At 45.3% G+C, this 72,089-nt stretch overlaps 1 long non-coding RNA gene across 1 annotated transcript; it reads right to left on the minus strand.

The window, feature by feature from the left end:
• Positions 1-41,226: 41,226 nt before the first annotated feature.
• LOC134957029 (uncharacterized) lies at positions 41,227-44,018 on the minus strand. The gene is made up of 3 exons (XR_010186397.1): positions 43,972-44,018; positions 43,166-43,286; positions 41,227-41,639 (listed from the first exon to the last, which is right to left on the minus strand). It is a non-coding gene; the product is annotated as an uncharacterized LOC134957029 (long non-coding RNA).
• Positions 44,019-72,089: the final 28,071 nt, after the last annotated feature.

Genomic DNA, 72,089 nt, shown 5'->3' on the forward strand with positions numbered 1-72,089 from the left:
TACTATGTATATAATTATACTACTACATTTTGTTACGTACTTTCATTTTTATTCATTTGCAATTTATCTATTTTATTGACTTTTTATCCAAAATCCAAGATCCTTTGTCATAGAGACCCAAGTTATCTGTTCCTGGTTTTATCTTCCCTAGTGCTAGGATCATGTTAGTATCATACATTGGGCCTAATTCAGACCTAATCGCAGCAGCAAATTTGTTCTGTAATGGACAAAACCATGTGGGTCATTCCAAGGTGTTCGCTCGTTGCCGATATTCGCAACAGAGCGATTAAGGCAAAAATGCGCATGGTACGCAGCGCACGTGCGCTAAGTATTTTAGCACAAAACTTAGTAGATTTACTCACGTCTGAACAAAGAATTTTCATCGTTGAAGTGATTGGAATGTGATTGACAGGAAGTGGGTGTTTCTGGGCGGAAACTGACCATTTTCTGGGATTGTGCGGAAAAACGCAGGCGTGCCAGGATAAAAAGCGGGAGTGTCTGGAGAAACGGGGGAGTGGCTGGCCGAACACAGGGCGTGTTTGTGACATCAAACCAGGAACGAAACGGGCTGAGCTGATCGCAGTGCAGGAGTAAGTCTCGAGCTACTCAGAAACTGCCAAGAATTATTTATTTGCAATTCTGCTAATCTTTCGTTCGCTATTCTGCTATGCTACGATACACTCCCAGAGGGCGGCGGCCTAGCGTGTGCAATGCGGCTAAAAGCAGCTAGTGAGCAAACAACTCGGAATGACCCCCCATGTGCTCTGCAGGTGGGGCAGATATAACATGTGCAGAGAGAGTATGGTAACTTACCTCCTGCAGGTTATACTCCAGTCGTTGCTACCTCTGCGACCCCTCCCGTCGTCTTCAACTGACACTTTGCAGATCTCTTTGCCGGTCACCCGACATTCTGCAAATCTCTTTGCCAGATGATCTAAAAAACACAAAAGACTATCATTAAGCATAGTACTAGTTTAAGTACAATAAAAATAAGAATTTACTTACCGATAATTCTATTTCTCATAGTCCGTAGTGGATGCTGGGGACTCCGAAAGGACCATGGGGGATAGCGGCTCCGCAGGAGACTGGGCACAAAGTAAAAGCTTTAGGACTAGCTGGTGTGCACTGGCTCCTCCCCCTATGACCCTCCTCCAAGCCTCAGTTAGGATACTGTGCCCGGACGAGCGTACACAATAAGGAAGGATTTTGAATCCCGGGTAAGACTCATACCAGCCACACCAATCACACCGTACAACTTGTGATCTGAACCCAGTTAACAGCATGATAACAGAAGGAGCCTCTGAAAAGATGGCTCACAACAACAATAACCCGATTTTTGTAACAATAACTATGTACAAGTAATGCAGACAATCCGCACTTGGGATGGGCGCCCAGCATCCACTACGGACTATGAGAAATAGAATTATCGGTAAGTAAATTCTTATTTTCTCTAACGTCCTAGTGGATGCTGGGGACTCCGAAAGGACCATGGGGATTATACCAAAGCTCCCAAACGGGCGGGAGAGTGCGGATGACTCTGCAGCACCGAGTGAGAGAACTCCAGGTCCTCCTCAGCCAGGGTATCAAATTTGTAGAATTTAGCAAACGTGTTTGCCCCTGACCAAGTAGCTGCTCGGCAAAGTTGTAAAGCCGAGACCCCTCGGGCAGCCGCCCAAGATGAGCCCACTTTCCGTGTGGAATGGGCTTTTACAGATTTTGGCTGTGGCAGGCTTGCCACAGAATGTGCAAGCTGAATTGTACTACAAATCCAACGAGCAACCGTCTGCTTAGAAGCAGGAGCACCCAGCTTGTTGGGTGCATACAGGATAAACAGCGAATCAGATTTCCTGACTCCAGCCGTCCTGGAAACATATATTTTCAGGGCCCTGACTACGTCCAGCAACTTGGAATCCTCCAAGTCCCTAGTAGCCGCAGGTACCACAATAGGCTGGTTTAAGTGAAATGCTGAAACCACCTTAGGGAGAAATTGAGGACGAGTCCTCAATTCTGCCCTGTCCGTATGAAAAATTAGGTAAGGGCTTTTATAGGATAAAGCCGCCAATTCTGATACACGCCAGGCTGAAGCCAGGGCTAACAGCATTACCACTTTCCATGTGAGATATTTTAAGTCCACAGTGGTGAGTGGTTCAAACCAATGTGATTTTAGGAATCCCAAAACTACATTGAGATCCCAAGGTGCCACTGGAGGCACAAAAGGAGGCTGTATATGCAGTACTCCCTTGACAAACGTCTAAACTTCAGGAACAGAAGCCAGTTCTTTTTGGAAGAATATTGACAGGGCCGAAATTTGAACCTTAATGGACCCTAATTTGAGGCCCATAGACAGTCCTGTTTGCAGGAAATGCAGGAAACGACCCAGTTGAAATTCCTCTGTAGGGGCCTTCCTGGCCTCGCACCACGCAACATATTTACGCCAAATACGGTGATAATGTTGTATGGTTACATCCTTCCTGGCTTTGATCAGGGTAGGGATGACTTCATCCGGAATGTCTTTTTCCTTCAGGATCCGGCGTTCAACCGCATGCCGTCAAACGCAGCCGCGGTAAGTCTTGGAACAGACATGGTCCCTGCTGGAGCAGGTCCTTTCTTAGAGGTAGAGGCCACGGGTCTTCCGTGAGCATCTCTTGAATTTCCGGGTACCAAGTCCTTCTTGGCCAATCCGGAGCCACGAGTATAGTCTTTACTCCTCTCCTTCTTATGATTCTCAGTACTTTTGGTATGAGAGGAAGAGGAGGGAACACATACACTGACTGGTACACCCACGGTGTTACCAGAGCGTCCACAGCTATTGCCTGAGGGTCCCTTGACCTGGCGCAATATCTGTCCAGTTTTTTGTTGAGGCGGGACGCCATCATGTCCACCCTTGGTTTTTCCCAACGGTTCACAATCATGTGGAAGACTTCTGGGTGAAGTCCCCACTCCCCCGGGTGAAGATCGTGTCTGCTGAGGAAGTCTGCTTCCCAGTTGTCCACTCCCGGAATGAACACTGCTGACAGTGATATCACATGATTCTCCGCCCAGCGAAGAATCCTTGCCACTTCCATCATTGCCCTCCTGCTTCTTGTGCCGCCCTGTCTGTTTACGTGGGCGACTGCCGTGATGTTGTCCGACTGGATCAACACCGGCTGACCCTGAAGCAGAGGTCTTGCCTGACTTAGGGCATTGTAAATGGCCCTTAGTTCCAGGATATTTATGTGAAGTGACGTTTCCATGCTTGACCACAAGCCCTGGAAATTTCTTCCCTGTGTGACTGCTCCCCAGCCTCTCAGGCTGGCATCCGTGGTCACCAGGACCCAATCCTGAATGCCGAATCTGCGGCCCTCTAGGAGATGAGCACTCTGTAACCACCACAGGAGAGACACCCTTGTCCTTGGAGACAGGGTTATCCGCTGATGCATTTGAAGATGCGATCCGGACCATTTGTCCAGCAGATCCCACTGAAAAGTTCTTGCGTGGAATCTGCCGAATGGAATCGCTTCGTAAGAAGCCACCATCTTTCCCAGGACCCTTGTGCATTGATGTACTGACACTTGGCCTGGTCTTAGGAGGTTCCTGACTAGGTCGGATAACTCCTTGGCTTTCTCCTCCGGGAGAAACACCTTTTTCTGTACTGTGTCCAGAATCATCCCTAGGAACAGCAGACGTGTCGTCGGAATCAGCTGCGATTTTGGAATATTTAGAATCCATCCGTGCTGTCGTAGTACTACTTGAGATAGTGCTACTCCGACCTCTAACTGTTCTCTGGACCTTGCCCTTATCAGGAGATCGTCCAAGTAAGGGATAATTAAGACGCCTTTTCTTCGAAGAAGAATCATCATTTCGGCCATTACCTTGGTAAAGACCCGGGGTGCCGTGGACAATCCAAACGGCAGCGTCTGAAACTGATAGTGACAGTTCTGTACCACAAACCTGAGGTACCCTTGGTGAGAAGGGCAAATTGGGACATGGAGGTAAGCATCCTTGATGTCCAGAGACACCATATAGTCCCCTTCTTCCAGGTACGCTATCACTGCTCTGAGTGACTCCATCTTGAACTTGAACCTTTTTATGTAAGTGTTCAAGGATTTCAGATTTAAAATGGGTCTCACCGAGCCGTCCGGCTTCGGTACCACAAACAGCGTGGAATAATACCCCTTTCCCTGTTGTAGGAGGGGTACCTTGATTATCACCTGCTGGGAATACAGCTTGTGAATGGCTTCCAATACCGCCTCCCTGTCGGGGGGAGATGTTGGTAAAGCAGACTTCAGGAACCGGCGAGGGGGAGACGTCTCGAATTCCAATTTGTACCCCTGAGATACTACCTGCAGGATCCAGGGGTCCACTTGCGAGTGAGCCCACTGCGCGCTGAAATTCTTGAGACGGGCCCCCACCGTGCCTGAGTCCGCTTGTAAGGCCCCAGCGTCATGCTGAGGACTTGGCAGAAGCGGGGGAGGGCTTCTGTTCGTGGGAAGAGGCTGTTTGCTGCAGTCTTTTTCCCCTTCCTCTGCCCCGGGGCAGATATGAGTGGCCTTTTGCCCGCTTACCCTTATGGGGACGAAAGGACTGAGCCTGAAAAGACGGTATCTTTTTCTGCTGCGAGGTGACTTGGGGTAAAAAGGTGGATTTTCCAGCCGTTGCCGTGGCCACCAGGTCCGATAGACCGACCCCAAATAACTCCTCCCCTTTATACGGCAATACTTCCATATGCCGTTTGGAATCCGCATCCCCTGACCACTGTCGCGTCCATAATCCTCTTCTGGCAGAAATGGACATCGCACTTACTCTTGATGCCAGAATGCAAATATCCCTCTGTGCATCTCGCATATATAGAAATGCATCCTTTAAATGCTCTATAGTCAATAATATATATTGTCCCTGTCCAGGGTATCAATATTTTCAGTCAGGGAATCCGACCAAGCCACCCCAGCACTGCACATCCAGGCTGAGGCGATTGCTGGTCGCAGTATAATACCAGTATGTGTGTATATACTTTTAAGGATATTTTCCAGCTTCCTATCAGCTGGTTCCTTGAGGGCGGCCGTATCAGGAGACGGTAACGCCACTTGTTTTGATAAGCGTGTGAGCGCCTTATCTACGCTAGGGGGTGTTTCCCAACGCGCCCTAACCTCTGGCGGGAAAGGGTATAATGCCAATAATTTTTTAGAAATTATCAGTTTTTTATCGGGGGAAACCCACGCTTCATCACACACCTCATTTAATTCATCTGATTCAGGAAAAACTACGGGTAGTTTTTTCACACCCCACATAATACCCTTTTTTGTGGTACTTGTAGTATCAGAAATGTTCAAAACCTCCTTCATTGCCGTGATCATGTAACGTGTGGCCCTACTGGAAAATACGTTTGTTTCCTCACCGTCGACACTGGAGTCAGTGTCCGTGTCAGTGTCTGTATCGACCTGAGGTAACGGGCGTTTTATAGCCCCTGACGGTGTTTGAGACGCCTGTACAGGTATTAACTGATTTGCCGGCTGTCTCATGTCGTCAACAGTCTTTTGTAAAGTGCCGACACTATCACGTAATTCTTTCCATAAGACCATCCAGTCAGGTGTCGACTCCCTAGGGGGTGACATCACTAACACAGGCAATTGCTCCGCCTCCACACCATTTTCCTCCTCATACATGTCGACACAGCGTACCGACACACAGCACACACACAGGGAATGCTCTGACAGAGGACAGGACCCCACTAGCCCTTTGGGGAGACAGAGGGAGAGTTTGCCAGCACACACCAGAGCGCTATATATATACAGGGATAACCTTATATAAGTGTTTTTCCCTAATATAGCTGCTGTATATATTAATATGCCAATTTAGTGCCCCCCCTCTCTTGTTTTACCCTGTTTCTGTAGTGCAGGACTGCAGGGGAGAGTCAGGGAGCCTTCCTCCAACGGAGCTGTGAGGAAAAAATGGCGCTTGTGTGCTGAGGAGATAGGCTCTGCCCCTTTTTCGGCGGCCTTTCTCCCGCTTTTTTGTGGAAAACTGGCAGGGGTTAAATACATCCATATAGCCCAGGAGCTATATGTGATGTATTTTTAGCCATTTAAGGTATTTTCATTGCGTCCCAGGGCGCCCCCCCCCAGCGCCCTGCACCCTCAGTGACCGGAGTGTGAAGTGTGCTGAGAGCAATGGCGCACAGCTGCGGTGCTGTGCGCTACCTTATTGAAGACAGGACGTCTTCTGCCGCCAATTTTCCGGACCTCTTCACTCTTCTGGCTCTGTAAGGGGGCCGGCGGCGCGGCTCCGGGACCCATCCATGGCTGGGCCTGTGATCGTCCCTCTGGAGCTAATGTCCAGTAGCCTAAGAAGCCCAATCCACTCTGCACGCAGGTGAGTTCGCTTCTTCTCCCCTTAGTCCTTCGATGCAGTGAGCCTGTTGCCAGCAGGTCTCACTGAAAATAAAAAAACCTATTTAAACTTTTACTCTAGGCAGCTCAGGAGAGCCACCTAGATTGCACCCTTCTCGTTCGGGCACAAAATCTTAACTGAGGCTCGGAGGAGGGTCATAGGGGGAGGAGCCAGTGCACACCAGCTAGTCCTAAAGCTTTTACTTTGTGCCCAGTCTCCTGCGGAGCCGCTATCCCCCATGGTCCTTTCGGAGTCCCCAGCATCCACTAGGACGTTAGAGAAATGTCCATGAGTCAACCAGTTTCCCAATTTTCCTTAAACCAAACAAGATACTTTCAAAGTTATCAATATCCCATTTATCTATTTTATTAACTTTTTCATCCCAAAGCCACGATCCTGCCTCATAGAGACCCAGGTTATCTGCATCCCCTGTATGTGTGCTTATCCTCCATACTGCCCTCTTTATTCCTGTAACACTACATTTTTATTCCTACATATGTCTTTCCTTCCTGCGCTTCTCCTATTTATGTATCCTTGTACCTGTATTCCCTGCTCTGTCTTGCCTTTCAGCGGACTATACTGCACTCTGTCTTCCTTACCCCCTCCATTATACCCTGCTATGTAGGACTCACCTCCTCCTACCTGTCTTCCTGCATGGAAACTGGAAACGTCAGCAGCTGTAGATAGAATGTTATAGGAAGAAGCATTGTGATGTCACGGGCTAGTGATGTCACAGGCTAGGTGTGATGTCACAGTAACCAGCAGCAAAGCTACAGAGTTACAGCTATCTTACATACTGTATGCATTTTCTACATTAATTACATGAGTTTCTAGTTTTAAAAAAATGAGACTAGTGTAGAAAATGAAGTATAAGGCAATGTTGTACAGAGTGCCTCAATATATAGGTAAAGGGAAAACATAAGTGACAGGAATTTCTAGACTAAATCACTGCTTATATTTTATAAGGAAATAAAGCTCTTTATCTAAGAGGCTGCATTAAACATTCTCCATTGTGTGTGTGTGTGTGTGTGTGTGTGTGTGTGTGTGTGTGTGTGTATATATATATATATATATATATATAAACCATATGTTTTGCGGCACTCACGGCAACAAAGGAGACAGGAACCTTGCGTAGCTGTTAACGTTTCAATGCAAAAGAGTTTACATTTTCATCAGGACGCCAAACAGATGGTTTATATATGTGGAATGGAATCTCCTTATCTCATGTGGAGGGTACCGGCATTATTGTATCACATACATGATTAAGCGGAGTGCCGCCTGATACGTTGCTGTATATATAAACACTAAGGTATTTAAACACTGTTGTTTTACACTGTCACTTATCCTGACGACGGGGCTGCAACCCCGAAACGTAGATCTGTTGTTGACATTAAAGTCACTACATTTTTTGCACTGAATTTAAGTCTCTGAGTGCCGCCCGATCTGTTCGAGTATATATATAGATATATATATATATATACAAAACAGATACTCTCCCTTTTGCGCTATTAAACAGAAAGTGAGAAAGGATTGGGTTTGGGCTGCCAAATTCCACTAAGTCCCTTGTTAGGAGGGACTAAAAAGATACAAATATGTGCCAGTAGAGGAATGGGCGCACTTGGGTTGTTTTTCCACCCAATATTCAATTGGGAAAGACAGCAGTCTCCCTAAGATATTTACTCCTAATTCGTGAGCATAAAACCACATTTAACATGTTCCATGTAAAAATGTATTACAACATAAAAGCAATGATACAAAACGGTATAGTATCTCTTCTTGCAGATAACACCATATAGTACAGAGGACTAGTTGAAATAACTTTGATAGATTCCTCCTTCTCCTTTGACAATTCGGAGATTTGATGTTTATGAACAAATAACCCGACGCGTTTCATCTTACTCTAAGACTTCATCAGGGGTATGTCTAAAAATATATATAAAATATTATATCAGAATATTATCCTGATTAAAACAATAATATGAGGGAACATGTCAATAAACGAGGAAAAATGCAAGACAGAACTTAAAACATGGGCAAAATATACAAATATATATATAAATATGTGAGGAAAAAATATACATACACATATGGTATAACATACAAGGAGGATGATCTTAAAATACACCCATGGAAAACAATTATGTGATACAATCTCAGAACAAAGAATTCACAATTATACCAAAGAGAAAGAAAAAGACACATAAAGAGGAATTCATCATCACAAGAACATAATAATTACATATGGCATACCTCTAGTGCTTGATAAATACTGTTAGTGCATCAATGAAATGGCAATTACGTATTCTGAATACTTGAAAAAACCACACACCGGTGGGGTACACAGGTGAAAGTTAGATTAAGCCTAATTGGGGAAATATACGTTTTTAGTACTAACAACAATTAATAACATATTCTGCATAATACTGGGCTCAATAATAACAAATAAATGAATATATCTGTACATTGAACACATACCTTATGGTTAAGTGCTTGAATAACAAGTTCAAACGCATAGGCCTGAACGCAAGTTCATATAGGTATGCGACCTAACAAAAATTATTAATATTCACTAATTAGAGATATATAACGTAACAGCCTTTATATAAATTGGTTAATGTGCTAGTATATTGAAACACATACCTTATGATTCAGGGATTTGGATAACAAGTTCAAATACACAGGTCTACCACAATTTCATATGCGTGTGTAACCTGGTAAATTAGAAGAATATGATTCTTGAGACAGAGAACTTGCTCATAACAGGTGTGAGAAGTTTTAATTTAATAAACTCCCTTTAGAAAGGTGGGGAGAAGGATACACTAGTTTCGAAAATTCATTAATTCGATTAAATCCTACTTGAAATTAGTTCCCCAAGTGGGTATAAAACGTATTAAAAATATCGATAACCATATGTTATCCTTGAAATTCAGAATGTTGAGTTAATTCTCATCATCTCATAAGATAATATTAATAAACTTTCATATTGTTACTAATAGTCATAATAACACCCCCTATTTACAAAATAAGCAGGACATAGTGAAAACAAGGGATTCCATTCACATAAAGTGCTAAATGGAACCATATTTAAAAGCGGTGCTCACAAACAATAATTAATGAATCTTACCTTACCAGTACCTGGTCAAAGAAGATACCATGACCAGGGAGGTTGGGGAAGAGAAACGGACATACTAGATAATTAAGTTTTTCACCGAAGACGAGAATATCCCCCCCCCCCCACAACAACAAGGCCGACGAGGTGGCTATGGTACGAGGAGAAGAAGCTCATACACTTCCCCGATACGTAGATTTAGGAGGACATCATCATATTATAATCAATACTCGCCCCGAGGGAATCAACAGAGGTTCGCACAACGGAATAAATTTGAACGTAGATATGAATCCCCTAGGAATAAAGTTTTTTTAGGGGAAAGAAAGAGGATGGTTTTACCATACCTCCAAGAAAAGGAACATCTTCATACCAGATTGGATTCACCGCAAGGTGTGAAAAGACAACTTTACCCAGGAGAAGAGGGACGAGAGGTGGAAGAAAGGTCACCAAACGAAAAACGAAGAGCGATCAACTTCTCACAAGAGCCAATGAATCAAGCATCGTCAACCTTACTAAGAAGGAACTATCAGCCCCACAGATCTCGGTATTAAGTAAAGGTCTGAAATTTGCTCCGAACCAACACGTTGATAAGTTTAATCTCTATGTGGACCTCAATAAATACATACGCAGTTTAACCCTAAAGAGGCATTTCCTTAAAAATCCTACACCGAAATTGTCTTACGAACCGAAAAGCAAACCCTTAGTGGCTCCACCGTCTAGATACTATCCAGTGGAATCGAGAGGGAATCATATCGATTTTTTCTTTGACGCAGTAAAAGAGGATTTTAGAAGATTGAAAGTCCAAGATGATAAGTATTGTGGCAACCTTAATCCACAGGAAAGGTATGCCATTAAACAACTTAAGAATGATAACGAAATTGTTATCGAAACAGCAGATAAGGGAGGAGCGGTGGTCATCCAGGAGAGGGCGGCCTATGTCAAAGAAGCCATGACCCAAATTAATGATGCGGCAACATATAAACTACTTAACGAGGATCCGACAGCCAGTTTTGGAGAAGAACTGTATGTGCTATTAAATGATGCACGTAGTAGAGGCATCATATGTCGAGAAGAGTTTGAATTTTTGTTTAACAAAAAGCCTCGGGTTCCGGTATTTTACCACTTACCTAAAGTCCACAAAGGCATAGTCCCACCCCCAGGAAGACCTATAATGGATGGAGTCGAGTCCTTGACTTCTAATTTGTCGCACTTTCTCGATTTAAAATTACAACCTTATGTGAGAGTACAACCTTCATATTTGAAAGATTCAACCAGTCTTCTCAGGCTACTTAATGATTTTCAGTGGCAATCCACTTATAGATGGGCCACAGTGGATGTACAGGCCCTTTACACATCCATTCCCCATTCTAAAGGACTCAAGGCTGTGAGCAACATCCTAACAATGGATGTGAATGTTTGTAAAGAAGAAATAACCTTTTTATTGGAGAGTATAAAATTCATTTTAAATCACAATTATTTAGAGTTTGAAGGAAAGTATTACCTGCAAGAACAGGGGACAGCGATGGGGACTAAATTTGCCCCATCGTACGCAAACATTTTCATGGACAGCTGGGAGAGTGTGACCATCTATGCGGACGGCGGCTATCGATACCCTAACATCAAATTCTATAAGCGATACATAGATGATGTGATTCTTATTTGGGATGGAGAGTTGGAGGAATTGAGTGATTTCATTTCAGAGATTCAAATTAATTCCCATAATCTCAAATTTACCTATAAGAAGCATATTTCTACTATTGATTACCTGGACGTCCTTTTAAACATCGAAGATGACGGGACTCTTGATGCGAGAACCTTTTTTAAAAAGACCGATGCTAACAGTTTCATACCTTCAAATAGTTGCCATCTGTCTCGATGGAAAACTACAGTACCCTACTCCCAGTTCGTGAGGATTAGGAAAAACTGTAGCAGTTTGGAAAGGTACTGGGAACAATCTTCTATTCTGGTAGAACAGTTTTTAGATAGGGGATATAATGAAATCCATCTAAGGAGAGACCAGGTTCGAGCTTCTGAAATTGATAGAAATAGCCTTTTGGAAGTAAAAGAAAGTAAAAAAGAAGAACGTTTCACCGAAAGACCGTTCATAACACAATATAATCAAGAAAATATCAAGATTAGACGTGTTATGAATCGGCATTGGCATCTCCTTTTGAAGGACCCCATATTGGGACCACACTTACCTACCAAGCCTAACATAGTATTCAGAAAATCCAGGAACCTTAAGAACATTCTTGCTCACAGCCAACTTCAGAATGATAAAAACAATGGTGAGACTCTTAATGAACATCCTGTAATGAAGAGATCAGGGCTCTTCCCCTGTAATAAATGTAAATGTTGTTGCTTTATCGATAAAAAAGGCTTTTGCTGGAAAGACGACAGCAAACGAGTCTTTAAACTGAGGACCATTGTTACCTGCAATACTAACTACGTAATCTATAAAATTGATTGCGGTTGTAACCTTTCTTACATTGGTAAAACCAAAAGGTGTCTTAAGTTAAGAATACAGGAACACTTACGAAATATTACCAACAAGGTCCAAAACCACAGTTTACCTCGACATTTTCAGGAGAAACATAACTCTCAAGTCCTGGGTCTCTCATTTACGGTTATCGAGCATATTATGGTAGATAAAAGAGTAGGAGATAGAGATAGACTGCTAGCCCAGCGAGAATCCTATTGGATCTATTCGCTGAACACTCTTATCCCGTTTGGTTTAATTGAAACTATAGATATGGTAGCGTTCCTGTAGTATCATGTTTTTTCACACTTCAATATATTCCCTTGTTTATGTCTTTGATTATGATTTATATTCCCAATATTGGTGTATTTATAAGCCGCTCATAACTTTATTGTGATCACCTAAACCTTTTCTTTAAGCTAGCTTATCCTAAATAAAACCACACCACACACTGAAATAAAGACACGGACACAGTAGCTGGAGTTAAAGGTCAGACGATGTTTATTAATCGCTGACCAACTCTTTAAACTAATAATTGAGGCCGAATTAGAATTGATTTGAATATATATATTTAACTTTAGTTTGGAGGATGGCAAACAGAAAATCGCTGCCAAACACCAGCACCAGTCACCTAGATGAAAAACCACCAAACCAAGGAGGGGAGTACACCTACCCCGCCTCCTTCCCGCATAAACCGCATTGTGCTGGCCTTACCCCTCTCTCTCTGGCAAACGTTCGGTTCCCGCAGGGGAACGTCTAAATGTCCAACCGCAAGAAAAGGACACACCTGCCGTCCTTCTAAAGAGGTAGCACCACAATGACCACTTATGCCTGTGTGACAGCTGGTTGGCAGCGACTTCCCGCCAATCTGGCTTTCAATAGCCCACAGCAAGAACAAAACGTAGCCGCATTCTGGGAGGGCGGGCGGGCATAAACTGAATGGCAAGAGGAAGTCTAGCAAAATGGCCACCACCTATATACTAACCTAAGACCCTCCTCTTCATCTTGATGCACAACCCTCTAATCCAATAGGAAAAAACCAACCGGGAAAACTGATCTGCCTAGCAACTGCTTAGTCATTTAAACAACCAATCACAAAAAGTTGATCGCTTATATGGCCTCAGGCTTATGCAGCCTTCAGCTTATCTAAATAATGGTGTTTAAAAGGATGATCATTTGTATTCCTATTAGGGGGCATTTGTTAATATCTAATATGTTATTTGTAAAAGTGGAGCCACTTTTAGGAGCGGTGCTTTAAATGTAGGTGGTTAATTAACAATAGACTAATTTATATAATTTATATATTTTTCTAAATCATCATATATATGTAGCTAATAATGTAGGAGTTAGTTAATAGTGACAGACACTGGCAGAAGAAACCATTGTACAGAAGAGTACTCCGGTTCCACTTTACTCATCCACGGAGCCACATGACGGTAGACACGAGAGTCACTGCTATAATCTGTAATCTGCTGATCATCCACATATCCAACTGAGGAGAACTCCGGCAGCCCCAATCCTTTATCTGAGACCCCCGTATGATAATACCGCAGCGTGTGACTGTCTGAGAGACACAGAGACTATTACACATCACACATATTATACACAGACAGAGCCGTGGAGAAGGAGAGGAAGCAGAGGACGAACGAAGGGACAGCATACTGAGAGAGCAGCCGCTGTGGTCACGTGACCGGACCGACCCGGAAGGAAGAGAGGTTACCAAGGAGAAGCGATACGCTGCGGGCAAGAAGAGGACAGACGGAGCTGAGGGAACGAGGTAAGGGACCCCGTAGGAGAGGAGAAGGCAAAGCGGACAGCCGAACAGGGCTAGAAGCATTTCCCTTCTCTCTCTCTCCAAGACGGTGACCGCATCCCAGCTGCCCTGAGAACCACGGTGCGCTTGTCAGAGCGACACCGCGGCTGATCGGGGCGCAAGGGAAAACGGTGAGTCCGGAGTCCTAACTACCACAGTACCAGCCCCAGTCACATCCCATATTGCCAGCAGCTCACCAGGGGTAACCCACATTCTGGAACCTCCACAGGACATTTATACACACTACCTCATCGGCTCTGATCATATAAGACATTCAGAAGGACATTAACACTACAGAGGTGGGACGCCACCGGTCTGAGTGTATTACAGACTAATCACTGCAGTGTATATCACTTTCAAACCTACTAAACAATAACATTTCTGTTACCGCTTTCCTCCCCTTGAACACTGCAGAAACTGTTTTCCTTCCCCCAATAATCCGCCTTCTTTTGTTTTTCCCCCCTTCCCCTCTCTTCCCCCCTTTTTCTTTTACACTTTGCATCATATCCTTATATGTATGCATTAGGTGAATTTTAATACACCACTTTTTTTGATTAAAAATACGTTCCAATTCCCAAAAGAATACATTGTGTAGGTCATCATTTTAATTGGGATTTATACTAATAATTCAGCATTGATAATATTTATGATAATCATTTGGGTACGCATTCATTAATATAATTGAATCAGGCGCGGTTGTATATCTCCATTCTGTGGGACACTGGCCTTATCGACGCCGAGACATCAGTGTTCTAGTCCCAGCGCGGCGGGATTAGTTTATCACGAAAACACTGTTTAAGGGGATAAGTTTCCCCACTATTATTTATTTATTTATTTATTAACAGTTTCTTATATAGCGCAGCAAATTCCGTTGCGCTTTACAATTTGAAATAACAATTACAAACTGGGTGATAACAGTCATAGAGGTAGGAAGGCCCTGCTCGCAAGCTTACAATCTATAGGCATATGTACATAAGGAAAGGTGCTATCTATTGCATAGAATGAGAAGACATGTGAGGATATGTGTGGACTGTACAGAGTGGATGTAATTTGATAGCAAGGTTTATGAAAGTTATGTGGGCGGTTCAGGAATTTGATACGCTTGCCTAAAGAGGTGAGTTTTGAGGGAACGCTTGAAGGTTTGGAGACTAGAGGAGAGTCTTATTGTGTGTGGTAGGGCATTCCACAGAGTGGGTGCAGCCCGATGAAAGTCCTGCAGTCGTGAGTGGGAGCGAGTAATGAGTGTGGATGAGAGACGCAGGTCTTGTGAAGAGCGCAGAGGTCGGGTGGGGAGATATTTTGTGATAAGCGAAGTGATGTACGTTGGTGTAGTTTGATTAATGGCCTTGTGTGTGAGTAAAAGTATTTTATATTGAATGCGGTAGAATACAGGTAACCAATGGAGGGACTGACAGAGTGGATCTGCAGACGATGAACGTCTAGCGAGGAAGATAAGCCTCGCCGCTGCATTCAGAATGGATTGTAGTGGTGAGAGTCTCGTTTTGGGAAGACCAGTTAGGAGACTATTGCAATAATCAATGCGGGAGATAATGAGAGCGTGGATTAGAGTTTTAGCAGTGTCTTGTGTAAGGTATGGTCGTATTTTGGACTACTGAGGTGTTTATAATTCACACCAGGACAGCTTTTTCACACTTTGTTTGTAATGCACAGAGGAGATTAATATTATTATACTTATAATGATAGAGATTAGGTCTGTTTCCACTGAACCAGCTTTATTGGTGAATAGCCCTGTCAATCATGTCAGTCAGGTCTGTAACGACCAGATGCATTATGGAACGTATGGGATAGAGATTAGGTCTGTTTTCACTGAACCAGTTTTATTGGTGAGTAGCCCTGTCAATCATGTCAGTTTGGTCTGTAACGACCAGATGCATTATGGGATGTATTTACAATTAAGGTTTTTTTATCCCTTATAGTGTATTATAAAAGTTCACTTTAAGGCCATCAATTTTCTCACTTTAATGTTTAATCACTGTAACGATTTCAGCTAGTAACATAGGACTTATTCCAATATTATTTAACGTTTTTAATACCCCATTCACTGCATTAGGGGAAGTGAGGTCACTTCTGTTTCCTATTTAAGGGTAAGTCTCAGCACACAGCATCATTACACTGGTTGTGACTTGAAGCTACTGTAGCTACTGGTAAGGTAAGATTCATTATTTATTATTTGTGAGCACCGCTTTTAAATATGGCTCCATTTAGCACTTTATGTGAATGGAATCCCTTGTTTTCACTATGTCCTGCTTATTTTGTAAAGAGGGGGTGTTATTATGACTATTAGTAACAATATGAAAGTTTATTAATATTATCTTATGAGATGATGAGAATTAACTCAACATTCTGAATTTCAAGGATAACATATGGTTATCGATATTTTTAATACGTTTTATACCCCCTTGGGGAACTAATTTCACGTAGGATTTAATCGAATTAATGAATTTTCGAAACTAGTGTATCCTTCTCCCCCCCTTTCTAAAGGGAGTTTATTAAATTAAAACTTCTCACACCTGTTATGAGCAAGTTCTCTGTCTCAAGAATCATATTCCTCTAATTTACCAGGTTACACACGCATATGAAATTGTGGTAGACCTGTGTATTTGAACTTGTTATCCAAATCCCTGAATCATAAGGTATGTGTTTCAATATACTAGCACATTAACCAATTTATATAAAGGCTGTTACGTTATATATCTCTAATTAGTGAATATTAATAATTTTTGTTAGGTCGCATACCTATATGAACTTGCGTTCAGGCCTATGCGTTTGAACTTGTTATTCAAGCACTTAACCATAAGGTATGTGTTCAATGTACAGATATATTCATTTATTTGTTATTATTGAGCCCAGTATTATGCAGAATATGTTATTAATTGTTGTTAGTACTAAAAACGTATATTTCCCCAATTAGGCTTAATCTAACTTTCACCTGTGTACCCCACCGGTGTGTGGTTTTTTCAAGTATTCAAAATACGTAATTGGCATTTCATTGATGCACTAACAGTATTTATCAAGCACTAGAGGTATGCCATATGTAATTATTATGTTCTTGTGATGATGAACTCCTCTTTATGTGTCTTTTTCTTTCTCTTTGGTATTATTGTGAATTCTTTGTTCTGAGATTGTATTTCAGAATTGTTTTCCATGGGCGTATTTTAAGATCATCCTCCTTGTATGTTATACCATATGTGTATGTATATTTTTTTTCCTCACATATTTATATATATATTTGTATATTTTGCCCATGTTTTAAGTTCTTTCTTGCATTTTTCCTCGTTTATTGACATGTTCACTCATATTATTGTTTTAATCAGGATAATATTCTGATATAATATTTTATATATATTTTTAGACATACCCCTGATGAAGTCTTAGAGTAAGACGAAATGCGTCGGGTTATTTGTTCATAAACATCAAATCTCCGAATTGTCAAAGGAGAAGGAGGAATCTATCAAAGTTATTTCAACTGGTCCTCTGTACTATATGGTGTTATCTGCAAGAAGAGATACTATACCGTTTTGTATCATTGCCTTTATGTTGTAATAAATTTTTACATGGAACATGTTAAATGTGGTTTTATGCTCATGAATTAGGAGTAAATATCTTAGGGAGACTGCTGTTTTTCCCCATTGAACATTGGGTGAAAAAACAACCCAAGTGCGCCCATTCCTCTACTGACACACACATATATATATATATATATATATATAGAGAGAGAGAGAGAGAGAGAAAGAGAGAGAGAGAGAGAGAGAGATAGCTATGACTATACTAACTATACTATCCCATTAAACCAGAAAACTGACAACTTATACAGTTTCTGTGGCTGGCTGACCTCTAGTCTGCATTTCACCTGGTTTAATCAGCCACAGAACCTGTGTAACCCATGAGCGTATAAAGAGGAGAAGAAATAAGAATTGTCTTTTTTGTGGTGCACTAGAAATGTATTATTCAATACCAGTGTATATAAAACAGTAAGGCGGGCCCGCAAGGTGACATTCACAGGGAATAGATAATGACATCCACTCGACTTGTTCACTTTGCTAAGCGACACAAGTGTGCAGCACAAACACCTGGCCCATCTAGGAGTGGCATTGCAGTGTCAGACAGGATGGCACTTTTAAAAACTAGGCCCCAAACAGCTCATCATGCAAAGAAGATAAAGAGGTGCAATGAGGTATCTAGATGACTTTGCTAAGCGACACAAGTGTGCGGCACAAACACCTGGCCCATCTAGGAGTGGCACTGTAGTGTCAGACAGGATGGCACTTTTAAAAACTATCCCCAAACAGCACATCATGCAAAGAAGAAGAAGAGGTGCAATGAGATAGCTGTATGGCTAAGCTAGGCGACACAAGTGTGCGGCACAAACACCTTGCCCATCTAGGAGTGACACTGCAGTGTCAGACAGGATAGCAGATTTAAAAAATAGGCCCCAAACAGCACATGATGGAAAGAAAAAAAGAGGTGCATCGAGGTTGCTGGATGACTAAGCTAAGCATGAGAAGCTGAGCCACCAGTCATGAACATAGGCCAAGGCCTTAGCCTTTCCTTGCCACTTCGTGTCGTGAATGGCATATTGCCAATTTTACATTTCTCATCAGACAATTTTTTTTTTTTCTGATTTATTAATTTTTGCTTCTTGGATTTTACATGCCCTCTATGACATTGGGCATCGGCCTTAGCAGACAACGTTGATGGAATTGCATCGTCAATGTCATGATTTGTGGCAGCAGCAGCTTCAGCACTAGTACTAGGAACTGGAAATGGTTCCTGATCTTCCACTATTTTTTCCTCCAATTGTTGTTCTCCATTTCACAGGACAGCACCCCTTTATTATTACAGCACACAGAACAGTGCCCCTTTATTTTCACAGTGCCCCTGTATTCTTACAGCATACAGGACCAGTCTAATGTCATTTTAACAGCAGCAGCAGCCCTGAATATATCCAACATACAGGGCCAGTGTCAGGGATGGTGCTAGGGTGTTCGGCGCCCCCCTGCAAACTGTAAATTTGCGCCCTCCCATACCTTTCAATGGGACAAAAAATGGGTGTGGCCACAGCATAGTGCCACTATTTCAAATGCTGCCATACAGCCAACTACTATGGGGCCCAGAGCTGAGAGAGGCCACCATCCCTGTCACAGTTACATGTGTTATATATAGGTGTGTAGCTACCATAAGTACTGTGACTGCCTACCAGTGCAATGCCTCACCTACTGGTGTGATCTCCACCTCCTGTGACACGATCCTCCTGCTGTGACTGCCTACCAGTGTAATGCCTCACCTACTGGTGTGATCTCCACCTCCTTTAACACAATCCTCCTGTTGGTGCTGTGACTGCCTACCAGTACAATGCCTCACCTACTGGTGTGATCCTCACCTCCTGTGACACAATCCTCCTGCTGGTGCTGTGACTGCCTACCAGTGCAATGCCTCAGCTACTGGTGTGATCTCCACCTCCTGTAACATGATCCTCCTGCTGGTGCTGTAACTGCCTACCAGTGCAATGCCTCAGCTACTGGTGTGATATCCACCTCCTGTGACATGATTCTCCTGCAGGTGATGTAACTGCCTACCAGTGCAATGCCTCACCCCCCGGAGTGATCTCCACCGCCTACCATGCTGCATTAGCCTTGCTTACTACCACTGTGGGTAATGCTAACAGTTTGCTTAAGCCCAATTTGTGTTGGGCCCCGCTTATAGCTGACTTACTCCAACCTACATGAAGCCACTTTTCATATATTTCCAGGGCCACTTTACATTCCCAATCCACCCCTGTCTGGCATGGAAGAAATGTAAATGATAAATCAATGTAAATGTACCAGGAGGTATTGACAGCCTTTATAACATTATCTTATACTGTGAATTTCTTACCCTGTTTCCCAGACAATTAATTAATTTAACTTGTTAATTAAGTGATAGGAAGACATGATATTTTCCGGGAGATGTATCAAGCCATGGAGAGAGATAAAGTTGAGTATTTGCCCAAATCAAATGAAGCTTCTAACTACAGGTATCATTTCATGTACTGTGCTAGATAAGTGACAGAAGATGATTGGGTGGTTTGGACATCTGCACTTTATCTCTCTCGAAGGCTTGATACATCTCCCCAAGATTGCTGTATATAAAATATATGTCTGGCTGCTATACAGCAGGCCAGAAGCACCAGCAGGACAGTAGAGTAACAGTCTTATCAGTAATAATTTTGCGGACCCTGTGAAATTAGCATTCACTAAAGACGGGAGACTCAGTCAATGAATACATAAAACATTTTTTAGTTTATGTTAAATTATAAAAAGTTTATTAAGTGGAATATTTTATAAATAATATTTGCGAGACATCTCCAAAAACAGTCGGTTTTCGGGGGCTGCCCACAAATATTAATCAGCCACTGAATGTATGTATTGGGGACTGCAGTGGATATTTGAGATATCTATTGCGTTCCTCCTATTTTGAACACCAAAAGTTTCTACGGCAGATGGTAAACCGTGAAACTCACCAAGCTCCAGAATGCAAAGCATTTCTGAGCTTGGCCCGGCAGCTAATGCCATTTCTAAATGGATTTTGTAGCCTGTGGGCTACATTATGCAATAATTCCCAGAAGAAGGATCCTTGGGATCCCTCTGCATTACTGTCTGCTCTCACATACGCAGTCTGACGATTGCACATGTGAACTAGCGCAGCCGGGGTCTAAACCCAGAAGTTAAGTGATCGCATTAGCACTTATTTTATTTCTTATACATTGCAGGGATGGGCATGAGATTGGTACTCATTATGGTATAAAAGCTACACCTCTGGACTCACAAAGAGTCATCCTTCAGCACTCAGGAGAGAAAAACCCCCTTGGGGGGAAACCTCTGGGGAACCATGGCCTCAGGATCGCCTTTCCCACTGGGCATTAAGAGGTGTCAGTAGGCTATCCCAGCGCATGGGATCCCGGTGGTTGTCATACTGAGTGTTGGGATCCCAGTACAAAAAAGACCGACAGGGGTGAGTAAGGGGTGTTCTCCCCTCTCCCCAACCCCCTAACCCTGCCTGTCCGCTGTCTAACCCTAACCACCCCCCTTTGTGCCTAACCGTCCCGCGGAGGTGCCTAATCCTAACCTCCATCCCTACTTCCTAAACCTAGCCCTCCCTTCCCCGCAGCCTAACCACTCCCGGAGGTGCTTAACCCTAACCAACCATACCCGCTGCCTAACCCTAACCTCCTCTCACACACAGCCTAAATCTAACCCTCCGCCTGACACCTAAACCTAATCTCCCCACTTGTGCCTAAACTTAACCCTTTCCTCCCCTACAGCCTAACCACCCCCAGGGGCCCCTAACCCACTCTACCCACAGTCTGACCCTATCCTCCCCCCACCCACAGCCTAACCCTAACCCCTCCGCCTGATGCCTACAAAAAAGACCGACAGGAATGAGAAGGGGTGTTCTCCCCTCTCCCCACCACCTAACCCTGCCTGTCCGCAGTCTAACCCTAAGCTACCCCCTTTGTGCCTAACCGTCCCGAGGAGGTGCCTAATCCTAACCTCCGTCCCTGCTGCCTAAACCTAACCCTCCCTCTCCCGCAGCCTAACAACCCCCCTCTGTCTCTGCTGCCTAAACCTAACCTTCCCTCCCTCGCAGCCTAACCACTTCCGGGGGTGCCTAACCATAACCCACCCTACCCGCAGCCTAATGCTAACCCACCCCACACGCAGCCTAAACCTAACCCAGCGCCTGATGCCTAAACCTAAGCCCCCACCTGATGTCTAAACCTAACACTCCCTCCCCCGCAGCCTAACCACCCCCACGGGTGCCTAACCGTAACCCACCCTACCTGCAGCCTAAACCTAAGCTCCCACCACCTGCAGCCTAAACATAACCCCCCACCTAATGCCTAAACCTAACCCTCCTGCCTGATGCCTAAACCTAACCCTCCCTCCCATGCAGCCTAACCTCCCCCCAGGGTGCCTAACCCACCCTATTCGCAGCCTAACCCTAACCTCCCCACACCTGCAGCCTAACCCCCCACCTGATGCCTAAATCTAACCCCTCCGTCTGACACATAAACCTAACCCTCCCTCCCCTGCAGCCTGACCAACACCCCGTGCCTGATGCCTAAGCTAACCCCCCTTGCCCAGCCCTAAACCTATGATCGTGGGGATACGGGCGTCGAGTATCCTTGCCCATTCGGAGTTCCAACGTCGGGATTCTGAGGATTGTCGAGATCCCAGTGTCAGTATTCTGACTGCCGTAAACCCGACAGCCGGCATCTTTACTGCATCTCTTAATAGGAAATGCATATGTCCCAACATTTGGAGCATGTGTCCGCAGCTCTCCTCCCAGGGCAGCTATTCAGGGATCACCCACTGCGTGTAGACGAAGAGGAAGAGATGAAAAATCATTGTTAGTGGATGAACAAGCAGAGAGACAAACTGCAAACAGTGGTGTGGTATTGTAGAGAGAGAAATCTCTCTATGTAAATATGTTACTCTAACTACTGAGGACATGGAAAATACCTAAAATAAGGACAATTATCCCAAAGGGCCCATTGTTTTTATACAATACACACATTGGGGGATAAGTTCTCTCTTATAGTAATTACTGGGTACCTTCAGAAAAAAATTTGACCAGTAAATAATAAAAGCTATAAATTGCTAACATTTAGGGGTCAATCCGATTAGGTACGAGTTACCATTGCTGCAACGTTTCAACAGCATCCAAACTCACACCCTTTGTGGCCAGATTCAGCCTATGGTGCTACCGGAAAGTGCGGCTGTTATAAGACAAACTGACCCCTTAGTTGTTAAATGTGATAAAATAGTAAAATATAATGGTGTAATTGTGAGCCTGATTCAGTTGTGGTTGTTGTGATTGCTGCTGCAGTCTTGCCGTTCACAGTTGCATCGTGAGTCTGAGCAGTCGTAGGCTGAGCAAGTCTCCTAGACACAGGGGGCTCTCCAGCAGCAACACAGGTCGCAATGGGTAATTTATGCACACACATGGAACGGCGTTTGAACGGACCTGACACGCCTGTATACAGTTAGCCACCCCCGTTACCACCTCAAATGCTGACTTCCTGTCAATCACTTTGCGATGGGATCCTCTATGTGAGCTTGATTTCATTTCATGCGCAGTGCAGCTTACACGCATGCACAGTGAAAAAGCATTGAGCCACTTTGCGCAACAGCAGCTCTGCGTCCGCATCTGAATCAGGCCCCCTGAGCGGTAAGGAGAAGGACTCTAGGGAAAGGACTATGTCACCTTTATTATATGTAAAGATAGGGAAACAGTCACTTGTTACAGCTCCAATTCACATCATTTATACCATTCTGTACCATTTCATCATTTGGTTATTCTATGGAGGAGATGTATTAAGCCCTGCAGAGTGATAACGTGGACAGAGGTAAAGTACCATCCAATCAGCTCCTAACTGCCATGTTACAGGCTGTGTTTGAAAAATGACAACTAGGAGCTGATTGGATGTTAGTTTATCTCTCTCCACTTTATCACTCTCCCAGGCTTTGTACACCTGCCCCCAGTTCATTGATATACTGTAAATGTCAGCCATTTCACTATCTCCCCGATCTGTATTGTTCTTCCCCCGATCTCTATATTCTGTATCATGCTCGCCCCACCCTTCCTGGTTTTCTGTATTACAATATGTACTACATCTCGCAACCCACAAAAGTGTATGTCCTTCCTCTATATGTCCTATAGAGTATGCCACAATTTCTATGTTTTTGTATTGTGCCCCCACACCATCTGTATGTGCTATACAAAGTTGCCCCCTTCTGCATATTTTGTATTGTCCGCTCTCCCCCACCATAGACCCTATGTATTGTACTATGCTCTCAATACCCCCCTCCACACACACAATTACACAAGTATGGTAACTTACCTCCTGCATGCTATTCTCCAGTCACTAATTCCTCTGCAACCCCTCCCGTCGTCTTCAACTGACACTTTGCAGATCTCTTTGCCGGTCACCCGACACTCTGCAAATCTCTTTGCCAGAACTTTGCCAAATGATGATCTAAATAACCAGAATTTCCTGGTCAGACATACTTTGTATATAATTATACTACTACACTATGTAACGTACCTTCATTTTTATTAATTTGCAATTTATCTATTTTATTGACTTTTTATCCAAAATCCAAGACCCTTTCTCATAGAGACCCAAGTTATCTGCTCCAGGTTTTATCTTCCCTAGTGCTAGGATCAAGTTAGTATCATACACTGTGCCTATTTCAGACCTGATCGCAGCAGCAAATTTGTTCTCTAATGGACAAAACCATGAGGGTCATTCCGAGTTGTTCGCTCTATTCTCAACAGAGCGATTAAGGCAAAAATGCGCATGGTACGCAGCGCGCATGCGCTAAGCATTTTAGCACAAAACTTGGTAGATTTACTCACGTCCAAACGAAGAATTTTCATCGTTGAAGTGATCGGAGTGTGATTGACAGGAAGTGGGTGTTTCTGGGCGGAAACTGACCATTTTCTGGGAGTGTGCGGAAAAACGCAGGTGTGCCAGGATAAAACGCGGGAGTGTCTGGAGAAACGGGGGAGTGGCTGGCCGAACGCAGGGCGTGTTTGTGACGTCAAACCAGGAACGAAATGGGCTGAGCTGATCGCAGTGCAGGAGTAAGTCTCGAGCTACTCAGAAACTGCTAAGAATTATTTATTCGCAATTCTGCTAATCTTTCGTTCGCTATTCTGCTATGCTAAGATACACTCCCAGAGGGCGGTGGCCTAGCGTGTGCAATGCTGCTAAAAGCAGCTAGCGATCAAACAACTCGGAATGACCCCCCCATGTGCTCTGCAGGTGGGGCAGATATAACATGTGCAGAGAGAGTATGGTAACTTACCTCCTACAGGTTATACTCCAGTCGTTGCTACCTCTGCGACCCCTCCCGTCGTCTTCAACTGACACTTTGCAGATCTCTTTGCCGGTCACCCGACATTCTGCAAATCTCTTTGCCAGATGATCTAAAAAACACAAAAGACTATCATTAAGCATAGTACTAGTTTAAGTACAATAAAATGTCCATGAGTCAACCAGTTTCCCAATTTTCCTTAAACCAAACAAGATACTTTCAAAGTTATTAATTTCCCATTTATCTATTTTATTAACTTTTTCATCCCAAAGCCACGATCCTGCCTCATAGAGACCCAGGTTATCTGCATCCCCTGTATGTGTGCTTATCCTCCATACTGCCCTCTTTATTCCTGTAACACTACATTTTTATTCCTACATATGTCTTTCCTTCCTGCGCTTCTCCTATTTATGTGTCCTTGTACCTGTATTCCCTGTTCTGTCTTGCCTTTCAGTGTACTATACTGCACTCTGTCTTCCTTATCCCCTCCATTATACCCTGCTATGTAGGACTTACCTCATCCTACCTGTCTTACTGCATGGAAACTGGAAACGTCAGCAGCTGTAGATAGAATGTTACAGGAAGAAGCATTGTGATGTCACGGGCTAGTGATGTCACAGGCTATGTGTGATGTCACAGTAACCAGCAGCAAAGCTACAGAGTTACAGCTATCTTACATACTGTATGCATTTTCTACATTAATTACATGAGTTTCTAGTTTAAAAAAACGAGACTAGTGTAGAAAATGAAGTATAAGGCAATGTTGTACAGAGTGCCTCAATACATAGGTAAAGGGAAAACATAAGTGACAGGAATTTCTAAACTAAATCACTGCTTATATTTTATAAGGAAATAAAGCTCTTTATCTAAGAGGCTGCATTAAACATTTTCCAGCGTGTGTGTGTGTGTGTGTGTGTGTGTGTGTGTGTATATATATATATATATATATATATATAAAAACCATGGGGTACATTTACTAAGATTCGTATTTTCCAAATTCATGTCCAAGTTCAATCACGAATGACATCGACAGTGTAAAATTGCAACTTTTTGAATTGATTACGATGGATTTACTAAGCTGTCGTATTCGGGTTTTTCTTTTGTTCCGATGTCGATGTCATTCGTGGTTTTTTACCTATTTTTACGGCAGTGATTAGCAAAACACTGCCGACTTTTTTTACAATCAATCTCGGCCGGATCTGTGTGATCCGTGCTGGGGTTTTTTTTTTTTTTTTTTTTTAAATTAAACACTGTAAAATAATTAAAAAAAATGCGTGGGGTCCCCCCTCCTAAGCATAACCAGCCTCGGGCTCTTTGAGCCGATCCTGGTTGCAAAAATATGGGGGGGAAAATGACAGGGGTTCCCCCATATTTAAGCAACCAGCATCGGGCTCTGCGCCTGGTCCTGGTCCCAAAAATACGGGGGACAAAAAGAGTAGGGGTCCCCCGTATTTTTAAAACCAGCACCGGGCTCCACTAGCTGGACAGATAATGCCACAGCCGGGGGTCACTTTGATATAGTGCCCTGCGGCCGTGGCATCAAAAATCCAACTAGTCACTCCTGGCCGGGGTACCCTGGGGGAGTGGGGACCCCTTCAATCAAGGGGTCCCCCCCCAGCCACCCAAGGGCCAGGGGTGAAGCCCAAGGCTGTCCCCCCCCATCCAATGGGCTGCGGATGGGGAGGCTGATAGCCTTTGTTGTAAAAGAAAAGATATTGTTTTTAGTAGCAGTACTACAAGGCCCAGCAAGCCTCCCCCGCATGCTGGTACTTGGAGAACCACAAGTACCAGCATGCGACGGAAAAACGGGCCCGCTGGTACCTGTAGTACTACTACTAAAAAAATACCCAAAAAAAGACAAGACACACACACCGTGAAAGTATAATTTTATTACATACATACACACATACATACATACTTACCTTAAGTTCCCACGCAGGTCGGTCCTCTTCTCCAGTAGAATCCAAGGGGTACCTGTTGAAGAAATTATACTCACGAGATCCAGGGGTCCAGGCTCCTCGGGAAATCCAGGGGTAATCCACGTACTTGCATAAAATAAGAAAACGGAAAGCCGAGCCACGAACTGAAAGGGGCCCCATGTTTTCACATGGGACTCCTTTCCACGAATGCCAGAAACCCACTCTGACTGATGTCTAAGTGGGTTTCTTCAGCCAATCAGGGAGTGCCACGTTGTAGCACTCTCCTGATCGGCTGTGTGCTCCTGTCCTCACTGACAGGCAGCACACGGCAGTGTTACAATGTAGCGCCTATGCGCTACATTGTAACCAATGATGGGAACTTTCTGCCCTGCGGTTGACCTAAAGTGACGTCACCGCTGAGCAGAAAGTTCCCATCATTGGTTACAATGTAGCGCATAGGCGCTACATTGTAACACTGCCGTGTGCTGCCTGTCAGTGAGGACAGGACCACACAGCTGATCAGGAGAGTGCTACAACGTGGCGCTCCCTGATTGGCTGAAGAAACCCACTTAGACAGAAGTCAAAGTGGGTTTCTGGCATTCGTGGAATGGTGACCCATGTGCAAACATGGGTCCCCTTTCAGTTCGTGGTCGGGACACCGTTTTGTTTTTTTTGTCAAGTACGTGGATTACCCCTGGATTTCCCGAGGAGCCTGGACCCCTGGATCTCGTGAGTATAATTTCTTCAACAGGTACCCCTTGGATTCTACTGGAGAAGAGGACCGACCTGCGTGGGAACTTAAGGTAAGTATGTATGTATGTGTGTATGTATGTAATAAAATTATACTTTCACGGTGTGTGTGTCTTGTCTTTTTTTGGGTATTTTTTTAGTAGTAGTACTACAGGTACCAGCGGGCCCGTTTTTCCGTCGCATGCTGGTACTTGTGGTTCTCCAAGTACCAGCATGCGGGGGAGGCTTGCTGGGCCTTGTAGTACTGCTACTAAAAACAATATATTTTCTTTTACAACAAAGGCTATCAGCCTCCCCATCCGCAGCCCATTGGATGGGGGGGGGCAGCCTCGGGCTTCACTCCTGGCCCTTGGGTGGCTGGGGGGGGGGGGACCCCTTGATTGAAGGGGTCCCCACTCCCCCAGGGTACCCCGGCCAGGAGTGACTAGTTGGATTTTTGATGCCACGGCCGCAGGGCACTATATAAAAGTGACCCCCGGCTGTGGCATTATCTGTCCAGCTAGTGGAGCCCGGTGCTGGTTTTAAAAATACGGGGGACCCCTACTCTTTTTGTCCCCCGTATTTTTGGGACCAGGACCAGGCGCAGAGCCCGATGCTGGTTGCTTAAATATGGGGGAACCCCTGTCATTTTTTTCCCCATATTTTTGCAACCAGGATCGGCTCAAAGAGCCCGAGGCTGGTTATACTTAGGAGGGGGGACCCCACGCAATTTTTTTTGAACAAATAAGCACTTTCCCACCCCTTCCCACTGATATACATGCACAGATCTCATGGATCCCTGCATGCCTATCCAATCACGGAAAAAAAAAGTAGGTCTGTTTTTTTTTAGCACTTTTTTACGAGTTGTAATTTTTCACGGCAGTGTTTGTTTGTTTTTTGCTTTGCACTTCTTAGTAAATGACCGAGATTCATACTTAAACAGCCGCGTTTTGACCGATGGTGTATTCATTCGTAATTTTTTACCTGAACTTGCAAAAAATTACGAATGCCCTCATCACTGCCGTGATTAGTGCTTAGTAAATTACCGAGATGACACTTTGATGAAAAAACGGCATCTCGGTCAAAATCGGGAGCTTAGTAAATTTCCCCCCATATGTTTTGCGGCACTCACGGCAACAAAGGAGACAGGAGCCTTGCGTAGCTGTCAACGTTTCAATGCAAAAGAGTTTACATTTTCATTAGGACGCCAAACAGATGGTTTATATATGTGGAAAGGAATCTCCTTATCTCATGTGGAGGGTACCGGCATTATTGTATCACATACATGATTAAGCGGAGTGCCGCCTGATACGTTGCTGTATATATATATATATATATAGAGAGAGAGAGAGAGATAGCTATAGCTATACTAACTATACTATCCCATTAAACCAGAAAACTCAGAAATTATACAGTTTCTGTGGCTGGCTGACCTCAAGTCTGCATTTCACCTGGTTTAATCAGCCACAGAACCTGTGTAACCCATGAGCATATAAAGAGGAGAAGAAATAAGAGTTGTCTTTTTTGTGGTGCACTAGAAATGTATTATTCAATACCAGTGTATATAAAACTGTAAGGCGGGCCCGCAAGGTGACATTCTCAGGGAATAGATAATGACATCCACTCGACTTGTTCACTTTGCTAAGCGACACAAGTGTGTGGCACAAACACCTGGCCCATCTAGGAGTGGCACTGCAGTGTCAGACAGGATGGCACTTTTAAAAACTAGGCCCCAAACAGCTCATCATGCAAAGAAGAAAAAGAGGTGCAAAGAGGTAGCTGGATGACTTTGCTAAGCGACACTAGTGTGCGGCACAAACACCTGGCCCATCTAGGAGTGGCACTGTAGTGTCAGACAGGATGGCACTTTTAAAAAACTAGGCCCCAAACAGCACATCATGCAAAGAAGAAGAAGAGGTGCAATGAGATAGCTGTATGGCTAAGCTAAGCGACACAAGTGTGCGGCACATACACCTTGCCCATCTAGGAGTGACACTGCAGTGTCAGACAGGATAGCAGATTTAAAAAAATAGGCCCCAAACAGCACATGATGGAAAGAAAAAAAGAGGTGCATCGAGGTTGCTGGATGGCTAAGCTAAGCATGAGAAGCTGAGCCACCAGTCATGAACATAGGCCAAGGCCTTAGCCTTTCCTTGCCACTTCGTGTCGTGAATGGCATATTGCCAATTTTACATTTCTCATCAGACAATTTCTTTTTTTTTCTGATTTATTAATTTTTGCTTCTTGGATTATACATGCCCTCTATAACATTGGGCATCGGCCTTAGCAGACGACGTTGATGGAATTGTATCGTCAATGTCATGATTTGTGGCAGCAGCAGCTTCAGCACTAGTACTAGGAACTGGAAATGGTTCCTGATCTTCCACTATTTTTTCCTCCAAATTGTTGTTCTCCATTTCACAGGACAGCACCCCTTTATTATTACAGCACACAGAACAGTGCCCCTGTACTCTTACAGCATACAGGACCAGTATAATGTAATTTTAACAGCAGCAGCACCCCTGAATATATCCAACATAAAGGGCCAGTGTCAGGGATGGTGCTAGGGTGTTCGGCGCCCTCCTGCAAACTGTAAATTTGCGCCCTCCCATACCTTTCAATGGGACAAAAAAGGGGTGTGGCCACAGCATAGTGCCACTATTTCAAATGTTGCCATACAGCCAACTACTATGGGGCCCAGAGCTGAGAGAGGCCACCATCCCTGTCACAGTTACATGTGTTATATATAGGGGTGTAGCTACCATAGGTACTGTGACTGCCTACCAGTGTAATGCCTCACCTACTGGTGTGATCTCCACCTCCTTTGACACAATCCTCCTGTTGGTGCTGTGACTGCCTACCAGTACAATGCCTCACCTACTGGTGTGATCCTCACCTCCTGTGACACGATCCTCCTGCTGGTGCTGTGACTGCCTACCAGTGCAATGCCTCAGCTATAAGTGTGATCTCCACCTCCTGTGACATGATCCTCCTGCTGGTGCTGTGACTGCCTACCAGTGCAGTGCCTCAGCTACTGGTGTGATCTCCACCTCCTGTGACATGATTCTCCTGCTGGTGCTGTGACTACCTACCATGCTGCATTAGCCTTGCTTACTACCACTGTGGGGAATGCTAACAGTTTGCTTAAGCTCAATTTGTGTTGGGCCCCGCTTATAGCTGACTTACTCCAACCTACATGAGGCCACTTTTCATATATTTCCAGGGCCACTTTACGTTCCCAATCCACCCCTGTCTGGCATGGAAGAAATGTGAATAATAAATCACTGTAAATGTACCAGGAGGTATTGACAATAGTGATGAGCGGGTTCGGTTTCTCGGAAACCAAACCCCCCCGAACTTCACCCTTTTTACACGGGTCCGAGCCATACTCGGATTCTCCCGTATGGCTCGGGTAACCCGAGCGCGCCCGAACGTCATCATCCCGCTGTCGGATTCTCGCGAGATTCGGATTCTATATAAGCAGCCGCGCGTCGCCGCCATTTTCACTCGTGCATTGGAAATGTTAGGGAGAGGACGTGGCTGGCGTCCTCTCCGTTATTGTTGAACTTGATTGTGCACTATTGCTTAATTGTGGGGAGGGCTGGGGAGCAGCTGTATACTATAGGAGGAGTACAGTGCAGACTTTTGCTGATCAGTGACCACCAGTTATCCGTTCTCTGCCTGAAAAAAAATCTCCATATCTGTGCTCAGTGTGCTGCATATATCTGTGCTCACACTGCTTAATTGTGGGGACTGGGGAGCAGCTGTATTATGTAGCAGGAGTACAGTGCAGAGTTTTGCTGACAGTGACCACCAGTATACGCAGTGCCGTAACTAGACATTTTAGCGCTGTGTGCAAGATAGGGCATCGGCGCCCCCCTCTATGTAAAAAAAGGGGCAGTGCGCGCCGTAGGCGCGCGTAAAAAATATAGGGGCGTGGCTTCATGGGGAAGGGGTGTGGCAACAAAATAATACCTATTCACATTACATATTATAGTAGTCTCCATTATTCAAATTACGCCACACAGTAGCGCCACTACACCAGGTACAGCCCCTCTTACACATTACGGCGGACAGATTCCCCTTTTTACACATTACGGCAGACAGCGTCCCCCTTTCTACACATTACGGCAGACATCGTCCCCCTTTTACACATTAAGGCAGACAACGTCTCCCTTTTTTACACATTACAGCAGACTGCGTCCCCTTTTTACACATTACAGCAGACATCGTCCCCTTTTTACACATTAAGGCAGACAACGTCCCCCTTTTTACACATTACGGCAGACAGCGTCCCCCTTTTTACACATTACGGCAGACAGCGTCCCCCTTTTTACACATTAAGGCAGACAGCGTCCCCTTTTTACACATTACGGCAGACAGAGCCCCCTTTTTACACATTACGGCAGACAGCGTCCCCTTTTTACACATTATGGCAGACAGCGTCCTTTTTTTACACATTACGGCAGACAGAGCCCCCTTTTTACACATTAAGGCAGACAACGTCCCCCTTTTTACACATTACGGCAGACAGCGTCCCCCTTTTTACACATTACGGCAGACAGCGTCCCCCTTTTTACACATTAAGGCAGACAGCGTCCCCTTTTTACACATTACGGCAGACAGAGCCCCCTTTTTACACATTACGGCAGACAGAGTCCCCTTTTTACACATTATGGCAGACAGCGTCTGTCATCCCCCCAGTCCCTATACACACCACTGGCGTCTCTATAATGGGTGCAGTGTGTGCGGTGCACACGGGCCCCTAAGTCCAGAGGGGGCCCCCACCACACACGCTGCACCCATTTTCGGAATACTCACCCCTCCGTAGTCCCGCGGCGATGTCCACGGCGGTGTTAAAACTCCGTGAAAATGGCCCAGCGGCCATTTTCACGGAGTTCTGCGCATGCGCAGTAGAGAAATCTCAGGGAAAATAGCCGCCACGCCATTTTCCCGGAGATCTGCGCATGCGCCGTAGAGTCTGAGCGCTCTAGTGCTCAGACTCCCAGCGCTGCCGGCAGAGAGGAGGGGGCCCGAATGGAGGAGGCTGCACCAGGGCCTCCTCCTCTCTTAAAACGCCCCTGATACACACGCACACACTCTGTTCCCTGTAGTCACCACACACACTTTACCTCCATGGTGAATGACTGCAGGAGTAACTAGTCAGAAGGTGAGAGAGCACTGAGCAGGTAGGGCTGCACACAATTTGCCAAGGCCAAGTCGGGGGCGTGGCCTAATCACGGACCCCCCATGGCCACGCCCCCTCTAAAAAATCCCCGAACCAAAGAGCAGGCACCTCCAGCTGCTGACCTGGCTGGGAGAGCAGGAGATCTGGGAATGCAGGCAAGGCCAGCAGCACATCAGTTCACCTGCCCCTCTCAAGCTGGGCCGGCGTGGGCGCTTGACCAACAAGTATTGCTGGGCGGGGTCTCCGCCTTGCTTTCTCGGGTTCTGCAGGCTTCAGAGTTCCCCTCCCTTCTCCTCCTCCCCTCGCTCCGGTGACCGCGCACATCACAGGGCACAGGCGGCTTGTAATGAGTCAGTTTGACTCATTACAATGCTGCACACTTTGTGCCCCTTGAACGGGTATGCGGGCAGTGGGAGCGCAGGGGGAATATGCGCTCTAACTAGGTGTGCGCTGTGGGCAATGCCCCTTCTGCACACACCTAGTTACGGCACTGAGTATACGTTGTCTGCCTGAAAAACACTCCATATCTGTGCTCAGTGTGCTGCTTTATTGTGGGGACTGGGGACCACCAGTATAATATTATATAGGAGGAGTACAGTGCAGAGTTTTGCTGACCAGTGACCACCAGTATATAATATATAGCATTACGGTACAGTAGGCCACTGCTGTACCTACCTCTGTGTCATCATTAAGTATACTATCCATCTAGATTCTATACCTGTGGTGCATTTCAGTTGTGCAGTTTGCTGACACAGTGACCACCAGTATATATAGCAGTACAGTACGGAAGGCCATTGCTGTACCTACCTCTGTGTCGTCATTAAGTATACTATCCATCTACATTCTATACCTGTGGTGCATTTTAGTTTTGCAGTTTGCTGACACAGTGACCACCAGTATACTATATATAGCAGTACGGTACGGAAGGCCACTGCTGTACCTACCTCTGTGTCGTCATTAAGTATACTATCCATCTACATTCTATACCTGTGGTGCATTTTAGTTTTGCAGTTTGCTGACACAGTGACCACCAGTATACTATATATAGCAGTACGGTACGGAAGGCCACTGCTGTACCTACCTCTGTGTCGTCATTAAGTATACTATCCATCTACATTCTATACCTGTGGTGTATTTTAGTTTTGCAGTTTGCTGACACAGTGACCACCAGTATACTATATATAGCAGTACGGTACGGAAGGCCACTGCTGTACCTACCTCTGTGTCGTCATTAAGTATACTATCCATCTACATTCTATACCTGTGGTGCATTTTAGTTTTGCAGTTTGCTGACACAGTGACCACCAGTATACTATATAAAGCAGAATGGTACGGAAGGCCACTGCTGTACCTACCTCTGTGTCGTCATTAAGTATACTATCCATCTACATTCTATACCTGTGGTGCATTTTAGTTTTGCAGTTTGCTGACACAGTGACCACCAGTATACTATATATAGCAGTACGGTACGGAAGGCCACTGCTGTACCTACCTCTGTGTCGTCATTAAGTATACTATCCATCTACATTCTATACCTGTGGGCATTTTAGTTTTGCAGTTTGCTGACACAGTGACCACCAGTATACTATATATAGCAGTACGGTACGGAAGGCCACTGCTGTACCTACCTCTGTGTCGTCATTAAGTATACTATCCATCTACATTCTATACCTGTGGTGCATTTTAGTTTTGCAGTTTGCTGACACAGTGACCACCAGTATACTATATATAGCAGTACGGTACGGAAGGCCACTGCTGTACCTACCTCTGTGTTGTCATTAAGTATACTATCCATCTACATTCTATACCTGTGGTGCATTTTAGTTTTGCAGTTTGCTGACACAGTGACCACCAGTATACTATTTATAGCAGTACGGTACGGAAGGCCATTGCTGTACCTACCTCTGTGTCATCATTAAGTATACTATCCATCTACATTCTATACCTGTGGTGCATTTTAGTTTTGCAGTTTGCTGACACAGTGACCACCAGTATACTATATATAGCAGTACGGTACGGAAGCCACTGCTGTACCTACCTCTGTGTCATCATTAAGTATACTATCCATCTACATTCTATACCTGTGGCGCATTTTAGTTTTGCAGTTTGCTGACACAGTGACCACCAGTATACTATATACAGCAGTACGGTACGGAAGGCCACTGCTGTACCTACCTCTGTGTCGTCATTAAGTATACTATCCATCTACATTCTATACCTGTGGTGCATTTTAGTTTTGCAGTTTGCTGACAGTGACCACCAGTATATATAGCAGTACGGTACGGAAGGCCACTGCTCTACCTACCTCTGTGTCGTCAAGTATACTATCCATCCATACCTGTGGTGCATTTCAGTTGTGCGCAGTATATATAGTAGTAGGCCATTGCTATTGATAGTTACTGGCATATAATTCCACACATTAAAAAATGGAGAACAAAAATGTGGAGGTTAAAATAGGGAAAGATCAGAATCGACTTCCACCTCGTGCTGAAGCTGCTGCCACTGCTCATGGCCGAGACGATGAAAAGCCATCAACGTCGTCTGCCAAGGCCGATGCCCAATGTCATAGTAGAGAGCATGTAAAATCCAAAAAACAAAAGTTCAGTAAAATGACCCAAAAATCAAAATTAAAAGCGTCTGAGGAGAAGCGTAAACTTGCCAATATGCCATTTACGACACGGAGTGGCAAGGAACGGCTGAGGCCCTGGCCTATGTTCATGGCTAGTGGTTCAGCTTCACATGAGGATGGAAGCACTCATCCTTTCGCTAGAAAAATGAAAAGACTTAAGCTGGCAAAAGCACAGCAAAGAACTGTGCGTTCTTCTAAATCACAAATCCCCAAGGAGAGTCCAATTGTGTCGGTTGCGATGCCTGACCTTCCCAACACTGGACGGGAAGAGCTTGCGCCTTCCACCATTTGCACGCCCCCTGCAAGTGCTGGAAGGAGCACCCGCAGTCCAGTTCCTGATAGTCAAATTGAAGATGTCACTGTTGAAGTACACCAGGATGAGAATATGGGTGTTGCTGGTGCTGGGGAGGAAATTGACAAGGAGGATTCTGATGGTGAGGTGGTTTGTTTAAGTCAGGCACCCGGGGAGACACCTGTTGTCTGTGGGACGAATATGGCCATTGACATGCCTGGTCAAAATACAAAAAAAATCAGCTCTTCGGTGTGGAATTATTTCAACACAAATGCGGACAACAGGTGTCAAGCCGTGTGTTGCCTTTGTCAAGCTGTAATAAGTAGGGGTAAGGACGTTAACCACCTCGGAACATCCTCCCTTATACGTCTCCTGCAGCGCATTCATCATAAGTCAGTGACAAGTTCAAAAACTTTGGGTGACAGGGGAAGCAGTCCACTGACCACTAAATCCCTTCCTCTTGTAACCAAGCTCCTACAAACCACACCACCAATTCCCTCAGTGTCAATTTCCTCCTTACCCAGGAAAGCCAATAGTCCTGCAGGCCATGTCACTGGCAAGTCTGACGAGTCCTCTCCTGCCTGGGATTCCTCCGATGCATCCTTGAGTGTAACGCCTACTGCTGCTGGCGCTGCTCTTGTAGCTGCTGGGAGTCGATCGTCATCCAAGAGGGGAAGTCGGAAGACCACTTGTACTACTTCCAGTAAGCAATTGACTGTCCAACAGTCCTTTGCGAGGAAGATGAAATATCACAGCAGTCATCCTGCTGCAAAGCAGATAACTCAGGCCTTGGCAGCCTGGGCGGTGAGAAACGTGGTTCCGGTATCCACCGTTAATTCAGAGGCAACTAGAGACTTGATTGAGGTACTGTGTCCCCGGTACCAAATACCATCTAGGTTCCATTTCTCTAGGCAGGCGATACCGAAAATGTACACAGACCTCAGAATAAGACTCACCAGTGTCCTAAAAAATGCAGTTGTACCCAATGTCCACTTAACCACGGACATGTGGACAAGTGGAGCAGGGCAGACTCAGGACTATATGACTGTGACAGCCCACTGGGTAGATGTATTGCCTCCCGCAGCAAGAACAGCAGCGGCGGTACCAGTAGCAGCATCTCGCAAACGCCAACTCATTCCTAGACAGTCTACGCTTTGTATCACCGCTTTCCAGAAGAGGCACACAGCTGACAACCTCTTACGGAAACTGAGTAAGATCATCGCAGAATGGCTTACCCCAATTGGACTCTCCTGGGGATTTGTGACATCGGACAATGCCAGCAATATTGTGCGTGCATTACATCTGGGCAAATTCCAGCACGTCCCATGTTTTGCACATACATTGAATTTGGTGGTGCAGAATTATTTAAAAAATGACAGGGGCGTGCAAGAGATGCTGTCGGTGGCCCGAAGAATTGCGGGCCACTTTCGGCATTCAGCCACCGCGTACAGAAGACTGGAGCACCACCAAACAGTCCTGAACCTGCCCTGCCATCATCTGAAGCAAGAGGTGGTAACGAGGTGGAATTCAACCCTCTATATGCTTCAGAGGATGGAGGAGCAGCAAAAGGCCATTCAAGCCTATACATCTGCCCACGATATAGGCAAAGGAGGGGGAATGCACCTGACTCAAGCGCAGTGGAGAATGATTTCAACGTTGTGCAAGGTTCTGCAACCCTTTGAACTTGCCACACATGAAGTCAGTTCAGACACTGCCAGCCTGAGTCAGGTCATTCCACTCATCAGGCTTTTGCAGAAGAAGCTGGAGACATTGAAGGAGGAGCTAAAACAGAGCGATTCTGCTAGGCATGTGGGACTTGTGGATGGAGCCCTTAATTCGCTTAACCAGGATTCACGGGTGGTCAATCTGTTGAAATCAGAGCACTACATTTTGGCCACCGTGCTCGATCCTAGATTTAAAACCTACGTTGTATCTCTCTTTCCGGCAGACACAAGTCTGCAGAGGTTCAAAGACCTGCTGGTGAGAAAATTGTCAAGTCAAGCGGAACGTGACCCATCAACATCTCCTCCTTCACATTCTCCCGCAACTGGGGGTGCGTGGAAAAGGCTAAGAATTCCGAGCCCACCCGCTGGCGGTGATGCAGGGCAGTCTGGAGCGAGTGCTGACATCTGGTCCGGACTGAAGGACCTGCCAACGATTACTGACATGTCGTCTACTGTCACTTCATATGATTCTCTCACCATTGAAAGAATGGTGGAGGATTATATGAGTGACCTTGTCAGCAATCGGCGTACGAGGTTACTTCCAGAAAATGTGGAGAAGATGATGTTCATCAAAATGAATTATAATCAATTCCTCCGTGGAGACATTCACCAGCAGCAATTGCCTCCACAAAGTACACAGGGACCTGAGATGGTGGATTCCAGTGGGGACAAATTAATAATCTGTGAGGAGGGGGATGTACACAGTGAAAGGGGTGAGGAATTGGAGGATGATGATGAGGTGGACATCTTGCCTCTGTAGAGCCAGTTTGTGCAAGGAGAGATTGATTGCTTCTTTTTTTGGTGGGGACCCAAACCAACCAGTCATTTCAGTCACAGTCGTGTGGCAGACCCTGTCGCTGAAATGATGGGTTCGTTAAAGTGTGCATGTCCTGTTTATATAACATAAGGGTGGGTGCGAGGGCCAAAGGACAATTTTATCTTGCACCTCTTTTTTCTTTCATTTTTCTTTGCATCATGTGCTGTTTTGGGACTATTTTTTTGAAGTGCCATCCTGTCTGACACTGCAGTGCCACTCCTAGATGGGCCAGGTGTTTGTGTCGGCCACTTGTGTCGCTAAGCTTAGTCACACAGCGACCTTGGTGCGCCTCTTTTTTTCTTTGCATCATGTGCTGTTTGGGGACTATTTTTTTGAAGTGCCATCCTGCCTGACACTGCAGTGCCACTCCTAGATGGGCCAGGTGTTTGTGTCGGCCACTTGTGTCGCTTAGCTTAGTCACACAGCGACCTTGGTGTGCCTCTTTTTTTCTTTGCATCATGTGCTGTTTGGGGACTATTTTTTTGAAGTGCCATCCTGCCTGACACTGCAGTGCCACTCCTAGATGGGCCAGGTGTTTGTGTTGGCCACTTGTGTCGCTTAGCTTAGCCATCCAGCGACCTCAGTGTAAATTTTAGGACTAAAAATAATATTGTGAGGTGTGAGGTGTTCAGAATAGACTGGAAATGAGTGGAAATTATGGTTATTGAGGTTAATAATACTATGGGTTCAAAATGACCCTCAAATTCTATGATTTAAGCTGTATTTAAGGGTTTTTAGTAAAAAACACCCGAATCCAAAACACACCAGAATCCGACAAAAAATTTTCGGTGAGGTTTTGCCAAAACGCGTCCGAATCCAAAACACGGCCGCGGAACCGAATCCAAAACCAAAACACATAACCCGAAAAATGTGCGGTGCACATCACTAATTGACAAGCCTTTATAACATTATCTTATACTGTGAATTTCTTACCCTGTTTCCCAGACAATTAATGAATTTAACTTGTTAATTAAGTGAAAGGAAGACATGATATTTTCCGGGAGATGTATCAAGCCGTGGAGAGATATAAAGTTGAGTATTTGCCCAAATCAAATGAAGCTTCTAACTACAGGTATCATTTCATGTACTGTGCTAGATAAGTGACAGAAGATGATTGGGTGGTTTGGACATCTGCACTTTATCTCTCTCGAAGGCTTGATACATCTCCCCAAGAGTGCTGTATATAAAATCTATGTCTGGCTGCTATACAGCAGGCCAGGAGCACCAGCAGGACAGTAGAGTAACAGTCATATCAGTAATAATTTGCAGGACCCTGTGAAATTAGCATTCACTAAAGACGGGAGACTCAGTCAATGAATACATAAAACATTTTTTAGTTTATGTCAAAATATAAAAAGTTTATTAAGTGGAATATTTTATAAATAATATTTGCGAGACATCTCCAAAAACAGTCGGTTTTCGGGGGCTGCCCACAAATATTAATCAGCCCCTGAATGTATGTATTGGGGACTGCAGTGGATATTTGAGATATCTATTGCGTTCCTCCTATTTTGAACACCAAAAGTTTCTACAGCAGATGGTAAACCGTGAAACTCACCAAGCTCCAGAATTCAAAGCATTTCTAAACTTGGCCCGGCAGCTAATGCCATTTCTAAATGGCTTTTGTAGCCTGTGGGCTACATAATGCAATAATTCCCAGGAGAAGGATCCTTGGGATCCCTCTGCATTACTGTCTGCGCTCACATACGCAGTCTGATGATTGCACATGTGAACTAGCGCAGCCAGGGTCTAAACCTAGAAGTAAAGTGATCACATTAGCAATTATTTTACTTCTTATACATTGCAGGGACGGGCATGAGATTGGTACTCATTATGGTATAAAAGCTACACATCTGGACTCACAAAGAGTCATCCTTCAGCACTCAGGAGAGAAAAACCCCCTTGGGGGGAAACCTCTGGGGAACCATGGCCTCAGGATCGCCCTTCCCTCTGGGCATTAACAGGTGTACTAATAGAGGGGTCAGTTCAGCACATGGGATCCCGGTGGTTGTCATACTGAGTGTCGGGATCCCAGTACAAAAAAGACAGACAGGGGTGAGTAAGGGGTGAGTAAGGGGTGTTCTCCCCTCTCCCCACCCCCCTAACCCTGCCTGTCTGCTGTCTAACCCTAACCACCCCCCTTTGTGTCTAACCCTCCCGCGTAGGTGCCTAATCCTAACCTCCATCCCTGCTTCCTAAACCTAACCCTTCCTTCCCTGCAGCCAAACCACTCCCAGGGGTGCCTAACCCACCCTACACACAGCCTAACCCTAACTTTCCCCCACCCAAAGCCTAACCCTATCCTCCCCCCACCCGCAGCATAATCCTAACCCCCCGCCTGATGCCTAAACCTAACCCCAACCTGATGCCTAAACCTAACCCTCCCTTCCCTGCAGGCTAACCACCCCTGGGGGTGCCTAACCCTAACCAACCCTACCCGCTGCCTAACCCTAACCTCCCCCCACCCACAGCCTAAATCTAACCCTCCGCCTGACACCTAAACCTAATCTCCCCACCTGTGCCTAAACTTAACCCTATCCTCCCCTGCAGCCTAACCACCCCCGGGGGTCCCTAACCCACTCTACCCACAGCCTAACCCTATCCTCCCCCCACCCACAGCCTAACCCTAACCCCTCCGCCTGATGCCTAACCCTCTCCCCACCCCCTAACCCTGCCTGTCCGCAGTCTAACCCTATGCTACCCCTTTGTGCCTAACCCTCCCGTGGAGGTGCCTAATCCTAACCTCCGTCCCTGCTGCCTAAACCTAACCCTCCCTCCCTCGCAGTCTAACCACCCCCCTCTGTCTCTGCTGCCTAAACCTAACCCTCCCTCCCTCGCAGCCTAACCACTTCTGGGGGTGCCTAACCATAACCCACCCTTCCCGCAGCCTAACGCTAACCCAACCCACACGCAGCCTAAACCTAACCCAGCGCCTGATGCCTAAACCTAACCCCCCACCTGATGTCTAAACCTAACACTCCCTCCATCGCAGCCTAACCACTTCTGGGGGTGCCTAACCATATTCCACCCTACCCGCAGCCTAACACTAACCCACCCCACATGCAGCCTAAACCTAACCCAGCACCTGATGTCTAAACCTAACACTCCCTCCCCCGCTGCCTAACCAACCCCACGGGTGTCTAACCGTAACCCACCCTACCTGCAGCCTAAACCTAAGCTCCTACCACCTGCAGCCTAAACTTAACCCCCCACCTAATGCCTAAACCTAACCCTCCTGCTGATGCCTAAACCTAACCCTCCCTCCCATGCAGCCTAACCTCCCCCGAGGGTGCCTAACTCACCCTATTCATAGCCTAACCCAAACCTGCCCACACCTGCAGCCTAACCCCCCACCTGATGCCTAAATCTAACCCCTCTGCCTGACACATAAACTTAACCCTCACTCCCCTGCAGCCTGACCAACACCCCGTGCCTGATGCCTAAACTAACCCCCCTTGCCCAGACCTAAACCTATGATCGTGGGGATACGGGAATCGAGTATCCTTGCCCATTCGGAGTTCCAACGTCGGGATTCTGAGGATTGTCGAGATCCCAGTGTCAATATTCTGACTGCCGTAAACCAGACAGCCGGCATCTTTACTGCATCTCCTAATAGGAAATGCATATGTCCCAACATTTGAAGCATGTGTCCGCAGCTCTCCTCCCAGGGCAGCTATTCAGGGATCACCCACTGCGTGTAGACGAAGAGATGAAAAATCATTGTTAGTGGATGAACAAGCAGAGAGACAAACTGCAAACAGTGGTGTGGTTGTGTAGAGAGAAAAATCTCTATGTAAATATGTTACTCTAACTACTGAGGACATGGAAAATACCTAAAATAAGGACAATTATTCCAAAGGGCCCATTGTTTTTATACAATACACACATTGGGGTGATAAGTTCTCTCTTATAGTAATTAGTGGGTACCTTCAGAAAAGAAATTTGACCAGTTAATAATAAAAGCTAAAAATTACTAACATTTAGGGGTCAATCCGATTAGGTACGAGTTACCATTGCTGCAACGTTTCAACAGCATCCAAACTTACACCCTTTGTGGCCAGACTCAGCCAATGGGGCTACCGGAAAGTGCGGCTGTTATAAGACAAACTGACCCCTTAGTTGTTAAATGTGATAAAATAGTAAAATATAATGGTGTAATTGTGGGCCTGATTCAGTTGTGGTTGTTGTGATTGCTGCTGCAATCTTGCCGTTCACAATTGCATCATGAGTCTGAGCAGTCGTAGGCTGAGCAACTCTCCTAGACACAGGGGGCTCTCCAGCAGCAACACAGGTCGCAATGGGTAATTTATGCACGCACACGAAACAGCGTTTGAACGGACCTGACACGCCTGTATACAGTTAGCCACCCCCGTTACCACCTCAAATGCTGACTTCCTGTCAATCACTTTGCGATGGGATCCTCTAAGTGAACTTGATATCATTTTGTGCGCAGTGCAGCTTACACGCATGCACAGTGAAAAAGCATTGAGCCACTTGGTGCAACAGCAGCTCTGCGTCCGCATCTGAATCAGGCCCCCTGAGCGGTAAGAAGAAGGACTCTAGGGAAAGGACTATGTCACCTTTATTATATGTAAAGATAGGGAAACAGTCACTTGTTACAGCTCCAATTCACATAATTTATACCATTCTGTACCATTTCATTATTTGGTTATTCTATGGGGGATATGTATTAAGTCCGGCAGAGTGATAACGTGGACAGAGGTAAAGTACCAGCCAATCAGCTCCTAACTGCCATGTTACAGGCTGTGTTTGAAAAATGACAACTAGGAGCTGATTGGTTGTTAGTTTATCTCTCTCCACTTTATCACTCTCCCAGGCTTTGTACACCTGTCCCCAGTTCATTGATATACTGTAAATGTCAGCCATTTCACTATCTCCCCCGATCTGTATTGTTCTTCCCCCGATCTGTATTTTCTGTATAATGCTCTCCCCACCCTTCCTGGTTTTCTGTATTACAATATGTACTACATCTTGCAACCCACAAAAGTGTATGTCCTTCCTCTATATGTCCTATAGAGTATGCCACAATTTCTATGTTTTTGTATTGTGCCCCACACCATCTGTATGTGCTATACCAAGTTGCCCCCTTCTGCATATTTTGTATTGTCCGCTCTCCCCCACCATAGACACTATGTTTTGTACTGTGCTCTCAATAACCCCCTCCACACACACAATTACACAAGTATGGTAACTTACCTCCTGCATGCTATTCTCCAGTCACTAATTCCTCTGCGACCCCTCCCGTCGTCTTCAACTGACACTTTGCAGATCTCTTTGCCGGTCACCCGACATTCTGCAAATCTCTTTGCCAGATAATCTAAAAAACACAAAAGACTATCATTAAGGGGATTAGTACTAAATGCCGCCAGCTGGAATCCACACAATCCCGACAGGGGTGGCGAACGGAACGCAGCCCCTTGCGGGCTCGCTTCGCTCGCCACGCTGCAGGCACGGTGCCTCGCTACGCTCGCCACACTATTATATTCTCCCTCTATGGGTGTCGTGGACACCCACGGAGGGAGAATATGTCGGGATTGTGGCGGTCGTGATTCCGGCGTCGGTATTTCGAGTCTTTCGACCGCCGGGATTCCGGCCGGCGGTATCTTGACTGCATCCCTCATTAAGCATAGTACTAGTTTAAGTACAATAAAATGTCCATGAGTCAACCAGTTTCCCAATTTTCCTTAAACCAAACAAGATACTTTCAAAGTTATCAATATCCCATTTATCTATTTTATTAACTTTTTCATCCCAAAGCCACGATCCTGCCTCATAGAGACCCAGGTTATCTGCATCCACTGTATGTGTGCTTATCCTCCATACTGCCCTCTTTATTCCTGTAACACTACATTTTTATTCCTACATATGTCTTTCCTTCCTGCGCTTCTCCTATTTATGTGTCCTTGTACCTGTATTCCCTGCTCTGTCTTGCCTTTCAGCGGACTATACTGCACTCTGTCTTCCTTACCCCCCTCCATTATACCCTGCTATGTAGGACTCACCTCCTCCTACCTGTCTTCCTGCATGGAAACTGGAAACGTCAGCAGCTGTAGATAGAATGTTACAGGAAGAAGCATTGTGATGTCACGGGCTAGTGATGTCACAGGCTATGTGTGATGTCACAGTAACCATCAGCAAAGCTACAGAGTTACAGCTATCTTACATATACATTTTCAACATCAATTACAACTGGATATACATGAGTTTCTAGTTTAAAAAAAATGAGACTAGTGTAGAAAATGAAGTATAAGGCAATGCTGTACAGAGTGCCTCAATATATAGGTAAAGGGAAAACATAAGTGACAGGAATTTCTAGACTAAATCACTGCTTATATTTTATAAGGAAATAAAGCTCTTTATCTAAGAGGCTGCATTAAACATTTTCCATTGTGTGTGTGTGTGTGTGTGTGTGTGTGTGTATATATATATATATATATATATATATATATATATTTATTTATAAACCAAGGCCCTCATTCCGAGTTGTTCGCTCGCAAGCTGCTTTTAGCACATAGTTGCCTACCCTCCCGCATCCTGCGGAGCCTCCCGTTTCAGTCATAAATCTCCTGGTGCCCTACTTTATAGGTCAATTCTCCCGGATTCTTCAGATTCTGTCAGGGGTGACACTAAGGAATTTCTTTGCAAGAACATTGATTTGCTGTAGCTGTTCAGGAATCACTTCTGAGGGCTCTCATTACCCCCCTTGTGTAACCCCTGAGAGAGCGAAACAGCAGTACCTGATCACACACTCCTCTTATCTGTGCTGGAGTGCACTGACCCATAGCATGCCTGTGCTGCTGCTGCTGCTGCTGCTGTAAGAATTGTTGTTAGTAATCTTTCTGTAGTTAAACACATTTGTTTAATTAGAGTAGCTGGTATCTGTAATGATTTGGTTAATGCTGTAGTGGAATGGAAAATAGCACAAACAATATATATAGGTAGTGCCCACAAGATGCAGACAGTACGGTGTTCACAATAAAAATAACATCTACTACATCAAAATCATCATTTACTTATATGTTTAGGGATGAATTCACACAATGTCAACTTGCATTTGGAACTGATTGCATAGGCATCACATTTATCATGTATATTGGGGGTCATTCCAAGTTGATCGCTCGTTGACGATTTTCACAGCGCAGCGATCGGGTAAAAAAATGGCAAATCTGCGTATGCGTATGCACCGCAATGTGCACGCGAGTTGTACGGGTACAAACAGCATCGTTGTTGTGCAATGCTTCTAGCGATGAATCCATTCGCACAGTCGATCGTAAGGAGATTGACAGGAAGAGGGCGTTTATGGGTGTCAACTGACCGTTTTCTGGGAGTGGCTGGAAAACGCGGGCGTGACCAGGCGTTTGCAGGGCGGGTATCTGACATCAATTCCGGGACCTCCGTCGCTGGAATCATCGCACAGGATAAGTGACTACAGGGTTGGTCTTGTTTTGCACAAAATGTTTTTGTACCGCTCGGCAGCACAGGCATTCGCACACTTGCAAAGCGAGAATACACTCCCCCGTGGGCGGCAACTATGGGTTTGCACAGCTGCTAAAAGTAGCTAGCGAGCGATCAACTCGGAATGAGGGCCGTTGTGCTGAGTATGAAGAAAAGAAATATCACATCGAAAACATATTGCAAATAAGAAACCCCGTATTTCAGGCAGTAGTGTTAGTATCAATACTTGCAAAACTTCCCAAAATATATTGTTACTAATGTTATATAGAAATATCTTGCAACAAAAAGCATTAAAGAATAGACATGCCCATTTGTGGAACTAGACACGCCTTTTGGGTAGAGTATGACACACCCCCTTGGTGGCATGCCGCACTTTGCGCGCCACATTCTACTGTAATCTCCCTGATTCTAGTTTTCAAAAGTAGGCAAGTATGTTTTAGCAGCTTTGCACACGCTAAGCCGCCACCTACTGGGAGTGAATCTTAGCCTAGTAGATTTGCGAACGAAAGATTAGCAGATTTGCGAATAGACAGTTTTTCGCAGTTTCTGAGTAGCTCGAGACTTACTCTGCCACTGCGATCAGTTCAGTCAGTTTCGTTCCTGGTTTGACGTCACAAACACACCCAGCGTTCGGCCAGACATTCCCCCGTTTCTTCAGACACTCCCGCGTTTTTCCCTGACACGCCTGCGTTTTTCCGCACACTCCCAGAAAACTGGCAGTTTCCGCCCAGAAACACCCACTTCCTATCAATCACACTACGATCAGCAGAACGATGAAAATACTTCGTAATGCCGTGAGTAAAATAGCTAACTTAACAGCAAATTTACTTGGCGCAGTTGCACTGCGGACATTGCGCATGCGCATTAGCGACTAATCGCTCCGTTGCGAAAAAAAAAATAACGAGCGATCAATGACCACCCATGTGTTTTGCGGCACTCACGGCAACAAAGGAGACAGGAGCCTTGCGTAGCTGCCAACGTTTCAATGCAAAAGAGTTTACATTTTCATTAGGACGCCAAACAGATGGTTTATATATGTGGAAAGGAATCTCCTTATCTCATGTGGAGGGTACCGGCATTATTGTATCACATACATGATTAAGCGGAGTGCCGCCTGATACGTTGCTGTATATATATATATATATATATATAGAGAGAGAGAGAGAGAGAGATAGCTTTAGCTATACTAACTATACTATCCCATTAAACCAGAAAACTCACAAATTATACAGTTTCTGTGGCTGGCTGACCTCAAGTCTGCATTTCACCTGGTTTAATCAGCCACAGAACCTGTGTAACCCATGAGCGTATAAATAGCAGAAGAAATAAGAGTTGTCTTTTTTGTGGCACACTAGAAATGTATTATTCAATACCAGCGTATATAAAACTGTAAGGCGGGCCCGCAAGGTGACATTCACAGGGAATAGGTAATGACATTCACTCGACTTGTTCACACCCGCTGGACGTGTTGGAAAGAGGTTGAGTGGACAGTGAGCGTGGCTGTGCCCTGTGGCCCCACGTGGCACCATTGTACTGACAGCCAGACTGCTGAGAACGGAACCTGGAGGGTACATAACTTTTTTGTTTTCATTTCATCTCATGACACTCCACCCAAAGCTACTCTTCTGGTTATCCTACCAACTAGGACAACAATGAAGGTGACTCCATAACATTTCTTCCATTGTTTTTGCATGTCACAGAAACATTGCATGTGTGTTACAGGTGACCATCCTAATCATCTCTCCTTCACTTCACAGTAATGTCATTGTTAGTGATACATTATTTGGATCAAGCATCAAAAGGAAACTTAGGTATAAGAGTCTGGCCGGCATATCACTTATTACATGACGACCTTGTGCCTGCGCTGTACTGTATGTAGACGGAGCATTTGGTTTTGCTAATGACTTACATAGACTCCATAAGAGGGCATGCCGACATAGCATATTGTTGAATGTTAACATGTATGATCTTAAACTCCATCTATAAATGTTCTGTTGCGAGACTTCCAATATGCTCAGAATATTGCTACTGTGACAGATGGTTTAGTATATACTAGCTGGAGTACCCGGCGTTGCCCCGGATTTCAAGAATGTCTGTTTACAAAAATAAATGTAAGTATTAAACACACAGTATAAATAACATTGTAGATAGCTGAATACCCGTGCTTTGGTACGGAATGAGGATGGTAAATTAGAATTAGTTAGTTTGTTAATTTATGTTGATTGGAGATCTAGTATATAGGCATATATTGCTTCCCTGATGCACTTTGTGTAATGGCCCCACCCCTTTTTGGTCCCACAATGGACCCTGCTCTTCCCACTATACAACTCTCAGTCTGTGGCTTTGTGCTGCCTCCATTCCCCTCCTCACATCATGTCATTTGCCCTGTCACATGCAGCCCTGACATCACTGAGATATCATGCACATCCTGATATAGTGTGTGCTGCTGGCCCATCCCTAGAGGTGCTAGTGGTGTGTTACCCTCACAGTGTTTGTTCCCAGAGTGTAATAGGCCCTACACACTGGGCAATATCACTCAAAGATATGAACGATCTCTTTCATTAATGAACGAGATACCATTCATATCTTTGAGTGTGGAGGCACCAGCGATGAACGATGCGTGGCCCCGTGCTCGTTCATCGCTGGTGCCCCGTCGGCTGTTCATGCAGGCCAATATTGACTTCACTGCCCCATCACTGCCCCCCCCCCCCCCGCCACCGGGTCGCCTGTCGGCCGTATCGGTCAACGTGTAGGGCCCTTAAGTCATATGTGTAGCAAGTTTGGTGTAAATTTCTCCAGGCATTCCAGAGTTATGCTGACTGCTGAAAAACTTTGTGCTGCGGCCTCACCCAAAGGGGTGGTAGGGGTGTCTTACCCCACAGTGTTTGTTCCCAGCTTGCAAGTCCTGTGTGAACCAAGTTTGTTGTAAATCGGTCCAGGCATTCGGGAGTTATGCTGTCTCCTGACATACTCTGTGCTGCTGTATCGCCCCTAGGGGTGTCTAATCCTCACAGAGTTTGTGTGCAGATTGTAAATCAGATGTGTACCAAGTTTGGTGTAAATTGCTCCAGGCCTTCCACAGTTATGCTGTCTGCTGACATACTCTGTGCTGCTGTCCCACCCCTAGGGGTGCTAGGAGTTTCTGACCCCACAGTGTTTGTTTCCACAGTGAAAGTCATATGTGTACCAAGTTTGTTGTAAATTGCTGCAGGCATTCCAGAGTTATGCTGTCTGCTGAAATACTCTGCGCTGCTGCCTCACCCCTAGGGGTGCTAGGGGTGTCTAACCCCCAGAGTGTTTGTTCCCAGCTTGCAAGTCATATGTGAATCAAGTTTGTTGTAAACTGGTCCAGGCATTCGGGAGTTATGCTGTCTCCTGACATACTCTGTGCTGCTGTCCCACCCCTAGGGGTGTCTGACCCCCACAGAGTTTGTTTGCAGATTGTAAGTCATATGTGTACCAAGTTTGTTGTAAATTGCTGCAGGCATTCCAGAGTTATGCTGTCTGCTGAAATACTCAGTGCTGCTGTCTCACCCCTAGGGGTGCTAGGGGTGTCTTCCTCCCACAGTGTTTGTTCCCAGATTGCTAGGCATATGTGTACCAAGTTTTGAGTACATTGCTCTAGCAATTCCGGAGTTATGCTGTCTCCTGATATACTCTGTGCTGCTGTCTGCCCCCCTAGGGGTGTTAGGGATTTCTAATTGTTTTAGTTGCCTCCGCTGTGTTTTAATACGCTTGTATATAACATTTCATGATCGTCGCTTGTAAACTGTGGATTTGTATAGAAAGACAGAATGACGGATTTTGGCTTTTATATAGTAGATACACTTAGAGTTACTTTGATATGTGACTGTCATACTTGGCAACATTTTATAACAAGTTCCAGGGATGCTTGGTGGCTGAGCCCAGTGCATGGTGGAATGTCATGTGCGGATCTGTCTAGGAGGTCCTTGGTGCACTACAACTCCCATCGTGTCATGTTTACTGGACTTCATTATAATGTGATGATTTGTTTTTAATTCATGTTAATTACTCATGTTCCATACATTTTCATTTATACCACTTAATGTGCACATAACACAGTGTTTATAGGGCCTAATTCAGACCTTATCGCTCGCTAGCGTTTTTTGCAGCGCTGCCATCAGGTCAGAACTGCGCATGCGTATGCACCGCAATGTGCAGGCACGTCGCACAGGTACAAAGCGGTTCATTGCTCTGCGATGGGTTTGTGCAAAGAATCCATTTGCATGGGCGATCGCAAGGAGATTGACAGGAATAAGGCATTTGTGGGTGTCAACTGACCGTTTTCTGGGAGTGGTTGGAAAAACACAGGCGTTCCCAAGCGTTTGCAGGGCGGGTGTCTGATGTGAATTCCGGTCCCGGACAGGTTGAAGTGATCGCAGCGGCTGAGTAAGTCCTGGGCTACTCAGAAACTGCACAAAATCTTTTTGTACCGCTCAGCTGCACATGCGATCGCACACTTGCACAGCTAAAATACACTCCCCGGTGGGCGACGACTATGTGAACGCAGGACTGCAAAAAACAGCTAGCGAGCGATCAGGTCTGAATTGGCCCCATAGATCCTCCAGAAACCCCATGGGGCTGTTTTACTGGTCCATGTCATGTTTGGCCATCCAAGTGTGAGGTCAAATTGATCAATAATCCTGGGCCGCAGCTCCAGAGGCGGGATGGGCCTGCGTGTGGTCAGCTGTACAGTGGAGGCATCGGATAACAGCCCATGTCCTCTCATGCTTTACAGTGTTTAGTTGCACAATTGGTGGTGGTGGTGGTGGTGGGTGTTTGGTAGGCTAAAGCACTGGGGCTCGTTACAAATACTGGAGTCTATTTACTAAGCCTTGGAGAGAGATATAGTGGACGGAGATAAGTACCAGCCAATCAGCTGCTAACTGTCATATTATAGGCTGAGTTTGAAAAATGACAGGAGCTGATTGGCTGGTACTTTATCTCCATCCACTTTATCTCTCTCCAAGGCTTAGTACATAGACCCCATTGTATGCAGTGGATGTGGGGGTGATGAAATGGTTAAAAAATAGATACTTTTTTGCTGGTGAGCTACAGGGCCCAGATATCACTCACTTACCCAGTTCTTGGCTGCCAGTTGGGAGGGGTATGATGCAACCATGTGGGCAGTGCAGGGTCATGACAGCAGAATCGCATCATCAAGGCACAGTATATAAAGCCACAATCACATCATTGTAAAGCGGGGGAAGGGGCCATGATGATGGGATTCAGCAGGAATAGCGTCATCAGCTCGCCTGGACTGGTCACATCACACAGGAAGTGGGCATCAGCGTGTGGAACTGAGGCATTACTGAAGATATGATCTACACCTTGGTGCCTGCTATCCTGGAGTCTCCAAGACATTGCGAGAGAATAGGCAAGTACCATATGCTCTATCATGCGTTGGGATCGTGTAACCGACGGGATCTCAGTGGTCAGCATCCTGATGCCAGGATCCTGGCCGCCAGATTGCCGGTGGGGTTACGAGTGCAATAGAGCCCCATGCGGCCAAGGACGTAGCTTCCATAGGTGCGGGGAGTGCAGCTGCTATGGGGCCCAGAGCTGTGAGGGGCCACCTTCCCTGTCACAGTTACATGTGTTATATACTGGGTGTAGCTACCATAGGTGCAGAGAGTGCAGATGCTATGGGAGTAGGACCCAGAACTGAGAGAGGCCACCTTCCCTGTCACAGTTATATACAGGGTGTAGCTACCATAGGTGCAGGGAGTGCAGCTGCTATGGGGTCCAGTGCTGAGAGGGGCCACCTTCCCTGTCACAGTTACACGTGTTATATACAAGGGTGTAGCTACCATAGGTGCAAGGAGTGCAGCTGCTATGGGGCCCAGTGCTGAGAGGGGCCACCTTCCCTGTCACAGTTACATATGTTATATACAAGGACGTAGCTACCATAAGTGCAGGGTGTGCAGCTGCTATGCAGCGCTGAGAGGGGCAACCTTCCCTGTCACAATTACATGTGTTATATGCAGGCTGTAGCTACCATAGGTGCAGCTGCTTTGGGACCCACAGCTGAGAGGGGCCACCTTTCCTGTCACAGTTACATGTGTTATATACAAGGGTGTAGCTACCATAGGTGCAGGGAGTGCAGCTACAGAAGCCATGGATATAATCTGCACGAGAGGCATTACGCCATATGTGCACTGACAAGGTTCCTCTGGAATCTTAATGGCATTGAAATGATGAGACATATGCTCTATTAATGGTTTTCAGATGGACTTCCTATGCAGAGGAACTAAAGAATTTCAATATTCTGTTAGTAGGATGAAAAATGGCTTGGAAATCTATTACGTCAGATAAATCCTTAGACCAAACTAAAGATAAAGAATTTCAGAGATGGTTAGGGTCTTGTACAATTAGAACAGGGTAAAGGTACCTAATGCAATATGGAACAAACGTTAACAAAACGCAATAACGAGTGAAGCTTGTCAATGTGAGCGAGGCTGTGATCAATGGTTTGAGGGAATTTACTGGATACAATTTTGGAGATAAAGAAATGAGAATTGAGAATATAAAATTTGTCGCTTAGTTGCTGAAAGGAATACATATAGAGACCTGGGCCAAAGACATCTGAAATGGCTTTAATTCATTTACACTTCGATTGTAGAAACAAGGTGTTATGTAAAGATGGCTGGAAATCAGGATTTCCCAAAATAGGAATGTACTGTATCTGGAGCTAGTGTGATCTCTGCCTAGTTTCTTCTTGACTGTTAGCAATGCTGCATAGGTGTCTTTGAAAAAGAGACTAATTTTGTATATGAGGGGGAATAGCTGTTCTGTGGAGAGGGAGTAGCGCTTCTGGGGCATATGCGGCAAAAGGGCCTAATCAATCGAGAGAACAGTAAAGTGTTCGCATTTTAATAGCCAATCTGCCGCATAGCGGAAGAAGCATGTCTGTTCGGATATCATTAGTTACTCTTCTTCAATAGCAAGGCGGACAATCAAGTGCCCCCCCCCTTACTCCATTCACCCATTCACAAAAAAGAGAATGCTCCTTATTTCTTTAGCAATGGGGGCACTGATATTTATTTATTTATGTATTTATTTAGCAATGGATGTCTATAACTTATCTATAAATGGGAGCCCTATTATTATAATTTTTTTTTTAATTTAGCTAGCAATGGATGTCCATAACTTATCTATAAATGTGGGACCTATTATTTATTTAACAATGGGGGCACTAATACTATTTATTTATAAAAATGGTCAATATTAATTCTTTAAATGGGCAACACATAAGTTCAGGGGTACTGTCGTATAAGTCAAGTGGTACTGCCATATAAGTCCAGTTCAGTGTTGCAGCCGTATAAGTTCAGGGGTCCTGCCGTATAAGTTATGGGGTACTGCCGTATAAGTCCAGTGCTACTGCTGTATAAATCCAGTCCAGTGGTGCAGCCGTATAAGTTCAGGGTACTGCCGAATAAGTTATGGGGTACTGCCATATAAGTCCAGTGGTACTGATGTATAAGTCCAATCCAGTGGTGCAGCCGTATAAATTCAGGGGTACTGCCGTATAAGTCCAGTGGTACTGCCGTATAAGTCCAGTCTAGTGGTGCAGCCGTATACAGTAAGTCCACCAATATTGTGCGTGTATTACATCTGGGCAAATTCGAGCACATCCCATGTTTTGCACATATAATTAATTTGGTGGTGCGTGCCACTCCTAGATGGGCCAGGTGTTTGTGCCACACACTTGTGTCGCTTAGCAAAGTCCTTCAGCTACCTCATTACACCTCTTTTTCTTCTTTGCATGATGTGCTATTTGGGGCCTAGTTTTTTTAAGTGCCATCCTGTCTAACACTGCAGTGCTACTCCTAGATGGGCCAGGTGTTTGTGCCGCACACTTGTGTCGCTAAGCGTTAGCCATCCAGTTACCTCATTGCACCTCTTTTTCTTCTTTTCATCATGTGCTGTTTGGGGCCTATTTTTTAAATCTGCCATCCTGTCTGACACTGCAGTGCCACTCCTAGATGGGCCAGGTGTTTGTGCCACACACTTGTGTTGCTTAGCTTAGTCACCCAGCGACCTCGGTGCACCTCTTTCTTTTCTTTGCATGATGTGCTTTTTGGGGCCTATTTTTAAAAAGTGCCATCCTGTCTGCCACTGAAGTGCCACTCCTAGATGGGCTAGGTGTTTGTGCCGCACACTTGGGTCGCTTAGCAAAGTCATCCAGCTACCTCTGTGCGACCATTTAGCCTAAAAACAATATTGTGAGGTGTTCAGAATAGACTGGAAATGAATGGAAATTAATGTTATTGAGGTTAATAATACTGTAGGATCAAAATGACCCCCAAATTCTGTGATTTTAGTTGTTTTTGTGTTCTTTCAAAAAAATCATCCAGATCCAAAATCAAAACCAAAACCCGAAAGGGTGGTTTTGGCAAAACCAATCCAGATCCAAAACGCGAGCGAGGATCCATATCCAAAACGAAAACACAAAACATGAAAAGTTCCCGCCACACATCTCTAATAATGATACATCTTCACCATAGTATATTCTTACACTCTTGCCTCCTGCGGAATTGATTGACAGTTACTGACAAATATGCATCCTGATTGGATAAGCCACAATCTCATGAATCTGTAGCTTCTCCTTTGTTGAAGGCTCCTTCTTTCCTACTCAAAACATCCCTCTTGGACTAGAGTAGCATCCAATGTGGTATGTGTGCTAGTTTCTACTTCCCAGCAGTAGTAGCCCAGCACTTTAATTAACACATCTAGGACCTTCCAACCGGCAGCCTAAATTTACATCTCCTGTCTCCTGTCCTACACAGAAAGATCTACCGTAGGCGGTGATAAAGATGTGTGGTAATTTATAATTATTACTGGATACATTGATTTGTCTATTTTAAATTACTGTTTGTTTGGTCTCCAAAGTAGGAACATTATAGAAAGTACAACAAATAATAAAAGGAGGAATATGAAGGCACATGACAAAGGGGAAAGGGGGTGCACAAGGGAACATTGTACTGTACAGAGGCTCACTCATTTCTTAAGATGCCCTGCTCTAAAGGGCTATTAATGGGACCCGCACATCCTTAGCACACCTAGGGCGGCATTCAAATGATATATCACACCCAAACTCCTTTCTAAAGTGATCCCCGTTATCGTGCCTATAGTAATCAGGTTTAGCTGCGTAAAGGGTTGGGCGCCTAGCTGGAATGTTGATACCATACCCGGCAACAGAAAATAGAAACAGGTGTGGAAGGGGGCGGAAAGAATCGAATACTGCCCATAGATTTCAAACTATTAAAAATTAAACTTAATCATCCCAATAGTATTCTTGAGAAGAGGTGGAAAATAATATTGTGAAGCAAGTGTACACTACAAGATCGCTGAACACACAAGGACTACAAAAAGAGCCAGGAGATGGGGAAAGGGATGTAAAAGTGCCTCCCCCATACTGACAAAGACAGAGCTAGGGACTCCTTTGTTTAAAATAGGGTTCCTCTCGTTTAAACAATATGGATATTGTCTGGTTATCTTGTGTGATTACCAGATAATAACACTCATTACAGAATTCATTAAGTTAAAGAACGGTAGAAGATTTCTCCCATCCTGGCTTCAATAAACTTACGTACACTGTTAATTGAAAGAGGGGAGTTCCTATCTTAAAAATAATGTAGCCCTGGCTGGGGTAGATGTGCTTCTTAAGAGATCCAGCGGCCAGCCATGCTATCTGCTTTTAAAGTGGGTTTCCCTGGTCCTGCACGCAGTGTCGGACTGGGAGGAAATGCAATGGTAGGGGCTCATGCTTAGAGGCATGGCTGGGCTCCTTGATTAATATATATAGTAAATACTCCTAGTGCATGCATGATAATGTACCAGATTAATAACAGAAATGCACTGTAGAAAGTACACCATAGTCCTGTGCAGTATAATGTAACATACAGTGTATCCGGAAAGTATTCACAGCGCTTCACTTTTTCCATATTTTGTTCTTTTACAGCCTTATTCCAAAATGGAATAAATTAATTTTTCCCTTCAAAATTCTACACACAATACCACATAATGACAAAGTTTTTTTGAGATATTTGCAAATTTATTAAAAATAAAAAAACAAAGAAATCAGATGTACATACTGTAAGTATTCACAGCCTTTGCCATGAAGCTCAAAATTGAGCTGAGGTGCATATTATTTCCACTGATCATACTTGAGATGTTCCTACAGCTTAGTTGGAGTCCACCTGTGGTAAATTCAGTTGATTGGACATGATTTGGAAAGGCACATACCTGTCTATATAAGGTCCAACACTTGACAGTGCATGTCTAGGCACAAACCAAGCACGAAGTCAAAGGAATTGTCTGTAGACCTTCGAGACAGGATTGTCTCGAGGCACAAATCTGGGGAAGGGTACAGAAAAATATCTGCTGTGAAGGTCCCAATGAGCACAGTGGCCTCCATCATCTGTAAATGGTAAAAAAAACTTTTTTTCACGTTGTCATTATGGGGTATTTTGTGTAGAAATTTGAGGGAAAAAATGAATTTATTCCAGTTTAGAATAAGGCTGTAACATAACAAAATGTGGAAAAAGTGAATCGCTGTGAATACTTTCCGGATGCACTGTATGCATAATATATAATTCAAGTGCAAAATCTGATCCCCAGGCAGTGGGGCCCACCAGGGGTTTCCCCTGTGCCCATGTGGGCTAGTTCGGCCCTGCCTGCATGGTAGCCACTGCTCCCTGGCATCTCAGTTAGCCTGGGGGTCTTTCCAGTGTTGTTGCTGACTACATGTCTCCCGAAAGCCATGGCTGTCCGCCAGGGGTGGATCCAGAAAAAAATGACAGGGGGGGCACTGTGATTGGGAAAGCGTAGTTGTGGGGTGTGGCAGTGACGTGCGGTGAGGTGAGGCAGGTGAGTCAGAGCCTTTCCTGTCATACTAACGTATATGGAAAATACAAAGAATATATTATAAATATCTTCTTTGTAACTAATCATTTATATAGTTAAATCTTTGGAGTAAAAAGTCTATGGCAGGTGCCTATGGATGGACATCGCAAGCCCACCATCAAATGATCTTTCGATGTGAAAAAAGAATTAGATAGAAGAAAAAAAAATCATACGATTAGCGCATGCGCAAAAAAGGTCCTGTTTGCGCATGTGCAACCGTCTGCAGTATGGTGGCCGGGGATCGGACTTGGGGCGGGCCCATCACTACACCATCAAATGTTTACCATTAGATGGCGGCAAACATTGGAGGGAAAAATCACTACCATTGCAACAAAACATCGATGGTTGCAAACCATCGTGATGCAATGTCCATCCCTACCCCTGCCTACCTTTTCCACACATCTCTGATCAAAGCTCACCAAATTTCCAGCAGTATCACCTGTGTATAATGCCCACATGTATATACTGCTGCACCTGTGTATGATGCCCACATGTATATACTGCTGCACCTGCGTATAATGCCCACATGTATATACTGCTGCACCTGTGTATAATGCCCTAATGTATATACTGCTGCAACTGTGTATAATGCCCACATGTATATACTGCTGCACCTGTGTATAGCCCACATGTATATACTGCTGCACCTGCGTATAATGCCCACATGTATATACTGCTGCACCTGCGTATAATGCCCACATGTATATACTGCTGTACCTGTGTATAATGCCCACGTGAACCCTTTGGCTCATATATTGTGTGTAAATCTGGCTCTGGTAGTAGCCAGTGCGTCCTCAACCAGTTGCCTCAACGCACGTTTCTGCTGGACGGAGGCTGCAGTAGGGCGAGCGAAAGATCTTTAGGTTAAAAGGAGTTTAAACCATCAGAAGATGGCGTAAACTAACGTGAACAAACTCTGAAAAGCTTTGCTGATAATAATGGGGACTGCGATCTGTAGTGCTAATTAGCATTCAGCAAGAGATTTTGTGAAATCTCCTGCATTACGCTATTAGTATATAGCCACAAGCCATAAAATTATGCAGAAAATTCAGTTTCACTTTCTACATCATTTTATGGTAAAAAGCTTGATACATAGGCCCCATAGAGTGTGAGTAAGTGCTGTATGAAACCACTACTAGCAGTAAAGTAAATCTATATTTTATTTTAAAACACATACATTTTCCACATGCTACAGTACTGTATATCACCACAAGTATTCTGCATTCTAAATATAAGTGCAGAGCACATGGATTTATTTAATAAACATTTAACTTTATTTAAAATTCACAAAGATCTGCCATTAACGGTGATGATGTAAAGCTAATAACTGAAAAGTAAGCCAAATAATAAAGCACATTCTATAGAATATAAAATGGGTCCCTGGAAGTTTTTGAAAATCTGTGATGTTATATATTTACAATATTTTAATATATGGCAACCAGGCTTTTATGTACCTACTATATCAGAAAACAATAGGATTAATTATTTTTATGCTGTCCTTCTGTATTCCTGGCTGTCTCCAGTTTGTTTTAGGTTGACCTGTTGCACTTTATTGTCTGGGTCAGGTCAGGAATGCGGCATAGTTTAGGATTTTAGCCTGCACCTACAAAACTCATTGAAGCAGACTAGTAAATGTATATACTCAGAGCAGCAGACACACTTATAGTTGAACTTACTGTAGCTGCCGTGTGTGGGTAATAAGTCAATGCATGTTTATGTATTACTGGCAGTTTCTGCAGCAGCCCGCCCTACATACTGGCTGGTGGGATCCCGTCTCTGTGTGACTGTGTGAAGCAGAGGGGAGAGGAGGCTGAAAAGCATATGTTGGAATCTCCTTGTCTCCCTCTGCCGTAAATTGGAGCATTCTTTTGACCTCACCTTACCTCCCGTCTTCACTCTTCTGATGACTGACAGGCAGCTGGGTCCGGGAAGCTTGCAAGAGCAGAGCTCAAGGAGGCGGAAGCCGCGAAGCTGCTGCTGAGCCTTTGACCAAGCTGCTGCTACAGATACTATTAATGCCGGCAGCAAGTACAATAATAAAAAAAAAAGCCTGAAAATGACAGGGGGGGTTGGGCACGTGCCTTGGTGCCCCCTCCCTGAATCCGCCAATGCTGTCCGCACTAGTGGAATAGGTGAGTGGGCACTCATCTCAGCGCCTCACCTGCTGCTGTGCCCAGTGAAAAATCAGGGACGTAGCTTGACCTGCATGTATTCATGACATGTGCTGGCCCCAGGCTCCAGTCTAAGGCTATTTTGCATGTCTTTCTCTCCTGGTGCCCTGCTTTCGCCTCAGTACTACAGCTACATGAGACAGCCTTTGTCTACTCTTGTGATTCTACTCTCCTGTAGAGGTGGGTGAGTGCTGATATACACAATGGGCCTAATTCAGAGTTGATCGCAGCAGCAAATTTGTTAGCAGTTGGGCAAAACCATGTGCACTGCAGGGGGGGGGGGGGGAGATATAACATGTGCAGAGAGCGATAGATTTGGGTGGGGTGTGTTAAAACTGAAATCTAAATTGCAGTGTAAAAATGAAGCAGCCAGTATTTACCCTGCACAGAAACAAAATAGCCCACCCAATCTAACTCTCTCTGCAAATGTTATATCTGCCCCACCTGCAGTGCACATGGTTTTGCCCAACTGCTAACAAATTTGCTGCTGGGATCAACTCTGAATTACCCCCTATGTGCACCTCCTTCACTTGTCTCCCCAATTTCTACTCTTGCACTCATTTGGAAGTTTATAAGGCAGCTAGTACATACTTACCTACTTTCAATTTCTCCTCTCCGGGAGAAGCCCGGAGAGGAGATGATGAAGGAGACTGTGGGTGCGAGGCCGGACTGTGACATCATCAAGACCCGCCCCCAGAACGGGAAAATGCTGCAGTTTGCGGGTCTGCAGGAAGGAGGCAGGGCTAAAATGATGTGATTCGCATCATTTGAACCCCTTCCTCTCCCTTCGGACCTGTGAATACAGGAGAGTATGTCTCCATCCTGCCCGCATCACTAGGGTGCGAGCAGGATGCGGGAGACCTGCCTACTCTTCCAGGGGTGCGGGGGGCTAACCCAAAAAACGGGAGCCTTCCGCAGCTTCCAGGAGAGTAGGCAAGTATGATCTAGTACCACCTGATACTTCATTCACAAGTGGCTATCTGGACTTTCATTATATACTGTAAAGTGCCCAGCTGTCATCAGTTATCTGCTTTCACAGGGATCCTGCTACTTTTGCTCCCACCCTGGCAATGCCGGCCCTAACCAATATGACGCCCTAGGCAAGATTTTGGCTGGTGCCCCCTAGCACCACCGCTGGTTCTGCCTCTGACCTTGCACCACTTTCCCAGCACCATCACCCCTCACCCATAGCAGTCCTTGTACCCCCTATATTTTAAATAGGAACAGTTCGCACATTTGACGCAGAGCCCAAAAAGGGGCATCTTCTTGCTGGGAAGGGGCATGGCCACACAACAGTAACCCCAATTCCAATTACGCCACACAGTGCTGCAACTTTATTCACATTTTATCTTGCAATAGTGTCCATAATTCATATTACATCCCACAGTAGTATCACTTTACCTTATAAACGTTACTCATCACAGTAGAGCCCCTTATTCACATTACATCACACTGAATTGCTCCTTATTCACATTACACCACACCTTATTGCTCTTTATTCACATTAGACGACACAGTAGTGCCCTTTCTATATGCAACGCCACATAGTAGAGCACCTTATACACATAATGCCACCCATTAGTAATGCATTTATACACAATTCCACACAGTAATGCCCCTTACACATATGAGACACATTAATGTCCTTATAAACATAATGCACCTTACACATTATGACAACCTTTATTAATGCCCTTTTACACATAATGTCCCTTACACATATGCCGCACATTATTAATGCCCTTATACACATAATGACACACATAGTGCCCCCTACACATTTGCTGCACATTATTAGTGCCCCTATACACATAATGACACACATACAGTAGTATTACACATATGCCGCACATTATTAGTGCCCTTATACACATAATGACACACATAGTGGCCCTTTACACATATGTTGCACATTATTAAAGCATTTTTACATGACACACATAATGCTCCTTACACATATTCCGAACACTACTGCACAACCAACCCACTCACATGCACACAGCACTCACACTTCCACTAACACTGTGACCTCTGCCTCTGCTTGGATACAGATGTGTCCTCACAAATCTTGCATCAATGCTAATGTCGGGCACCTTTTTTTTAATGAAAATGCATCTTATTTGCATTGCTATGTGGCTAGGATGCACAAGCAGCTTTTGCTGATTAAACTGATATGCAGCATGCCAATATACTGTGTGAGACTGTGGCTGTATCTGCATATGAAATGCTACATACAGAATATAGGCATGCCGCATATAATTTTAATCAGCAGAAGCTGATGATGCCCCTAGGCATATCAAATGCCCTAGGCAATTGCCTAGTTTGCCTATGCCTATGGCCGGCTCTGCACCCTGGGCACAGTCCGTTTACCTCGCTCCTATCTCCACTCTCCCCTCCACTTACTGCAGAGTAAACCAGCTGTTGATATATCACCCAATTCCAGAAGTCATCGCTAAGTTCCTGTCATTTACATTCCTGCTTTACTATGACTGCTTTGAGGGACCAAGAGTCACATCACACTCCTGTCCTGCTGCATTTGTGGACAGAAGAGATCCCCCTACCGCTTTCCCTGATATATATCCATGGGCCACTAACACCTTTTATACTTCAGCCCACTCAACCTCATCTGGACCTCTTAAGTTGCCTACACAGGCTGTGATGTAATTTGCTACCTACCATTATTCCTATCCTATAGCTACTGGTATGACCAATTAGGACTCTTTGCCAGTTTTCCCTAACCTGCCACCCTTCTTCACCCAGCTATTATGAGCAGAGCGGGGACCAGAGCCAACAAGAGTGGCTCGCAGGATATCACACAAATTTTTTCATTTTTCAAGAAGTATCCCTCCGCTTTTTTGCCCACGTCTGGTACCCAACAGTCTGCAATGGATTCTCTATCAGCTCCTTTCACTAAAGAGCATATTAACTCTCTCTAGACTATGGTCATAGGACCTAATTCAGTAAGGATTGCAATTTCTGCTAAAAAGCAGTTTCTGCAATCAAATAATTGCTGCCCAGAAATAGAGAAAAAATGACTATTGCAGAAATTGTGAATGCATCGCAATATGCGGGCTGATTGCAAAACCATACGCATTAACCAGAACATCTAAGTTTTTTCCTATCTGCACCAGGCAAGGTCTTCCAATATTCTTGCGACACAAGAGGCTGAAAGTTGTGATCGCTGATGTCAGAGGCTCTCCCTAAAAATGCCTGGGCATGCCTGCGTTTTTCAGACACAACCAGAAAATGGCAGGTTTCCAACCAGGAATGCCGGCTTCCTGTCAGTCAAACAGCATCTGCATTGCAATCATGATGTGTACGCAATTTCTGTCACTATTTTTACTCACTTGTGCGCAATGTGAATGCTGTGCATGCACAGTCGTTTGATAATTGGCCAGACTGTGAATCACACATTTTGCAATGCTTACTGAATGAGGTCCTTAGAACCCTTTCACAACTGCCCTACAGTCTATTATTGGAGAACTTAAATCAAATATTACCACTCTTGACTCCCGCAACTCCTCTCTGGAAACCCATGTGAGCAAACATCAGGAGTTTCAAAAGAGTGCCAGTCATGACCTGGACTATCTTTATAGTGAACTGAAGTTCCTCAGGACAAGACAGAAGACCTAGAGAAAGGTGGAACAAATTGTGCCTGCATTATGTCCATAAATTTGGTTGCTACCTCTGACATGGAATCTTATCTTCTCTGGTTCCATTTCTGATAGAGGATTCCATTTGCATTGAAAGAGCCCATCGAGCATTGAGGCCCAAAACTTAATATTCTGACCCTCCTCAGGACATGGTTCTGCCAGCAGATCCGCTATCTTGATCCTGGTCAAGGGTGTATGGATATAGATTTTTCAGGACCTGACTCCAGCAACCATTACCCAGAGAAGTGACAGTTACTACCACGCTTCAGGACAATGGCTTAAAATATAGATGGAGTTTTACCCTTCCACCTTTCAGTGGATATTGAGGCCCGGTCCATACCATATGATCTGTGGAATAGGGCACTCAGTTACTTCGTAAGTTTTGCCTCACTCCCTCCTCTGGCCCTGGTCCCGTTAGATCTGGTGTATCCTCTTCTACATGATAACTCTCTGGCTCGGGTTTGAGATACAGTATTACCTATCTTTTCTATGTTATTGTATTTTGACTCTTATTTATCTTCTAGAGTGTCAAAAATGTTGATGTCAACTTCTACACCATGTTTGCCTTTTATGTGTCACACGCCATAGGCGGCGTTCACCGCGCTTACCCCTGCGTGCCTGCTGGTCTGTGTTGCGGCCTCCGCCTTCGGTGGGCCACGGGCTCCGGCGTTTGGCTGGCGCGGCTCCCGGCGGTTCTCCGGGGCAGGGGCGCCGCCATGACACCCGGCATCACGTGGGCGGGGAGCAGGTGACGTCATCAGACTGTTCCGCCAATCCAGCGGAGGCGGGAGATTCAAAGGTAGACACCGGGCAGCGCCTCAGCGCCTGAGTATCGTCTTTTCCCCTGAAGTGGATGCCAGTGCTTCTGTCCTCGGCGGATCCTTCTGCAGCATACTCCAGTGTCTCCGGCATTTCCAGGTGTCAGTTGTTGCACAGCTTCCAGTGTTCCCAGCTACTGCTGGGTTCCACTGCGCTTTAGTCACCAGTGCTTCTTGGAGTCAGCGTGGGCTGCAGGTTGGACGTCGCTCTCAAGTTATACGGGTCCTCAGTGTCTTTAACCCTCGCTCTCAAGTTATACAAGTCCTCAGTGTCTTTAACCCTCGCTCTCAAGTTATACAAGTCCTCAGTGTCTTTAATCACCGCTCTCAAGTTCTTCAAATCATCAGTGTCTCTAACCCTCGCTCTCAAGTTATACAAGTCTTCAGTGTCTTTAACCACCGCTCTCAAGTTCTTCAAATCATCAGTGTCTCTAACCACCGCTCTCAAGTTCTTCAAATCATCAGTGTCTCTAACCACCGCTCTCAAGTTCTTCAAATCATCAGTGTCTTTAACCACCGCTCTCAAGTTCTTCAGGTGATCAGTGTCTTTAACCACCGCTCTCAAGTTCTTCAAATCATCAGTGTCTTTAACCACCACTCTCAAGTTCTTCAAATTATCAGAGTCTTAACCACCGCTCTCAAGTTCTTCAAATCATCAGTGTCTTTTAACCACCACTCTCAAGTTCTTTAGTCACCAGTATCTTTTACCATCTCTCACAAGTATTTCCTGGACATTTCTCCATATGCTCCCTCTCTGTTATGTGACATTGTGTTGCTCTCTTCCTGCAATAAAGTTCTTTAATATTTTCACCAAGCTTTACTGTCAGAGTCCTGTATGAGGAAGACCTATATCAAGCCATCCCTGTTCCGACCCAACTGTGGTTCCTCTCCCCTACCATCGGGAGAACCCCCGAGTTCACAACACCCCCAACCTAGGTCAGTGACAGTATACTCAGGCCTCATGGACCCGGGGGATCGGAGCCCAGAGGCAAGTACCATCCAGGACTTGATTTCTCGAGTACAAAGTCAGGAAGCAGCACAGGGCCAGGTGATGCATTATCTCCAGGAATTATCTGGCCGGCTGGATCAAATTCAGACTTCTCTGGCTTCAGTAGTACCGGCCCCAGCTCCAGTACCCGCTCCAGTGGTTGTCTCTAGTAATATTCCATCCTCCTCTGGAACCAGGTCACGCCTTCAGCTCCCTACTCCTTCTCGCTATAATGGGAATCCAAAGAATTGCCGTGGTTTTCTCAATCAGTGCGAGGTCCATTTTGAACTGCTTTCACATAACTTCCCTACTGATCGGTCCAAGGTGGCATACATTATTTCTTTGCTCAAGGGTTCAGCGTTGGATTGGGTGTCTCCGTTATGGGAGCGATCTGATCCATTGGTTTCTAGTTACACCAATTTCATTACGTCATTCCGAAGGATCTTTGATGAGCCCGGCAGGACGACCGCTGCCTCTGCAGACTTGCTTCGTGTTCGATAAGGCTCTCGTTCAGTGGTACAGTATGTGATTAATTTTCAGACCATAGCCTCAGAACTGCACTGGAATAATGATGCCCTTCGGGCTGCCTTTTAGAACGGGCTCTCCGATCATCTAAAGGACGAATTGGTCACTAGAGATTTGCCGGACTCTCTAGAACAGTTGATCTCGCTCTGTGTAAAGGTGGATCTTCGCATGCAGGAACGAGGTGGCGAACGTAGTCGTCAGATCGATCAAGGGTCCGATCTCTTCCGTCTAACCAAACGATTATTCCAAGTCCTGATGAACCCATGCAGATTAATCGATCCCGGCTGTCCCCAGAAGAACGTCAGCGTCGTCGTGAGGGTAGACTCTGCCTCTACTGTGGAGCCGCGGATCACTTTCTCAAGTTTTGCAAGTCGCCCGGGAAACGGGCAGTCCTAGCTTGTTCCAGAGGAGTCGAGCTAGGAGTTTCTTCTAAACCTTCTCTGCCAGTGGACTGTTTACTCTCCGTGTCTCTGTTCTCCGAGTCAATAGCCAAACCCGTTAAGGCTCTGCTGGACTCAGGGGCTGCAGGGAATTTTATTTCCCTTTCCTGTGCCCAGGATCTGGGTTGTCAGCTACGGTCAGTCGAACGACTTATTACATTGACTGCTATCAATGGTACCCAAATTTCTAACGGTCTGATTTCAAGTCGTACAGTACCAATCAAACTGCAAGTGGGAGCTCTGCATCAAGAACACCTTGAGTTCCTAGTGATTCGGGAGATGCCCCACGATCTGGTTCTTGGCCTTCCTTGGCTTAAACTTCACAACCCTCACGTCGACTGGAGTTCGACACAAATAACATCTTGGAGTTCTTTTTGTCATTCAAATTGTCTCACCCCAGTCTATCCGCTCCGTGTATCTTCCAAGTCAGATGAAGGGCTCATTCCGGAGGCCTGTCGGGAGTTTTCTGACGTGTTCTCGGAGCAAGCGGCCGATCAGCTACCACCGCATAGACCCTGGCACTGCCCCATTGAGCTCATTCCGGGGGAAATGCCACCTCGTGGTCGCACTTATCCCTTATCATTGCCCGAGACCCAAGCTATGTCGGACTATATCAAGTCTAATCTACAGAAAGGATTCATCCGCCCCTCTACTTCCCCGGCGGGGGCAGGTTTCTTTTTTGTGAAGAAGAAGGACGGAGGGCTGAGACCATGTATTGACTATCGTGGTCTAAATGATGTCACCATTAAGAATAAATATCCTTTGCCGCTCATTACGGAGCTTTCTGATAGAGTTCGCGGAGCCCGAGTTTTCACCAAGCTTGATTTAAGGGGAGCTTATAATTTGATACGTATCCGACAGGGGGACGAATGGAAGACGGCCTTCAATACCAGGGACGGGCATTACGAGTATCTGGTAATGCCGTTTGGCCTCAGCAACGCCCCTGCCGTCTTCCAGGGATTCATTAACGAAGTCTTTCGGGATATGCTATACCTAAGTGTAGTGGTATATTTGGATGACATTCTGATATTTTCTAAAAATCTCACAGAGCACAGAATACAAGTCAAAGAGGTACTTCTTCGATTGCGAGAGAATCATCTTTATGGCAAGATTTCCAAATGTACTTTTGAGGTTCCTTCTATTCCATTTCTTGGTTACATCATTTCGGGAACGGAGCTTCGTATGGATCCAGAGAAACTCACTGCCATCCGGGACTGGACTCAGCCTCTTTCCTTGAAAGCGGTACAACGATTTCTGGGCTTTGCAAATTACTACCGGAAATTCATAAAGGGATTCTCTACCATCGTGGCACCTATTACTGCCCTAACCAAGAAGGGTTCTGACCCAAGTCATTGGTCCTCCGAAGCTGTAGCAGCGTTCGCTCAGTTAAAGGCAGCCTTTATGTCCGCTCCAGTACTTCAACAACCAAATTTTTCAAATCCATTCTTCTTGGAGGTTGATGCTTCCTCGGTTGGCATAGGTGCCGTGCTTTCGCAGTACGCTCCAGATGGGAAGTCACATCCATGTGGTTTCCATTCTCGCAAATTCTCTCCTGCGGAACAGAATTACACCATTGGAGACAAAGAGCTTTTGGCAATAAAATCTGCCTTGGAGGAATGGAGATATCTTTTGGAAGGTGCTAAACACCTAATTACAATTTTCACTGATCATAAGAATTTGCTGTACCTCAAGATGGCCCAGTGCTTGAATCCCCGTCAAGCTAGATGGGCGCTCTTCTTTACCCGGTTTTCATTTGTTATTAAGTACCGGGCTGGGACTTTTAACACCAAGGCTGATGCTTTATCCCGTTCCTTAACAGCTTCGGATGAGGAGAATTCCGTTGAGAAGGCTTTGATTCTCAGTCCAGTTCCTATGTCAGCGGCTCCGACCGCTTTGGGTCCTCCTCCTGGGAGAATGTCTGTGCCAGCTAAATTTCAACCAAGGTTGTTGCAGTGGGCTCATGTTTCCAAGTTTTTCGGTCATCCTGGAGTTCAAAAGATGTGGGAGTTTCTACGAAGGTCTTACTGGTGGGACACTATGAAGAAGGATATTCAAGATTATGTCAACTCTTGTCCTCAGTGTGCTCAGCACAAAATTCCTTGTTTGCCTCCTGCAGGGTTGTTGCATCCACTGTCTATTCCTCAGAGGCCTTGGACCCATATCTCTATGGACTTTGTCACCGAATTGCCCCTCTCCAAGGGTCACAATATTGTCTGGGTAATTATCGACCATTTCTGTAAGATGGCACATTTCATACCTTTGACTGGGTTACCATCAGCTCCCAAGTTGGCTTTGTTATTTATCCGAGAACATTTCCGCCTGCATGGCTTACCTCAGGAAATCGTCTCTGACCGGGGGGTACAATTCACTGCAAGATTCTGGAGAGCTCTCTGTACGGCCTTACAAATAAAACTCAAGTTTTCATCCGCTTACCATCCACAAACCAATGGGCAAACTGAACGCGTCAATCAAGATTTAGAGACTTTTCTCCGTGTTTATCTTTCTCCTTCACAAGATGATTGGGTGGAACTGTTGCCATGGGCCGAGTTTGCCCATAATCATCTGTACCACTCTTCGACTGGTGAGTCCCCATTTTTCATTAATTATGGGTTCCATCCTCAAGTACCTGAATTACCCATTTGTCCTCTGGAGGATGTTCCTGCTGCAGCCTCTACTCTTCGGCACTTCAGCCAAATTTGGAGTCGAGTTCATGCTAATCTCAAGAGAGTTTACGGTCGCTATAAATTCTTTGCGGATAGGAAGCGACGAGCAGCTCCCCAATACAAGGTTGGTGACAGGGTATGGCTTTCCACCCGCAACCTCCGGTTAAGGGTGCCCACTATGAAGTTTGCCCCAAAGTTTACTGGTCCTTACCCCGTGTTACAAGTCCTGAACCCGGTTGTCTGCAAATTGGGATTGCCTTCCCACCTCCGGATACCAAACTCCTTTCATGTCTCTCTCCTTCGCCCCCTTATTTTAAACCGGTTCCATTTAAAGTCCCCGAGGCCAACCTCTGCAGAGTCTGAAGCTGGAACGGACTTTGAAATCAAAGCTATTCTTGACTCTCGTTATCTTCACAAGAATCTACACTATTTGGTGGAGTGGAAAGGTTTTGGCCCCGAGGAGAGGAGCTGGGTCAAGGCTACTGAAGTTATGGCTCCCCGACTGGTGCGGATTTTCCATTCCAGACATCCAACAAAACCTGGAAAGTGTCCGGGGGCCACTCCTGGAGGAGGGGGTACTGTCACACGCCATAGGCGGCGTTCACCGCGCTTACCCCTGCGTGCCTGCTGGTCTGTGTTGCGGCCTCTGCCTTCGGTGGTCCATGGGCTCCGGCGCCTGGCTGGCGCAGCTCCCGGCGGTTCTCCGGGGCAGGGGCGCCGCCATGACACCCGGCATCACGTGGGCGGGGAGCAGGTGACGTCATCAGACTGTTCCGCCAATCCAGCGGAGGCGGGAGATTCAAAGGCAGATGCCGGGCAGCGCCTCGGCGCCTGAGTATCGTCTTTTCCCCTGAAGTGGATTCCAGTGCTTCTGTCCTCGGGGGATCTCTCTGCAGCATACCCCAGTGTCTCCGGCATTTCCAGGTATCAGTTGTTGCACAGCTTCCAGCGTTCCCAGCCGCTGCTGGGTTCCACTGCGCTTTAGTCACCAGTGCTTCTTGGAGTCAGTGTGGGCTGCAGGTTGGACGTCGCTCTCAAGTTATACGGGTCCTCAGTGTCTTTAACCCTCGCTCTCAAGTTATACAAGTCCTCAGTGTCTTTAACCCTCGCTCTCAAGTTATACAAGTCCTCAGTGTCTTTAATCACCGCTCTCAAGTTCTTCAAATCATCAGTGTCTCTAACCCTCGCTCTTAAGTTATACAAGTCCTCAGTGTCTTTAACCCTCGCTCTCAAGTTATACAAGTCCTCAGTGTCTTTAACCACCGCTCTCAAGTTCTTCAAATCATCAGTGTCTCTAACCACCGCTCTCAAGTTCTTCAAATCATCAGTGTCTTTTAACCACCGCTCTCAAGTTCTTTAGTTACCAGTATCTTTTACCATCTCTCACAAGTATTTCCTGGACATTTCTCCATATGCTCCCTCTCTGTTATGTGACATTGTGTTGCTCTCTTCCTGCAATAAAGTCCTTTAATATTTTCACCAAGGTTTACTGTCAGAGTCCTGTATGAGGAAGACCTATATCAAGCCTTCCCTGTTCCGACCCAACTGTGGTTCCTCTCCCCTACCATCGGGAGAACCCCCGAGTTCACAACACCCCCAACCTAGGTCAGTGACATTATGTATCAACTAGCAGTTCTACCCGTTCTTCGCATGGGAGTTTCTGATTTTCATGGTTGTAAATATAAATGAGTGTTAAAAATTTGGTAAATCTATAGAGATGTAAATTTTAGATGTCTTAATGTAAGTAAATATTAATCCATGTTTCTTGGCGTTACCCGAGGAGTACCCGTAGCAGATACGGTAAAAAGTGACAGGACCATTGTTGTAGTTTATTAAATTCTACACACTGGAGGTGCAATCCAAATTTTGATCCGATTGTCCGTTTGGGCATTATCGTTCATGCAACGCAAGCCACGCATCAGTAATGACGTCATTATGTCAACCCCCCTTTTCATCCCCTAAGGGAAGGTTTATTACAATTGTAGAATTAGTGGCAAGAGAAAAAGGCTGTAATGGCGCAGCTATTTGAGGAGTGTGTGTAAAGCTCCTAAATGGGTACAAAATAAACAAAAAATGGAAATAGCTTTAGGGGTTTTCATAATAATATAAAAAGGTATAGACTGCGGTTACAATAAAATGAATTGTGTTTAATAAAAGAAGTAAAAACATGCATATATATATATACAGGTTGAGTATCCCTTATCCAAAATGCTTGGGACCAGAAGTATTTTGGATATTGGATTTTTCCGTATTTTGGAATAATTGCATACCAAAATGAGATATCATGGTGATGGGACCTAAATATAAGCACAGAATGCATTTATGTTACATATACACCTTATATACACAGCCTGAAAGTAATTTTAGACAATATTTTTATAACTTTGTGCATTAAACAAAGTGTGTGCACATTCACACAATTCATTTATGTTTCATATACACCTTATACACACAGCCTGAAGGTCATTTAATACAATATTTTTAATAACTTTGTGTATTAAACAAAGTATGTGTACATTGAGCCATCAAAAAACAAAGGTTTCACTATCTCAGTCTCACTCAAAAAAGTCCGTATTTCGGAATATTCCGTATTTCGGAATATTTGGATATGGGATACTCAACCTGTATATCAATTTATAAAAGGACACAACTGAACGATATTGGCAGGCTCTAATGTCTTGTAGGCTATTACAATATGTGCAATGCAGTTTCAGTTCCTCACATTCAGTTAGAGGATAGGTGGGAAGTTAGTCCCTTTAGGATACAATAGCATAATAGTGCCACATATGTAACGTCTAAATCTCCAGTATATTACCCAGCAAGTTGTGAGGCTGTGGTTCAAGTGATAAATGGATCGTCCGTATAGTCCTGCTGGCAAATTGTTCCTCACAGGATGCAGGTGGATTCATGAAGGTGTAGGTTATTCGACACAGAAACGCGTTGAGACAACAAATAGGACCACAACACTTTATTGGACACTTCACAATTGGATGCTGTTAACTCGGACCAGTTTATACTTGAGGAAACCATTGGAGTCTGAGGATTTAAAACTCCACCTGCATCCTGTGAGGAACAATTTGACAGTAGGACTGTACAGACTATCCATTTATCACTTGAACCACAGCCTTACGAATTGCTGGGTAACATACAGGAGATTTAGACGTTACTTATGTGGCACTATTATGCTATTGTATCCTAAAGGGACTAACTTACCACCCAGAGGCGGAACTACCGACAGTGCAACCAGTGCGTTGCACTGGGGCCCGCCTCTGTCCAGGGGCCCAAAGCATGTAATGAGTCAAACTGACTCATTACATGCCGCTGTGCGCTGCGGGCAACGGCTGCCCGCAGCGCACAGCCGCTCGGAGAGAGGAGAGGAGCAGCGGTACGGGGGAAGGAGGAGGAGGGAGGTGAAGGAGGGAGCAGCAGCAGCGCTTTACTACTGGTGTAGGCGCTGCTGCTGCTGCCCCTCTGCTTCACTATAGGCTGTCTTCCGAGAACAGCCTTTAGTGAAGCAGAGGGACAGCAACAGCAGCGCCTCCACCAATAACACAGCGCTGCTGCGGCTCCCTCCTCCACCTCCCTCCTCCTCCTTCTCTCCAGCCCGGGAATCGTCTGACGCTGCACCGAGGAGCCTGAGCCAGCGGAGAGGGTAAGTATAATTCTTCTTTCTTTCTGTCTCTTTCTTTCTTTCTTTCTTTCTTTGTTGGGACTGCCTGCCGCAATGTGTAAAAATGGGGGACTGCCTGCCGTAATGTGTAAAAAGGGGGACGCTGTCTGCCGTAATGTGTAACAAGGGCACGCTGTCTGCCGTAATGTGTAAAAAGGGGACGCTGTCTGCCGTTATGTGTAAAAAGTGCACGCTGTCTGCCGTAATGTGTAAAAAGGGGGACGCTGTCTGCCGTTATGTGTAAAAAGTGTACGCTGTCTGCCGCTATGTTTAACAAGGGCACGCTGTCTTCCGTTATGTGTAAAAAGTGTACGCTGTCTGCCGCTATGTGTAACAAGGGCACGCTATCTGCCGTTATGTGTAAAAAGGGGACGCTGTCTGCCGTTATGTGTAAAAAGTGCACGCTGTCCGCCGTAATGTGTAAAAAGGGGGACGCTGTCTGCCGTAATGTGTAAAAAGGGGGACGCTGTCTGCCGTAATGTGTAAAAAGGGGACGCTGTCTGCCGTAATGTGTAAAAAGAGGAATCTGTCTGCTGTAAGGTGTAAAAGGGTCTCTACCTGGTGTAGTGGTGCTACTGTGCGGCGTAATTTGAAGAATGGAGACTACTGTGCACCGTTTTATGAATTGGTATTATTTTGTGGCCACACCCCTTCCCCACGAAGCCACGCCACTATGTATTTTTGCGCGCGCCTACGGCGCGCACTGCCCCTGTTTTGCATGCAGGGGTTGGGCTCCGATGCCGTTTCTTGCACACAGTGCTAAAATGTCTAGTTACGGCATTGTTGCTAGGTATCCATTTCTCTGGCC

Source organism: Pseudophryne corroboree, chromosome 9, assembly GCF_028390025.1.
Source record: "Pseudophryne corroboree isolate aPseCor3 chromosome 9, aPseCor3.hap2, whole genome shotgun sequence".
In the NCBI taxonomy this organism is placed as follows: domain Eukaryota; kingdom Metazoa; phylum Chordata; class Amphibia; order Anura; family Myobatrachidae; genus Pseudophryne; species Pseudophryne corroboree.